Consider the following 72,089-nt stretch of genomic DNA (forward strand, 5'->3'; position numbering starts at 1 on the left):
TCAGGAATATCAATAATTGTTTTATGTTTTGTTTACTCTCTTACAAAACACAAACAAACATTTTTTTTTAAAATTTCCGATGCCACATGGAGCATGTTATAATGTGAGGAATGTTGTGCATTTGTGGCTGGAACAAAAAAAAAGTCCACACACAGTGGATACAGCTTAATTCAGCCAGTACATACATGGACATTTAAATATCTATATTCTTTTTTTTTTTTTTTTTTAATGTTTAGCATTTCAACAAATTCAGATCCAAAAGGTTTTGAAGTGAACAGTGTAATTAAAGTTAACATGATAAAATATTTATTTTACTGGTGGCATAGTGTTAGTTTACTGTACAACAGATACTGTAAGAAAGTATCATAGGACCAATGTAAACATGCTCTATATCCTCAGTCAAGGTCCCCACATGGTCAGTAACACAAAAATTGTGATCCAATGTGAGAGAGAAGAGAGTGCTTTATAACTAGTCACAAAAGATTAAATGTAGTTTAAACTTTGAAGACACTTTTGACAGCATCTTGTTTCTTCTAAGAGCAATTGAAAAATCTATAATTGATATGTTAATAAGATGATCCATATACTGGCACAATGTATTTCACCGTATGCAGACCCTACTACCACTACAGCCCAACATAACCAACACTATGAGAGACAGTGCTGAACAACTGAAGAGAACAGCACACTATTTTTTCTTGGTACAATCTGCAAAACAGCTTACAGCTCTACAGCAAAAAGTTAAGCTAGAAGAAGAAGGCAAAATGTATTTAAAAGCTTCAAACTTTAGGTGTGCATTTTTTCAGTACATTCTAAATTTTTATTTATTAAACCTGCTGATTTTTTTTGTTAAGAATTACTAATAAAAGTGTTTTTATGTAGATTTTTAATGAGGAACTATAACCACATTAAATACTGCATTGAATACTGAATCACTTCAAAACATGTAGAATTCATTATGGAATTTTCTGTTTCATTCTAAGGGCCATTAACAGCATACACAAAGAAACAAAGACTTTTTGAGATAAAAATACAGAAAGAAAAAGAAAAGTTAAAAAAAAAAAAAGAAAATTAATCTCAATTCAACAAAACAAAAAATGTTTTAAAAAATCTTAGTTGCATGAAGCTCTATAAAAATCAAACACTAGGACAAATTATGCAAAAACAGCATTTTATGTTCTAACATAATTTTCAATAATTTCTTTTTAATTGAATATAATTCAACATAAGAAAAAAAGAACAATCTATAAAATTTGATATTATATTTTGTATTGTTAAAAAATTATGGACACCTTTGTTTTGTAAAAAATTAAAATAAAATAAAAAAAAATATTTAAAAATCATTAATGTGTTAGACGTTTATCACAAAGGGTCATTAAAAGCTAAAATACCAGTAAAAAATGTCATTTTATAAAGTTATTGTCTGTAAAAAAAAACATTGTTTCCATATGGCACAGTGTAAATGTGTTACCAAACAATGTATAAGAGTAAGATAATCAGTGACAGCAATTTTTGTAAAAACAAAACTTTAATGCACAAACTTTAAAAAACATTTTTTTAGATTTCATTTATAATTAAGCCACGTAAAAGTAGAGATTCTTTGAATAAAAAAAAATATAGATATATATCAAAAAAATAATTGCAACATGTACATTTTAGATATGAAAAGTTAAGATTACTGGATAACCTTTCAAAAAGTCATTTATAAAATGGAAATAATTTCAGTAAAGAAAGTTAAAAATGAATTTTAAAAATATATACTTCAAAAATAAATTAGTGTACATATAATAAAACCACTATCTGTAAGTGGAATATATTTAGTCTGCAGGAGAGTTTCAATATTGGGTTGAATTATCAATGTAAACCAAAAAAAATATTTGCAAGAAAACCAGTTTCTTTATTTTTTGGTCATGGGCTTATTTTACATAATGTATCTGACCAAGGGTCCCTAAATAAAATCACAAAAAAAAAAAGCTTCTAAATAAGATCTAAAATATTGTTTAAAATCCACAAGAAACTAAGTCTTCTAACTCCCAGAAATGGTTGCATAAATCAAATGAGCTCATTACAACCTCATGGAGAAAATGATGTTTTTTTTTCAATTAATGTGTAAACTAATGGCCATCAATAGATTATGCAATGATAAGGGTTCAGAGGAAGACGCAAAGTGACAGAGATTTTGAAGAAATGCTTCTAAGTTCTAATGGAATGACAACAACTAACATGTTCTGCACTTAGATATAACAAACTCTTCTACGCAGCGCTACACTATATACACAAATCTAGCACCATCAGCTATCAGCTAGACACCAAGATATTATAACAAATTTTACAACAGGATTGCTTTTTTTTTTGACAGCCATTCAGTGGAGCAACAAGTCAAATTGTTTCAACTGAGTGAAATTGTATTGGTATTCATAAAATAAATTTTAAAAACTTTACTATTGCAAGAGCACTAAGACATTTCTATAGTGTTCCAGTGGTTTTAAATTTCACACATTAACAAGACTCATAATTGTTATTTAATTAATGAAATTAAAAAAAAAAAAAGGCATGTACATGCTCAATCTCTTAAGTTTCTATTCAGTAAAACAAAAATTTATACTTCAAAATGACTGTTGGGTATATTCACATTTATAGATATCAGAAATAAAAAGATGGAACTCTTTTTAAAACTTAAAAAAACTATCAGGATAAAACATTCAGACAATACAATTGTTTACATAATGTCAATGTTGGGAATAAAAGTAGATGTATGAGAACAATCATAGATTCTGACAAGGAAATTCATGAATTGACTCTTGACTAATAATTATTTACTCAGCTCAAAGTTTTTTCTAATTAGCTTTGAACATTTTATCCAATCACAGTTATGCACAGCCAAATAAGAATGTTCCCACCTAAAAATAAAATGGCATAATCTTATAATTTAACTCCTGTACCCCCAGGATCAAATCATACATTTCTAATTAACTAGTGACAATCCTGCAACTTTAATCTGAGCTTAATGTCAATTCAAATGTTTAATCCTTGCAGGGCTGAGTACAAAACATTTAATTTTATGTAGATAAATATGCCCCAGAATTACATTAATTCCATATCTCTGTAGGCACACTAAATTAGATGGAGAATCCTGTATTCTAATCACATCCAACAAAAAAAAAAATATCTCTCTGCTGTTGCTTCAAATGAAGAAAACAAAAAATCAAAAAGTATTTACTATACATAGACTTTAACTGGTGCCATCAGGCCTTTTTGTCTGTGTGATTTTTTGCCTCATTTTTCCAGGCTCGTAACCTTCAGGATCTTCACAAAGATGCACAACAATAGCCGGAGCTTCAACGGTTGATGCATGCACTTCATGAACATCACCTAGGCAAATGTAAAAAACAACATCTTGAAGAAACTAAAATTTAAAATGAAATGATTTTGATAGCACTTAGTCAGTGACTTAAACTGATAGCACTTAATCAGTGACTTAAACTGAAGTAAATGTTTTATGTTATACTTGTTTCAGATGTTCCTTCAGAATTGTAGATTATTACTTCCTAGCCCAAACCTCACACAGGATGGCTGTGGGCAGGTTTCAAACCTGGAACCATCAAGCTGACAGTTCAGAGCGCATAACACATGACCAGGCCAGCCATCCACATCTGAATAACTGATTAAATACTAAAAAGTAAAGTTTCCTATGAGACTGAATTTCAAGAAAGCTTATTTAGATTTGTAATATGTGGCCAGCACAAGGACTTTCCAGCTTTAAGCTTCCTCAAAGACAGACATTACTTCAAAAAGAAGATGATTGTCCTACACGTTTCCCTAGGTCAATCTAGTCATGCAAAGTCACAAGAAAATCCTGAAAAAAAAAATTACCCTGCATAGATGTGAATATCCATTTGCTACAAGTCGTGCTGACATATAGTCATAGAGAAATTAGTGGAAACACATGCATGTATAATAAAAACTCTTAGAACAGAGAGAAATGCTACATTTAAACATGGACATGAATCGTCAAAAAGATTTGATCTCAGAAGACACAACAGGATAGATTCTTCAACCAAAAAAGTATAATGACTGGCAACTGATTAAAAAAAAAGGTGATATTATCATGTCACAAAATCCAAAGGAAAGACTTCTCTGCCCACAGTAAAAGAGAAAAAGGTAAAAGAGTAGAAAAAAAAACATTGCAAAAGAAGAACGTAGTCAACAGTATGCCAGTGACACCGCAACAGTTAAGGGTAGGTGGTTAGAATAGAAAGGTACCTGTTCTTTTTATATACAAGTACCAAAAAAAAAGCAACTTTTGTTTTTTCAAAGATTACTTTTTTTTTGTTGTTTGTCTTGATTTTTTAGACATCTTAAATCAAAATAATTTCTTAGGATATTAATATTAATATCTGAATATCAAACTGTTTTTTAGCATTTTCTAATTATCATTTATAATAAAAAATGTTAACAAATAAAATAAAACATAACTAACCACAATTTGTATGAGAACATTTTACATTTGAGCAAGAAAAAACAAACAAAAATTTGAATCATAAAGCTTCCAAGGCCATTTTTTAAAAATGTCTAACATCATATTTGTTTCCAGATAATACAAACCAAATGAAAGTAATACATAATATTTCAAAAATTACCTGGATTGAGCCTGGCAATAGCATGAAGAAGGTCATAATTAATAATAGGCTCAGCCTCTGGGACAGGTTCCCATCCAACAGGAGGCGAGGCAGGAGGGGAAATTAGAAACATTCTCTGTGGTGCTGGTGGTTGCAGATGGTTGCTGTCTGAGTTCTGCAGACGGACATGCTGAAACAAAGAATCATGTTAATGAGGTTTTTTGCATAATAGATAATCCATCTGATCTAGAGGTGAAAGATTGCAATGATAAATTTCCAATGAACATGTCCTTTTTTTTCACCAAATAATTACAGTACAAGTACAATGGCTTATAATAGGAGATCCCTGTCCCAAAATCCAGCATCTACCAGAAATTGACAAAATGTTCAGCCATTGTGTATTTTCATGATCACTATGTCCTTCTCTACATGCTCTACACTTAGCAAAATATCTTTTTCACATGATTGTATTTAGTACAAGCTGAAAGAAAGCCTTGTTTTTTATTATATTGGTAATTTGTCATGTTTAAATAGGCAACTTGCATCATCAGTTCCCACATCTACACAAAGTTGTTTCAGTTTACTCTGTAAAGAATTAACAAAGCCTTGTTAAATTTGGAGAGATTGTATCTTCATATATATCCATTGTTCAAAATCTAAGGACATATTTGTATATCCACCAATACCCATCCACTATTACTAAGTAAACAAAGGCTTTCTAGAGTGCTTTTATAATAAATAAATCCATTCTTTCTCCTGTGAATATAAGTAGTTTTTAAGAATAACAACTTTGTATGGCTTCTCTCCTTATGCCCTGCCTATACAATAACACAACAAAGCAAACACTAAGGCATTCATACACCCTACAACAATACTTTAGCCCTTCAACTTTAGACATTAATGTAAATCTAGCCATTATTAAATACCCTTGATATGTATTCTAGAAAATAACAGACACAAACCATTGGTTCATTTCTAGTGGGGTAATGAAAGTAAAAAAAAAAAAAAAAAAAAAGCTTAGTTATTTCAAATACAAGGTCAGATATTTTTTTAAATGGTCATAGTGGGAGAATTAGAGATAAACCAGTCAGTGAATCAGTCAGAGGTGGGATTTTTTTTTTTATAAATAGCAATTGCAATATTCAATGTTACCTGAATAAAGTAACATCTTATACTCTGTCCACAAACTGAAACACCATCGTAACGCAACCTGGCTATGGATGCCAATTCTGAAGAAATAAACTGAAGGCGGGCTCTTCTGAAGTTTTTTAAGTAAATGAAAGTAACACCTTTGTCAATTTCCTTGAATATATTTTCAAAAGTTGTCTGAAATTAGAATTTAAAAACAAAAATTCATTAGGAAAATGTGCAGACATGAACAACCTTTGCATAGTGATAAGTGATTATTTCTTTAAAATCCATCCTTTCAGACTTCAAGAAAAAGGACTTTATTTATTATTTATTTATGTAAGGTAGGACAACCTAAAATTAATTAGGACAGTTAAAATGCTTTACTTTTTAATGTAAAGGATATGATTTAATGCTACTTTCTTTTTTCTTCAATAGTTGAACAAACTTCTTCACTCAGTTAACAAAACATAACTCAAATCAGAGGAGATTATAGAGAGCAAATGAAGTAGAAAAAAAAAGACTTTTCAAAAAAAAAAATATTAAATGTTAAGATTTGTTATCTTTGAAAATAATGTTACAAAAGATACATTACTTTGCTGGTTTGGACTGACAGCAGACAAACTACCAGTGTCACCAGCTGATCAAAGACTGCAGCTTAAAATAATTCATTTGTTTAGTATATCTCTAAAATAGAATATTAAGAAGGCAGTCAGCATCAAAATGAGAGCAGGAAGGATATTTTGGAAGGAATACCTACCTACCAGATGCACCAGTGTAAGAAAAGAGGGCACACATCATTAGTATTAGGTTGTGTTACAGACATTATCATGTTGTTTTTAGCCAAATTTTTGAGCCATTCATATCTTTGATGCTTTTAAAAATTAAATTTCTAGTATTGGATGAACAATTTTTTCTTCATTTATAAATCACATTTGCACACCGATATTGTCGCCTTAGTTATCCTAACTCTGTTTTTTATGTCTTCTACTCATACTACTTGTACGGGGCGACAGTGCCTTTTATTTGTGTTTTGAATTGTTTTGCTACGTCCGGTGACATCTATTGGTCATTCTTTGTCATGAGGCAGTTCACCCTCTGAGTTGGTTAAAAACGCACGGTGTGTTGGTCCGAAAAAGGTTATTATATCTATAGTCTGTACTAGTTTTCTTGGACTTAATAATCAGTAGGATTGTTGGACCCCTGTTTAGGGTGAGTTATTCGGTTGTGATATCTCTTATTGTATGTTGTAGGAGGTTGTCACTATTTCTAGTTTTAGAGTAGAAGTTAAGTTTTGTGTTTATTTCGTTTATAGGGTGCCAGTGTTGGAGTTGTATATACTGGCTCGAGTCTATGCTAGTGTGGGCCTCGCTTGCCGTCTCAGAAATATATATTAGTTTTCAGTGTCATTGTCAAATTGGCGATCATCTGAGGTCTAACTCTACTATTACCGAGGTTGGCAGCTTTGTGACGCCAGTCGGTCAAAATCTGGTGGACTATGAAACCAGGGTGACAAGTTGATAGCAGTAGCAAAGGTGCTTAAACTAATTATTGAATAATATCTTTATATATATATATATATATTATATATATCTAATATATATATTGTCTATTTATCATCCTCATTGTACATTATATATCAGTTTCATACAATTAAATTCATTTTTTTTGTTATTTAAACTATTTACATAGTTGGTTACTCTATGTACGACTGTGTGTGAGTGATGTCTTGTCAGGGTGAACCCGGGACCTTAATTGTGTACAGCTAGTTGACACAAATAATTCCTATACCTGACAGATATGTCTCGTGTTTTTTTTAATTCCCATTGAAAGTTACAACTTGCAAGTCACTCCATATGTCATTTCAATTTAAAAAATAAAAACTACTTTTCAAACATACAACTCAAGATACTAATTTATCTATTTTTAAAATTCATTAATAGATGGTTTGTTTTTTTTCATTTATTAATATTTTTACCTACCTGTGCAGCAGGATCTTCAAAAACACTGTTATCAATATTAGCAATGATCAGTGCTGAGGGTACATCCTCAATATCAAGCATTTCTGTTAAATTCTCCATTTCATCACACAGCAAGTCAACATCGTCCATAGACTCCACAGAATCGTTATGGTCTGACATGGTGATTAAATGTCTTTTTTTTTAGCACAATTTAGTCCAAAACGTCCATGAATTAATGTTTCAGAAATGGCATATTTTAAGGGATCAAATGTAAAATAATCTTTCTAAAAACTAAATATTAAGTTTGAATTAATAGCATATTTTCATTTAGTATATTTCCAATTTGCATATACTCATCGAAAAAAAAATTTGATTGAAAGTCAAAAAGCTAAATTTTTTAGTCTAAAAACTAAAATGCAATATCAAAAGGCCATTTTAGCAAGACTTAAATTAACTGTCTTGAAAATTTCTGAAAAATAAATAGAATAACAAACGTTAAACAAATTAACAAAAAAATTTTAAAAAATTTAAAAGAAAAGTCAACTAAAACAAGGCAATATTCAATGAAAACAAATATGAATATACAAAAAAATTGTTTGGTAGCTGTTATTCATTATAAATAAATGTGTCAGCATTAGGCATAGTAATTTGTATGTGAACAATAAGTCATACTTGTAATAAATAAAATATAGCTATTAGAATAAAACACTCATTAAACCACTGTTACATCAGATCTGAATGTGGTCGTCTCCTTTCCATTAGGACTAAAACAGAAAAATTTAAAAACTCCTTTATCCCACTTTTGGTCAGAATGTTACAAGGTCATCTAGTCATCACCGAGAAATACATAAAAGTCTAATTCATAAAGCGCTGGTTGTGAGTGTGTATGTGTTTCGTGTGTGAATGTTGTTCGTATTTGCATCTATATTGTTATTGTTACAGTAGTTATGCTAAGGTGGTCACTATCAAACAAAATAAATAATAACCAATAAGTAATTGACTAATTGGTGGACTTTATTTTTCATTTATTCATGCGTTGTATATGCCAATGAATAATTTGCAAAGTTTCTACTTGATCCAAGATTGGGGTGCGAAAAATAATGTGTACAAACTTTTTAACAGATAAACAGAGTGATTGGTATAAGCTTTGTAAAAACAAATGTTTGCACTTAAAAAAAAAAGGGGTTGGCTTTCAGCAGACTAAAAGTAGACTAGTACCAACTGTAATTTAAGCATGATTCAGACGACGGTGAAATGGGATTTTCAAAAGCGATTTTGGTTTTAGAGGTCTCAATAAGACAAGCTGCACAAAACAAAGAAAAAATTTTCGCCTTTCAGAGGCAACGAAAAAAGCTATAAAAGACACATACCAATTCTGTCTAACTTGATCAAATGAAATGGCGATTAATTCTGTCTGCAGTATTCAAACCTTTTTACCAGACACACAGAGTGACTTGATAAAAGTTTTGTAAAAACTCAAGAGTATGTGCAGACATTACTTCAATAAACTCAATCTAGCCCGTCTTGGGAATAATCAGCTTTTCAAAGCACTAGAGTGGACACAGCCACCTATATGTTCAAAGTAAATGAGAATGTGCTCATTGTGACCACAAAGATAGGGCCTATAAAAATTATATATTATATGATAATCAGAAAGATAAATATTTTGTAAGTGGTTTCATACCTTTGCCAACTCCTCTATGAAATCTAGAGTCATCAGACCATGACTCAACAATGTTTTGACTGTCTTTACCGTAAAACTATATCAGATGTGAAACCCAGCCTGAGAAATAAAAATAATTGTAAAGCTAAGTTAGAATATCACTCATCATTAGAATCTAAATATTAAAAATTGTATAACAGATATATATAGGACATCAACTTTCTTAAAAGTAAATAATAAAATGTAATTAAAATATGTAAAACATAATTAAATGAAACAAAAAGTTAGTGTTGCTATTATGTAACATTCCCAATGACAAGATTTTAGTCTTACTAAAGCATGGAGAATGGGAATTGAACTGAGATAAGTTCATAACGTGCTATAGGAAACCATGGAAAGTCTCCCACATCAGTACGTGATGTTTTTGCGCAGCCATTTTGGAATGACTGATTTAGCGCGAGACATTTTGGTGCAAGATATAATTTGATGATAATTAAATAAGCACATAGCTTTTAAAGCAATGTTTATTTCACTCAACTATAACATTGTATGTATAGTATGAATTCTAACACTGTCCAGAGAATTTTTTATTTTTTTTTATAAAGGTTTTTTGCTTATTTCATGAATATATAATAATTCAGATTCCTGAATGGTAATGACATGCTATCCCCTCCCCTTTCATTATATGTGAGATCTGCTAAGCGCACTGGATGACATTCTTCGATTTCTTTCCAAAAGACATTTAAAAAAAAAAGAATTGACATTAGTTTAATATCCGAACAAGCTAAGATACTTTTAAAAGATATATTTTGAGAATTTGGGTTAAGGTTAGGGGTGATTTGGGTGACAGAAATCCCCTTGACGCAGGTTAAGTCAAACAAATGAAGACAAGACCAGCACCAAGCACTGGTTGTTGGCGTCATGTGTCTGGCGATCATCTCCTTTGGACAGGTCATTAACTGTGACAAGACACCTATCCTGCCTCCTCTCTTCTGGGCACATTTCACTCCTTGTAAATACTCTTTTCTCCACTTCTTTCCTCTCTCACGGGTAAGACGATAATCTGTTTCTAGCACTCCTCTTGACATCCCCAGGTGCAAATTTATAATATTAATCTTTAATTCCGAGAGCGGCCGAAGGTCCAGCAAATTGTTTTTTTTTTTTAGAAAGGTTTTGCTTATTTCATGAATATATAATAATTCAGATTCCTGAATGGTAATGACATGCTATCCCCTCCGCTTTAATTATATGTGAGTTCTGCTATGCACACTGGAGGACATTCTTAGATTCTTATATTACGTATATATCTAAGATTTACTAAAAGAGGAGAGAAAAAGGGAGAGAGAGGAACAGTGACCAGACGCGCTCTGCTAGTAGAGCGTGCATGCACACGTGAGGTCACGTCAGTACGTCATCATACGTGCGAATAGACAGTTGCCAAATAATTGACCTGAAAAACTAGGGGTCTTCGATGGGAAGTTTTACCTTATATTTGTACCCCTAACCTCTATTTGTTATTATATTTACGGTCAAAGAGGCCATGTGTTTTCATTTAATTCAGACAAATTTGACTCACATTATTCGATTCTGGACACTATAATTTATTTTGGCATCAATAAACTCAGATTTTAATTCTAAATTAACATTAACTAAATTTTAAGATCCCCAGGCATAGCCCCTCTCATGAAATCATTAAGATGTTTTCAAATTATGCATAAATACGAACACACTTATTCTACAACTTCTACACAGACTTTTAGACTTATTTTATGTTTGCATGATTAGATGTGTGTTGAATGTTTGTGTTTTTTGTTTATTCATTTAATAAATTAAATTTCTAATACAGATGATCTTTTGTAGTATAGTACAGGCTAGGATGGCCATTCTTGCCTAAATAGCTGCACTCTCTATATTCTCTCTATATAAATCTAGACCTAGATCTATCTAATAGGTCTAGATCTAGGCATTTAACTTCATTCAATGTATCAAGCTCACTCCAAACATTTGGCCATTTATTCTCTATAAAAATACAACAACAAACAAATATAATATAATATCATTAACAATGATGTCCAAAACTGGCTGTTTGAAATAAATTTTGGTATGAAAATCATAATTTAATACAAACAAACACCCTAATATTACTATTAAATTTATTTTGTATGGTATCAAACAACTTGGCTTATGAATCAAATAAATTAGCTCCAAAAACAGAATAAATATTGCCGGGCTCATTAGCATAGACTTAGCCAACCATTAAAAATATTCTTAACCCTAGCCCTAGGACTAGGAGTAGGAAGAGGTAAAGTCATCCTGGTAACCCAGGTAACATCATCAGGAAAAAACAAAAAACTGACTTAAGACATTTGAAATTCTTTTTTCTTACATAAAAAGACAACTAAATGGAAGGAAATTGGGTCAGAATCATTGGAAAATGGATAAGCACATTATACAGCACGCTAGTTTCTTATTAAATATCAAAATAATGATTTAATGATCACAAAAACAGCGAGAGTTCGAATTCATGTAATGTCCGGATTAAATTAAACTACTCTGACTCAGATCATGATGATAATCATGATTAAATCATGTTTAGTAAGACATGTGATGTATTAAACAAATCTATTCTAGACTAGACCAGCGTGTACTCACTTATTATTAGATTAGATATAGAATCTAGATTTAATTTGGCTAAACGCATTGATTACAAAATCAAGTAGATTACTCTAATACTCTATTAATTTTACTCTAGTAATATCCACAAATATTCTAGATCTAGACTATATAAGAAAAGGGGAAACAATCGATGCAGACTTTACGATGATTTGCTCTCCAAGTCTACTTCCGTTTACATCAGAAAATATTTTTAACTTTCGGAAAATACCGATGATTTATTTAGAATCTAGAATGTAGCCCTATATTTTTTATTTTTGTCCCCCTTTCAATCTTTTAGTAAAACTTCAGAAAAAAAAAACATCTCTTTTTCCACCACTTTTTCCCCCACTTGGAGACACGTACAGCGATCTATAAAAAGTAAGACGATTTAAAAGTCATTAAAACTGTTTCTTTGGTCTATCGTTTACAAAACCAGTGACTCATGGTCTGGGTACATTCATTGTCTTCCGAGACAGTAGGAGCCATAATATAAAGCTTCTTTGCTTGTCTTCGAGTCCGATGATTAATGAGGAGTGCAGTATATCACTTGGTTACACAGTCCCAGCTGCAAGCTACATATTTTGTCACATCAAACCCGGTTCCACGACAATTCGTTCACTGACATTTCGTTCACCGACAAATCGTTCACGACTTTTCGTTCACCCGACTATTCGTTCACCCGACATTCGTTAACACAAGTGTCGGTGAACAAGTTGTCGGTGAACAAGTTGTCTGGTGAACGAAATCTCGGTTGAACGAAAAGTTGTGAACGAAAAGTCGGTGAACGAAATGTCAGTGAACGAATTGTCGTGTCCCCTCCAAGGCAGACATAACCTGATGATCGATTTAGTCTCTCTTTTCTCCTCCCACTTTACTTAATTCTATGGACTAGGCCTTTGTTTATTTTAGTGTGTGTAATCAGGGCCGCCTCGAAGGGTGTGGCATCCTGCGTGCGAAATTTTAAAATGCCGCCCCCCCCCCTCTTATTTAAAGAAAAATAGCATTTAATAAAACTTAGCTGGACACTTTACCAAAAGTGTCCTTTCATTTAAATCCTTTTATTTTTTTTTTTTTGTAGACCATTCCATTCTTTCCTTTCATATTCGCGTCGTTGTTGTATATCCCTCAAGTACAATTATGATCCATGCAATATGAACAATTTCGGATGTATAGGTGCCTTCAGAAATCTGAGAGTCTGCAGAGATCTTGTTGATTTGTGATCAACATTCAAAACGTATCTCATTCGGACTACTCGCTTATATTGGCGACGATGAATTTATAATTGATGAGCTGCGGCGAGTATATTAGGGATACAATGAACAGTGTAAGTGCGCATGATACAACAGTGTTATATGGTGTGGACATTATATGTTAACTTGTTCGTTATTGTAAGTTAAAGTATAATCCGAAAAAAAAATGGCTCGAAATACAAAAGCCAATAAGACGGTAAACTTTAAATATTTGTATTTTGGAGAAATGTGCATTGTATCCACAATCTTCGAAATTACATACCTGGATTCAGAGGTGCCTACAAATTTGTCCAACACACTACTAGCAAAGAAAAAAAAACTCGGAGCTGAATATTTTTCTTGAGTTTAATACAAAATACAACGAAGTGAAATTAAAAAAAAAAAAGTCAGGCAGTGTTTCTCACATTTCAGGGTGGCGACCCCTTAGATAACAAAATTCTCGTTCGAATCCCCTTAGAAGCTTGTGTTTTCTTTTAGAACGCACTATTCATCCTAGTTTTTTTTTAAAAAGTCGAGGGTCATATTAACTTTAATAATAAAGAGGCAGCCTGGGTCAATATTATAGTATTAAGCGAGGGACATTCTAGGAATATAGACCTATAGCGCAGGGACGTCTGTAATGGGCGTGATCTTTTTTTTTCACATATAAGTCGTCACTATAATGAAGTGCAATGGTCGGGAAGAAATTCGACCATTCAGAGGCAAACACAAATTCAGAAGAATCACACTAGCGAAGACGTTTTGAAATATATGTTTTCTTCAAAAAGTTTTGACCCATTTTTTGCATATGCCTCTTGACAAAGTCTTACTAGAAGATGAAACGACGTCTCTTACTTAAGATATTTTTATTTTTAAAACATTGGTAATAACGTTATTTGTACTAATATTCAGATATAAATAAATAAATACAATGAAAATAAAACATTTTTTTCGTTGGCCTGTAGCTCCAGACAGCTAGCACAACTGAACCAATGTAGGCGTATTTTTTTAAATTAATAAACTTGAATTAAATAACTTGAACAAACTTCTTTTGTGAACAAAAACTCAATAAAAATGTTAGTCTTCACATATTGAACTCTAGATGAGATAAAGATCAAATAGTAATGAAATAAACTGATTTAAAAAAAAACTTCTTTACTCTTTCACGTCTCAAGATCTATCTGCCGTTTCACATTTACACTAGGTACTCTAACTTCATCATCGTCACTGCATAACCACAAATCAATCGCTTAACCTCTTACCACCGACTAGGAAACAAAAACACTTCATAACACCCCTTTTTTTTTTTGTTAGGACGTTGCACCACCCCCCCCACACACACACACACACACACCAATAAGAGGAACACCCGCTCCTCCCCTCCTGATCAATAATCAAAAACAGAATAATAGTAATAATAATCCAATATGGATCTAATATTAATTTTAAACAAAAACAGATTTCGTTTTAACTGATTTGAACAAGTATTACTACGAAATTACATAATTAAAATGTATTGTAAGCTAGAACTCAAAAGAACTTAATGTAGATAATATTCTACGCTAAACTAACAGCCATTTAAAGTAAAAGTGAAAATGTTTTTACAACTGACTTTCCAATTCTTATCTTATCTTATATAATACAGACGTTACTTCAAAAAAGAAGATGATTACGTCCTACGCGTCATGCATTCATAGTCATGCATATTAACCAATGACTTAAATTCTGCCAAGTCACTGGTTTTCCTGGCTAGCTCAGGCAACCCATTCCATGCTCTAATAGCACTACGGAAGAATGAGTATTTGTACAAATTTGTCCTAGCATATGGGATGAGGAATGTGTCTTTATCTTTGTGTCTCTCTGAGTATTTCATTAAATTGTATTTTTGTATTTGAAGATTATGGTTCAGTGTTTTATGTATAATTGCTACTTTACTTTTGAGTCTTCTGTCTTGAAGGCTTTCTAAATTTTGTGATTTTACTAAAGGTGTTACTCTAGTCAAATGTGAATATTCGTTTGTTATGAATCTCACTGCTCTATTTTGTGTCTGTTCCAGTTTCTTAATGTTTTCTTGAGTTGAGGGATCCCAAACAAAGGATGCATATTTGTACAAATACTCCTTCTTCCCTAGTGCTATTAGAGCATGGAATGGGTTGCCTGAGCTAGCCAGGAAAACCAGTGACTTGGCAGAATTTAAGTCATTGGTTAATATGCATGACTAAATGCATGACGCGTAGGACGTAATCATCTTCTTTTTTGAAGTAACGTCTGTATTATATAAGATAAGATAAGATATTCTATTATTGGCCTAACCAAGGTTAAATAACATTTTAGTTCTATTTTCTTATTTGATTTATAGAAATTTCTTTTAATAAACCCTAATGCTTTGTTTGATTTTTTGATAGCTTTATCAATATGGGAATTCAATGACAGTTTTTCATTTATTATAACACTTAATAGGTATTTTGCGTTTTTAGTCTGTATTACTGGTTTACCACGAATAAGATAAGTGGAATTAATTTGTTTTAGTTTTTTATTACTCTTAAAAACTGACATTTTTCTGTGTGGAAAGACAGGCTCCAATTTGATTCCCATTTCTTACTGGTACTACATCTAGGCCTAATTACAAGGCGGCATATTCGTCTCAAAACAGATATTACTAACAGCCCGCGAAAAATCAAAGCCAGAAATGAGTAGGCGCCTTTGGAAAAACCCATTGGAATCCCTTGCGCGCTGCACTATTTTATTTCTTCCAAAATAATTCCTCTTGTACGAATATCGTTTTTTTTTCTATTGTTTTTTTTTTTTTTCTTCAAGTTTTTAAAGGAAAATAAATTAATTAGAATTAATATTTAAGTATATTTTTATTTAACTACATTAAACAAAAAAAAAAAAGAACCTAGGAATAATGATTTGACCGCCCCTTACATTTGGCCGCCTGCGTGCAATGTACACATATCACAATATGTTTCAACTGATCAGAGAATGGGTGTGAGAGAAATAAAGTGTTCAAATTTTTACCAGACAGAAAGACACAGTGAGTTGGTATAAGCTTTGTAAAAAAATATAACTCCATTTTGACATAGGGCCTATTACTTGAGTAAGAGCTCAGGAGTGTTGTTCAAGAACAGAGAATTTATTTTATACTAGTTGACCGGCGGCGTAGCATACGCCGCTATTTTGTAGGGCCGGCCATATGCCATGTAACCTATACCACCGCAGTGGGCCCCACACTTTCATAGGACCCGCGCTAATTCTAGGTGTAAATTATTAAATTAAGTTATTTTATAACTTATAACAGATTTCCCGTGGCCGCCTGATTTACCAGGAGCTCCTGGAAATCTACTGAAATTGCAAAATATACGAAAAAGTCATGGAAATCCCGGAAATTATAAAAAATCTTTTGATAACTCATACAAATCTCCTGAAATATATAGACACAAATGGTCATTTTGGGGTGTCATTCAATATGAAAAACGCCAAACCTACGCGCGATAAATAAAAACGGCATTATGCATTACCCGTAATTGTGTAATCTTGAAAGAAGCTTCTCGCGCCTCTAACTATTGAAGATTTACTTGAGGTCAACTATTCTCGTAGATTGAAACATTTGGTAATTCTTGCTATTGAGCGTGATCTATGTAGGAAATAAAACTTTTATGATATACTGGATGACTTCGCTACACGCAAGGCTCGTAAAGTAGTTCTGTACGTAGTAAAGGATGAATAAAATGCAAAGACGAATTTTTTTTCTAATACAAACTCTTAATTTTCACTTAGGGGCCTATTATCCGTATCCCTACACAAACTTGGCGCCGCGAAATCCGTTTCGCATAGGGCCCCCCCAATGGTTAAGTTCAGCCCTGCTATTTAGTGACGGGTGAATACAGAGTAGATTACTTGTTCTCTTTCCATGACTTCTTGGTCACAATATTTACACCCGGCCTTGCTATTTAGTGACGGGTGAATACAGAGAAGATTAATTGTTTTTTACCCCACCCTCTTTTTTTTTTCGTCGTTAAAAATACGTCGGGTAGAAATAAATAAAAGAGTGATCTTCCAATGACTTCTTGGTCACAACGGTTAAGTTCTGCATTTCTTTCATCTTCTCTTCCTTATTCTTTTCCTTCTGTTAGCTGTTCCACCACCTTCATACCAGCCATTTCTATTCCCTGGGAATGCTGCATTTTAAAGCCAAAACCATGAAATCTCATAGAGTATCTTTCTCACCATTTTCTTTGTTGATTGGTTTGATGCTGTACTATTGACAGTCTATTAACTATCTTGGAGTACCTAGTAATATAGTGCAGTTAAAAAAAAACACCTGTTCTTATATCACCCTAGATGACGTTGATATTCGCTTAATAGGTAGTAGCGGTGTCAACGTGAAATCAGTAGTAAATTTATAGTATATACAGAATATACAGTGTATTTGTTGCCTAGCTCTTAACCATTTACGTATGCTATACAAAAAAAAAAACAGCTTATCGAAAACAAAATGTCTTATCAAAGTGCCCACCACATGCACTACAGCAGCCCAAGTCCAGTCAATCTAGTGACCTTTTCTGCTTTTTAGCTCAAGCAGAAAGAAATTAGTCATCCTGGCTAGACAACGTACAAAAATGGACCGGAATCTATCAACCAGTGTACCCTGATTTAGGGCTGGTCGTTTGTTATTATTGATTATCAGAAATAATTAATTTTTTTAAAAATAGAAATTGAATTTTTACAGCTTGTCATCTTTAAGTTTTATTCTGCTTAAAATAGGCTATTAATTAAAAACAAAATGAAAATATTTACTTCTGATTTAACTATCTGGTAAAACTTTAATGTCTTAAGAACTGTTTTAGAATACTGAGTTCATCAAATGATAGTAATAAATAATAATAATAGTAGGAATAATGAACAGTACTCTCATTTGTGTAAGTAGTACAAGCAGTTTTAGACTTCCCATTAGTTGGTTACTTTCTGTAAGTAACTTCTTACACTTTCACCTTTACCTATCCCTAAATCTGTTGGACCATTGGGGCACCACACAAGATTTGTCAGCCATCTTTCTCCATTCCTGTCTTTTGCCTTGGATAGAACCTCTTTAAATGGCAGGCTTTAAATTAATTAAATATAGGTCATTTTATCTAGCTAGTGACTACATCAACAATGTTTACTCAGCATTTGCTCTGGAAAAAGTCTAGCAATATATTCACTTTCAACCCTAAACCCTCATGCTAAAAGTAACAAAGACAAATGAGAAGATTACATTTGCAGGTTTATTTTGTCTACCTTTACTTTAGAACATTTACATTTGGAATTAAAATCAACATTTACATTTGGAATTAAAATCAAATTTTAGGACAAAAAATTTCAGGACAATGCAAGAAAAACAACTGTTTTCTTAACTCTATATTGTAGACAATAATTGTGAATTAAAAAAAAACAACTTAAAAACTTCATAGTTTGGACAGCAGACAGATATTACAATTTTAAATGCAATTTAGTAAATATAAATTTTGAAAATATCAAATCTGGCTAAGGCATTCACTAAGATTTACATTCCTGTCCAAACTACTTGTACTTCATACTATGAACAAGACTCATCCCTTCATTCCACTCCCCCAGTGTGTCAATTTAAATGACTCAAATTTAGTAAGGCTCAGTGTGTCAATTTAAATGACTCAAATTTAGTAAGGCTCAGTGTGTCAATTTAAATGACTCAAATTTAGTAAGGCTCAGTGTGTCAAATTAAATGACTCAAATTTAGTAAGGCTCAGTGTGTCAATTTAAATGACTCAAATTTAGTAAGGCTCAGTGTGTCAATTTAAATGACTCAAATTTAGTAAGGCTCAGTGTGTCAAATTAAATGACTCAAATTTAGTAAGGCTCAGTGTGTCAATTTAAATGACTCAAATTTAATAAGGCTCATACTAAACATAAACTTTATACATAAATACAATAGTAAAACATAAGTAAGAAGTTTAGTTCTTACATCTTATAAAAGATGAATAAATACACACACACACAAAAACACATTACATACATGAAATTAGTGTCTATTATATACTTGGGTCTAATTTAAGCATGCTTCCACTAAAATTAATTTAGAAATTCATGATTAATAATGAAAAAAAAAAAAAGAATTACTTTACATACTTTATGTATGTGAACAAAATCCTCAATACCAAATAGAAAATTCTGATAGCATTGCAATAAATCTTTGTATTTTACACAACTGTTTATTACAACAAAATGTGTTTTATGTATAGTACATTTTTTAAAATGAATGTACTGAAACATCTTTCCCAGAAAGAAAAAAAAAAATCTCTGTCAAAGCAAGAGACTTGTCTTTGAAATCCTAAAGAAAATTAACTGGTAGATGGTTGTTCCTCTGGGTATAGGACACTTGTAAGATGTTTATCTTTAAAACAAGAAAAGATACCATCCAATAAATAGCTAAAAAACTTTTCAGTTGTTGACAATATTCTTTTCACATACAATTAAACTTACAATAGTGAAAAAAAAAAACATGCACAGGCACAAAGAAGGCAACATTGCATGTTGATTGTCATTCTTGCAGAATGTTATCCTAAAACTTAATCATCACTAAATAAAACCAAAAAAAATATAAACAGTAGGCACAACACAAAAGAGAAATATTTTAACAACAATATATTGTACATTTTACTGAGAAATAGTTATGTGGAATATGCAAAGTTCTAAATGAAAGCTTTTAAAAACAAAGAAAAATAGACTATTTCAATTGTTACTCAGTATTTTTGTATATTTAGTGTAAATTTTAAGTAAATTTATACAATTCTCAACACATTGAGAAAAATGTGTTGGAGATAATTTAATTTAAAAAATTTTTTTTAATGCATTTCACTTTTTTACAATAATAATTACTACATTACATTGTGTGATGTTTTAAAACAGACACAATATTTAGTTTGCAGAATAGTAAACTTACCACAAAAAAAAAAAAAGTACTAAGTGACCATGTTCATTTTTTTCTCCCCATAAAATATTAATATATAATTATATTTTGCAAACAATGATTTTTCTTAATTCATCTTTTAGAATCACTACTATGAATAAAACATCCTATAATTTTTAACGTGTAATAAACTTTAGTGTAAGTTTTTAAACATTAGATCTAGCCTTCGTTCTCTATCTCTAGACTCCTCCTGAAGCTGTTTGATATGTGCCCGTTTGGTCATCACTTTGGCTCGAAGAGTTTCTGTGTAAATGTCCATTTGTTGCTATAAATAAAAAAAATAATTCCATTTTGACAAATTACATTCCAATTTAGAGATCAGGAACGTTGTTCAACAACAAAAAAACTTAATTTTATGTTTCCAAAAAGACATTAATAGATTTTAAAAGAATGGCAACAATTTTGCTCTATTCATAGACACAAAAAAATACAAAACAAATTTACTTTAAACAGTTCAAGAAAGACGACAAAACCATTAAAAGGAAATTTCTTAGGAAGACTAGCAACACAATTATTAGAAGTGAGTAGACAGGTGTAGCTCAAACTTAAACTCTACAGCCATTCTTTTTGAGACTTAAGCTATGCAAATATGTTTTATATTACGTTATTGTAAACAAATAGCATTTATAAAGAATGAATAGTTTTGTTGAGAAATAGGTCTAAAATCTGTTTGTTTTAGTACCGTATATAAAATAAGAAAAATATAAATGCTGCATGTATATCTAGGTGTATTTTAAAGTATTTGTTATATTTGCCCAAAGGATCTCAACCAGAAAACAAACATAGTAATTGTTAAATCATATATTCGCTCTCCAATAGCTAATGGAGTGGAGTTAAGAATATTCATGTGACATCGGCTTTGGTAAATTGTGCAAATGGAAGAAAACTGTTTTATTAATTGAAGGAAACACAATTGGGAAGTCTTTGAGTCTTTGGCTCATTTTTTCAAAGGAAAAGTTATATAGATAATCTTAATTGGATAGGCTTAACAAATGTATTCTTTTGTAATTTCTTCATTCTGATTTGGGTTGTGATGTTATTGTAATTAGACTTAAGAAATTTCTATCCCTGTATTATTACAACCAAAATACACTGAATCAAATTAAATAACTTAATATCATGTTTAACTTGACAGTTAGTATTGTGTATTGAGTTTGAGGTTAGTTGCTTTATTTTCAGAAGAATAGTAAAATATTAAAATAAATGTTTAAAATTAATATTTTACGAAAAAGTTTAAATATATTTGTGTATACCTCAACACTGTTTTTGTAATCCTCTGCATCATTACAAATTTTGGTGTAATCTTTGTCCAGTGTAGCAGTAAGTTCCACTACTTCCTCTTTCTTGACATTCTCTCTACAAGTAAAAACATTGTAAGTCTTCATGACAGTCCACACCTTTTTTCTTTGACTGCTCTAAGGTTAATATTTGTCAATATAAAACTAAAACTCATGAAGTTCGAAATCCCTGTCTTCAACCAGATTTGAACTTGAAAAGGTACGTAAACCAAGCACTTTACCACTCAGCCACCACACCCCTTGAACCAGAATAAGCAGCAGAAAAATACATTGACACTTAGATTTGTATTTTAATCCAATAAAAAAAAAAGGAAGGATAAAAAGAAATCCTTATTACTTATATATTGCATGTGGATTGTTAAAAATGTACATTATGATTTCAATTTCAATGTATTACTTTAGGATTTCAAAAAGGTGCAAGAACTAAATTTTAATCAGTCTTCCTAAAATTGGCTTTTTTTTCAGCTTTTAAACTTTCTAGAAAAATAGCATTTCTTTTTTTTCTTTTTTACTTTTCTTTCTTTAAAAAAAAAAAAAGCTATATTGTTTATCATCTTCCTTTTTTTTTCCCCCTTAAGTTTTTTCTCTTGTCTTTTCTTCCCTTTCTTAACTGTTATGGGAAACAAAAAAGAAGAAAAAAATAATACAAGTTGGATGATGAACCTTTAAAAAACACCAAGGGTACATTTTATTGTAATTTATTGTTAGCTTTCAATTGGGAAAGGTCGAAGTAAAGAGATAAACAAGGTTACAAAGACAGTGGAAACACAAACTAAAAATCAGCCCCTGAAGTGGTCCACCCAGGCAGGTAAAAAGGCAGGTTTTAATATTATCAGAATGAAATTCTAATCAAAGACAAATGACAGAAAATAATGGAGAAAAAAAGGTTAACTGATCTCGTGTGGTACCCCAGCGGTCCAGCAGACCAAAGGAAAGGTGAAAGTCAATGTGAAGTGAACCTGGCCTAACTGATGTCTTATAATGAATATCTAATAGATCTAATTGTTTTGTAAAGGGTCAATCTCTTATTCCTCAAGAATAAAACATTTTCGTAAAAAAATTATTTTTTTCTTTGGTTAGGTTTTTTCTATTTAATTGCAGCACTGCAGTTCACACGATAATATGAAAAACTGCTTATTAATTGTTGTTGTAAATTATGTCTGACATATGTATGCTAAATAGATTTTTTCTCTTTAAAAAAATAATAAACATTTTTTTTTTGTGCAAATATAATACTTAGTATAACAAAACTTACATAACATAAGAATACAAATATAAACAAAAATATTTTGACAAAAAATCTACAACCGTTTGCATAAATTTGTGTTAAAAGTATGGTATAAAGTCATCTCCCCTAATAAAGAGCCTCAAGTGTTTGCTACTATTAATAGTGAATAGTTGTAAAACTGGAGTAATTTTATGAAAAAAAAAACTGCTTGCATAAGTGATTTAAACAATTAGATTTTTCGCTTTCAGAGAAGAAAAAAGTAGTTGTTACATCAGAACTTTGAATTGTCTAAAATATTTCAATGTCGGATTTTCACAATCTTTTCTAGTTTAAGAGATCTAAACGGGATGGACAGACAGGCCACACAAAACTAATAGCATCTATTCCCCTTTTGGGGGCAGCTAAAATAATATGACTTACATAGCTGTTAACCTTTTGAGCTCCTCTGTAAGTCTATCCTTTTCTTCTAACACTTGCCTCTGTCTATCTTCAAGATTTCTGATCTCTTGTTGTACACTTTCAATTTCATTGGTGACAGACATTTTATCAGATTGGGATAGCTAACAAATAGAAAAGTGATTGAAGGTCAAAACAAAGTAGAGACAAATATTGGTTTCAGAGGGGTAGATTAGATTTAGATCTGTAAAGATTTCCCATTATGCACTTGTGTAAACCTGTTCAGAGTTGGGAAAACTTCAACCCATATGCACCCTTCTAGAGTATATTATGTTTAGGCAGTAGATATGATAGAACCCTCACACTGTGTGATTTTAAGATATAGCTTATACATTTTTTATTTTTTTTTAAATTTAATCTAAAAAAAAAAAAAAAAAAAAAAAAAAATAGAGAAAAAATTAACAAATTGACTCAAGCAATGCCTAGAATTTCTGAAAGTATTAGTTATATAAAAATATATATAACTAATACTGAGTCAGGGCTGTCCATTTTTTTTAATATTTAATTCACCATTTTCTAATTTGTCTCTAACTTGTTGTAACTTAAATCAGTTTAGAAGATAAAATACCTTTTTGAGAGATTCAATTTCCTCATCAAGACTGTGAAGTTCTTTCTCAACTTTTTCCAAATTGGCCTTAAGTTCAGTCAAGCCTTCAGAACACTGGAATAAGAAAACATTTATGCCTTTGTATTTTATAGAATTGTTGCCAATAACTCTTATGATTACCAAGGTTTTTTATCAGAACGAACATGATTTTGAAACATTTTCATTAAGAACTGAATTGCTGTGCACTAAAAATACTGTATTCAATTTACAAGTTTCTTTGTTGTTGTTTTTTTAAAGATAAGTTAGCATTGTGTAACATGGACTGCAGACCACAATAAAATTTGTTATTTTTTATGTCAAATCGTATTTGGCTTCCAGTAGTTTAGTTTTTGGAAAGAATTAGTTAATAGCAATAATGGGTTTAGCAGTTGTTGACTGGTAAACCATTTGTCAAGAATGAACTGTTACTGAATCAGTTGTCAATTAAGCATCTTGGAAAGATACCAATAGTTAAAATAAAGCCTTAACTGCATTTCATGGTTATAAAGAAAGGTTGAATTAAACTAACAAATAGACATGTCTGTAGTTCCTTTAAGTTCACGTTTAGATAAACTCAAAGAAAAGTCCCATTCTTTTTTAATGCTCTACAATTGTGGGATGTGTGGCTGAGTGACATAAATCTCTTGGTTACCTACAAAAGTGCCTTAAATACCAATACCAGCTTGAGATGAAATGTGTTTGCTTAGCACTTAAAGGCAGCATGGAAACCTTCTCCCAGGGCACCCCTCCCCCACATGTCCACAAAAGAGATTGGATCATAGCTCACTGAGCATTTTTTTTAGCATGAAATTTTGTGCTATATAAAAAGTAATTCAAAAGATCATTTGATTATCTATTAACATCATGAGAAAACTCTGAGGGGATCTTTTATTAAAAGAATGAGCATTTTTTTTAGCATGAAATTTTGTGCTATATAAAAAGTAATTCAAAAGATCATTTGATTATCTATTAACATCATGAGAAAACTCTGAGGGGATCTTTTATTAAGTGCTCAGAACATAGTTTCCTGACATTCATTACAAGAAATATACCTGTTCATTATCACCTTTGAGCTGGAATAAGTACTTTTCTTTCTTTCGAATGGAGTCCTCTGTTGACTTCTTTAAAGTCAACAACATTGGCTGGGAAAAGAAAAATAGATAAATTTGGAAAAATGAAATACATTAGACATAAATATAAGAAACCCTGCTGGACCATGAGGGCTTCAACAGCTCAGAGGCATAGTGTGTTGGGGGGGGGGGGGGCACGATGCCACATGCAGAAAAATGCACACACAAAAAAAATATTGTAGATATCTTAGGCTATAAATCCTAAGCTTAATATTATTATTAAATGCTTTTTATTTATAAGCCTATATTTCTATGTGATGTTCATGGAAAATGGGAGGGGGGGGGGGTGCCAATAAATTTTCTTGTGCACGTTTTGCTCACTATGCCTCTGCATCAGCTATAATTAAATGAAGAAGAGAAACAATGAACACAAAATAAGCTTATAGTTAATCTTATCTGACCAATCTGTTGTTTCTGGCTATTGGAGCAGAAAAGAAATGATCCTACCCCAATGTAAAATCACAGAAAATCATGAACTGACTAGAGACTGCATGGATGTGAGTGTCACATGAAGGGTGGGAGGAAGTAAAAAAAAGAGGGAAATGTTGATCTCCATTTAATTCTCTACAAATGTGTGTTGGTTGGTAATCCCAAGTGATGAGATGATGCTTGAAATGCAACAGACTCTACAGCAGTAATTTTCAAGACTGAGAGCAATCATCTCATTCAGTGATTAAGACTCCTATTGAAGTTAAAATGAAAACTGTTCAATAAAAAATTGCTTTTGAAATAAAAGAACGAATAAATGATTTTTCAATAATTGTTTTTCTAATGCTTCTTTGGGATGTCCTCTTAGCAATGTTATTCATGTCATATAAACATTCTATGTGTTGCATGAGCCGATTTAGTAGGATGCGTGCAAGGATTTTCCCAGCAATAGAGAGAAGAGATATTCCTCTGTGGTTGTCGCAGATCTGGCGGTTTCCTTTTCGCTTGTATAAATGAACAATTTTGGCATCTTTAAAGTCTTGTGGTATTGACTCTTTTTCCCACATAATTAAGAAGAGCTTATGAAGTCTTTCAATCAGGGCTAATCCACCTTTTTTGTAGACCTCTGCGGGAATGGAGTCAGCTCCTGGGGCTTTTCCGCTTGCGAGCTGTTGAATGTCGAGATCGGTTTCCTTTAGCGTAGGGGGGTCATCCATTTTTTCATTTATTGGTACTTGCTGTAGCCTGTCTATGGCTGCTTCATTTATGATGGAAGGTGTATTGAGAACCTTTTCGAAGTGCTCTGCCCAGCGTTTTAGAATTTCTTCCTTATCTGTCAATAGGATTGTCCCATCAGCATTTAATAGAGGCGATGAGCCTGACTTTGTGGGTCCATAGATTTCGTTTATGGCATGGTAGAAGTTCTTCATATCGTGCTTGTCAGCAAATTCCTGTATTGTTTCAACTTTCTTGCTAAGCCAGGTATCTTGCATTTGGCGTAGCTGTTTTTGCACATTTTTGCGGATGTTAGTGAATGCATCTTTAGTGGACTGGGAGTTTGGGTTGTTCAGACACAATTTGTGGAGCTTGTGCTTTTCGTCTAATAGTTTTCTGATCTCAGTACTGTTTTCATCAAACCAGTCCTGATGCTTTCTCTCCATAGGACTGAGTATGTTTAATGCTGTACTATAGATAGCTTCTTTGAAGCATTCCCAGCTTTTATCTACATTTGATTCAGTTAGAAGGGTGGACTTGAGGCAGTTCTCTATTGCATCTGCAAGTGACTTTTCAGTTTTGTCATCTGCTAAGCTGGCTGTGTTTAGCCTTTTTAGGGGTTTTGATTTTTGCGGACGTCTCTTTAGTTGGATACGAATGTTTAGTTTTGTGATGATGAGGCGGTGGTCTGTTCCACATTCTGCACCACAGCAAGATTTGGTGACACGAATGTCCTGATGGTCAGATTGTCTGGTGATGACGTAATCTATGAGGTGCCAGTGTCTTCAGCGGGGATGCATCCAGGAAAGACGCTTTCTCATTGGAAGACTGAATATTGTGTTCGATATGAGCAGCTTGTGTTCAGCACAGGTCTGGAGTAGTAATAATCCATTGCTGTTGCATCTACTAAATCGGCTCATGCAACACATAGAATATGGTCTACTACCAGAAAGCCAGTGCGGCTTCAGAAAAGAGCGTGGAACCATTGACATGATCTTTGCAGCAAGGTAGCTCCAGGAAAAATGCCAAGAACAAAATGCTGACCTGTTCTCAATATATGTTGACTTAACAAAGGCATTCGACACTGTTAGCAGAGAAGGACTCTGGAAGATCATGTCAAAGTATGACTGTCCACAAAAATTCATAACCATGGTGAGACTATTTCATGATGGCATGAAGGCCTGTGTTCAAGAAAGTGGAGAACCATCAGAGCCCTTCGAAGTATCAAACGGGGTAAAACAAGGCTGTGTCCTAGCACCTACACTGTTCAGTATCATGTTCTCCGCTATGCTGACAGATGCATTCACAAATCGAGAAAACAACAGGGATAAATATATCATACAGATTTGATGGTGGTCTATTCAACCCGAGGCGGCTTAAAGCAAAATCAAAAACAAATGCAGCAGTAATCAGAGACTTGCTATTTGCTGACGACTGTGCCCTAAATGCCTGCTCTGAAAACGATCTGCAGAGCATCGTCAGTGACTTCTCAAGAGCATGCTCAGACTTTGGCCTTACCATCAATACGAACAAGACTGAAGTCTTATATCTACCTGTTCCTGGGAAAGCCTACTCGGATCCAAGCATTACTATAAATGGACAGGATATAAACGCAGTGGACAAATTGACATATCTTGGCAGCACACTCTCCAGAAATGGAAAAATCGATTATGAAATCGACCTGCGTATCGCCAAGGCCAGTGCATCCTATGGCAGACTGTCTACAAATGTCTGGAACAGACGTGGTATCACCACAAACACCAAGCTAGGGGTCTATAGAGCCGTCATCCTCCCTACATTGCTCTATGCCTCAGAAACATGGACAGTGTACAGTAAACATGCAAAGAAACTTAACCACTTCCACATGACATGTCTGAGAAAAATACTAAATGTCAAATGGCAAGACAAAATACCATATACAGAAGTCCTTTGAAGAGCGTGTCTGCAAAGCATCCACACAATCCTGATGCAGTCCCAGCTGCGATGGGCAGGTCACGTCTACAGAATGGAAGACCACCGCATCCCTAAACGACTCTTGTATGGCCAACTAAGCGAAGGAAAGCGCTCGCAAGGTGGGCAAAGAAAGCGCTTCAGGGACGCCCTCAAAGCTTCTCTGAAGGCGTTCAGCATAGACCCAGGCCCCTGGGAGACAGAGGCACATGACAGAGCATCATGGTGTCGCGCTGTGAAAACTGGCGCACAGGTTGCTGAGGAAAAAAGAACAACGCTGGCAGAAGAAAAACGCAAGAAAAGAAAAGCAAGACAAACGACACTAGCTCCAGCTGGAATAACCTGCCCAGTGTGCGGCCGAACATTCCGGGCTCACATAGGTCTCACCAGCCACATGAGGAGGCATAAAACCCCAGTGCAAAGCCCTCAGCCCCCTGGATGACAAATTGGTCATCATCGAACCACAATGGACGAACTATATATATATATATATATATATATATATATATATATATATATATATATATATATAAAAACATTCATTAAAGTGGTGGTTGGGAACCTCTAGAATATAGGTCAATGTACTGTTAGGTAGAAGAAATACTTCAATACATGCCCACTCAATCATTTTATTATTTTCCACTTAAGCTCATAATGGTGATACAAAAGTTGTGTCTATGATAAAAAAAAAAGGCTAACTACCTTCACTGTATTGTCAAAGGCGCCAACTGGATCAGAAGAGAAGCCAGAATAAAGTCTAAAATCTCTGCCCCTGGCAAGCTCTGTGGTTTCTGGAACCAGCTTTAACCCAATAGCTATTCTATTATAGGTGCTGGCCTCCTTCTCTACCTAAGAAGTACAAAATTTAAGATGAGCTCTTTAATTTAATTAAAAAATACAAGCTATTAAAATAGTGGGCCATTTTCTATACTCTTCTAATGATTTTTATTACAAACAATAATAATATATGAAGAAAAACAATAAAAGTATTTGTTAAACTATTTTTCATTTGTAATACACATAATTAGAAATTTTTTTTTAAAAAAGAACCTCTTCATTTATTTTGGCTTGCTTCATAGATTTTTCCCAAATGTCTGCATCAATATTAGCAATTGCTTTCTCTAGCTTGTCCACTTCAAGCTTAAGACTGTCCTGCTCTGCCTTCAGTCTCTCCACATCGGCTGGACTCAGACTTTGTTTCTCATACACCTCTTGTAATTTGGTCAGTTTCTCTCTTTCAGACTGGAGGTTGGCAGCTGGAACAAGAAATATTTACTTAAGTCTAGCTTTTTTTGGGGGGGAGAAAAGGGAGAGAATGTGACATTGTGTACTTTACTTTGCACAGTATATATAAAGTGTTAAACCTTTTGATTATCTTAGTTGTAGAATACTGAGTAAGAAATATCTTTGCATCTCAGAATATGATTTTGTATTTGGGAGTTATAATTTAGTATCTTATGTATTATTACTTTACTTTTTATTCTTCTGTCCTGGAGTGTAGTCTAAGATAGTGATTTTACTAACAATGATAGCCAAAAAAATTGGGGGTCGATTGACGATTTGCCAGGGGTCGCCAATGACCATCGAAAGAATGGATTGTTTTGTCTATTCTTCTATTGTTGTGTATGTGAGCAAGGGGGGGGGGGGGGTCGCGGCAGAGTGGGGTATTGTAAAAAGGGGTCGTCGAGCTTAAAAGGTTGAGAACCGCTGATCTAGAAAAACAGTGGTGGTTTTTTTTTTTCATAAATTTATTTTAAAAACATGATAACATTTTTCTTTTGAATTAAACGTTATTAAATTTATGTTTCATAGTTCAGTAGTGTTGTTTTTTTTTATCACTAAAAAATGATGCCTGATAACTTTCCAAAGCATCTCAACTCCACTGCTTAAACTTTGTCTTTTCAAGAATGTCATTGTAGGCTTTAAATGTTCAGAGAAATGAATGGGGTCTTATACATGTCTTTGGATACTATTTAAAGTAATAGATTTCCAACTTACACAGCATTCCCAATTCATCTTCCAAAGTTTTATTTTCTGCTGCAATATTTTTTCTATAGTCTCTGAGGTTAGAGACATGAGCTGATAAAAGTTTAAAGTCACATTTTAAATTCTCTATTGCCTCTTGAATTTTGCGCCTTTTTTTCTATTATGGAGGGAAAAAAATATACTATTAGTATAACATAATTTTTTTAAAAGTATATTTAAAAAAATGAAATAGTAAGCAGGCTTTCTCCCAAGACCTCATGATCCATAGGGAAGGTTAAGTTAACATATTTCTGTGGCCAGCATGTTGCAATCTATCATAGTAGTTTTGGGCACAGTTAACTAACTTCAGAGACATATACAAAAATAAGGACACTTGATAGCAACTAAAATTTGTGGAATAAGGGACAAAAATCAAGTCTACATACACAATTATTTGGAAACAAATCAACTGCTAAGTGTAAGAGAAATGTAGGCAGAAAGCCAGGATGGGGTCAGCCATATGTTACACCGAGGATATCAGACATGGGATCAACAAGACAGCTGACAAAAAACCTGTTTACTGATTGTTACCTCCAGAGCATACTTGAATAAGTCAAATTGTTACAGATAGTTGCAAGGTGATGTGTCATCAAATTTAGCATGTAAATACTATAAGGGATAAAATCATGTTTACAATGCTAGAATTCAGTAAAAAAAAACAACAATACAAAAATAAGAGTAATAGTAATTGTATCTAAAACTTTTTTTGTTTACCTTTGTTTGTTCCATCAGGGCTAATTCAGTTTCAAGTCTTGTATTTTCATCATTCAGTTCTTCAACATTAAAACCTTGCAACTTGTGCACTTAAAAAACATTAAAATAGAAAACTATAACCCTATAATTTTGAAATAAATTTCTTTCTGAAAGTATATCACAAAAAAACTTTCCTGCATATATTTATATATACACACACACAGTCATCAAGCTTCAATGGATCATGTCACAGAAATGAGATGAAAGCCTGGGCTTAAGCTATGTTTGGAATAATGTCACCCATATAGCTGTTACTATCTTTCTATGCAGCAGGTGTCAATACAGTTTGAGATCAGCAGTGTTGCAGGTTCTCTAGGGTGTAGCACTGTGTGCTGCAAGCAGCCTAAGGTCATAGATCCTCATTTCTGATTGTGTACAGAAGCAAAGCAGCAGAAGTTTGAATTTAATTTTAAATATTGAAAAGAATAGTCATGTTCCATGACCTTTGTAAAAGACAACATTCTTAAAAACAGCTTTCATCAATATTGATAACTTTTACACTTCTGTCCCTACTATTTGCATCTCCATTTCAACATACAGATTTAATAAAAGAATAATATTTATACTACTTTCAAACAGATATTTGCATGGTTGCGCTATATCTACATATAAATATATATCAGAAGTCATGAGGTATTGTCTACAGAATGCTAGCAAGGTTACTAATAAAGTTAAATTAAATACAACTAGAAACTTATTTTTTATAATCTACTACAAGTCAGGCCAAATGAGGCCTAATAAAAAGAACTTACACAGTATTTTTTCAACACATGTATTTTGTTCTTCAAATGTGTCAGCACCTGACATAAAGGCAAGGTATGTTCTTACACTGTCATCAAAGATGATCTGTAGCAAATGGAGTATTACAACAGATTAAATTTTGAGAAACTCCTCCAGTCTAAATGTACTCTTAAAAATTTCAAACATTAAAATTTTTTAATTAGAAAATAACAAATGCTAAAAAAAAAAAGTTTAAAGTTTTAAGATGTACTATAGATATAACCAATGCTCAAATTGTTCTTTGTTTTTACTTTCTCTAGAGAAACAGTCTCTGATTCTGATGTCTCAAAGATAAACGCATCAATGCCGCCATGATTTTCAATGTTGAGAGCAGTCATCTGAGAAAAAAACACAAACTTATTATTCCTACTGAGAAATATTTGCATACACAATTCTGAGGAATTAAACTTAAAATAATTAGAAACCTTTCCCCCCTCACCCTCCCGAATTGTTACTCCCACTTTTATCCATACTTTTACTAAGTCCCTTTTCTTTTATTAAAACATTATTGAATATCTTCAGTTAGAGCCGTGGCCAGGAAAAGTAGAAATAATTTTGCAACTAAGATGTCACAAGAAAGCCACTAATAGCTATCACAATGACTAATAAAAAGAAAATCATGCTCTTAATGTGGTAGTTTAGCCTCTAAACACTAGAATTGTAATTCCATTTAATTGCACTTGAGGGAAGTATGCCTTTTCCGTGCTATAGTTCTATCTACTTCTTTCCTTTTCTTTAATTAGAAACTGTGGTTAGTACACAGTTTTCAGTCTCTATATATTTCTATTGTTTACATTCATATATATTTAAGTATGTATTTCAAAGGTGATAATCTTGCAAGGCTAAATTTAAGCAGTGGACCAGCCTCAACTACGCTTATGATTCATTAGGACTTTACTATTCTGAGCCTTGCACCAATTCAAAAGTTCAACTCTACAGATGGAGATCATCAAAGAATATGTAACTTACAGGTAGTGTCTCAATGATCCAAATGAGTGCTGCTAACAGATGAGGCCATGTGTGAGGGCTACCAGCAGACATTAGCTGAGTCTTTGAAATGGTGAAAGGGTAGCCAATTAGTTTAAGCACCCTAGGTACCTCTTCTTCCATCTTTGGCACTTGTTTATAACCAAACCAATACTGTCCAACACAGAACTGACAAACACAAATCAATAATATGTCATTCAGATATACTAATGTAAGGAATTTCCTTAAAAATTATAAAGTTAAGATCATTGATATAATTTCATTACATTTATTCTTAGAGTGATGATTTTTTTAACAACATATATAAGAGCACTAGAAAGACATCTAGACCTCTTGTCTGGGAAAGTACAATCCAAGCCTTCCACTCTTATTGGTCTTTAACAAAATGGAAATGGAAGAGGCAAATGGGGTTATTTTTACCCTTGGTAAATTTCCAACACCCTGATACACACAATAGGAATATCACCACAAAGTGAAGATTTAGAGTCTTTTCTTTCACTAAGATGGGTTGTATTATTAAGGCAGATGTGCTTTTCAGCACAAAACAAAATCATTTTAAAAGCATAAACTTTAAACAATAAGTGCAAAATGCATACTTTCTAATGTTATCTTTTAACTTTCACCATCAAAGAAGCAATGGTATAGTAGGTACATGTATGATGAATAAATGTTTACATAATATGAATATAATGTCCTATTTATCAACAGTTTGATTGAATACTTTAATATTATACATAATCACTTTGACACTATATTACCTCAAAGATTTTGAAAAAATCTTTTGCACTGGGCAATTCCAGGAGCTTTTGTGAAATAGGATGTGGATACTGATGGCTTATCAAAAACTAGAAAAAAAAAATTCATAAAAAAACAAAACAATTAAAATGTATTTTTTATAATACTATTATTTATACAGCATAACAGCAATACAAATATATTTTATCTGACTTGCATTATAGCCAAAAAGAAAACTAGGAAATTTTTTATATTTTTAAAATAACATTTGAACTCTTTTTTTTTAACCTATGAAATAGATGGAAAAATCTTAAAGAACAATTGTGTCAGTTCAAATACAATTGGTGCATTCAATGAGTTTCCTGTGGTCTGGCTAAAGAAAGTGAACTACAAGTATATTCCCTCCATATATACATGAGTCCTTTCATGTGTCTTATGAGCCGAAAATACAATATATTTATTTTTTGTACAAAGCTTATATCAAACATATATCTGTCTGGCAAAAAGTTTGAACATGTTTTTTCTCCCACTTCCCATTCTTGGAACAAGTTGAAAATTTGCAAAATTATTCATTGCACCTGACAAGACATGAGAAATTAACATCAATTAGTTAATTAATTATTGGTGTTTAATTATTTTGTTTTTAATATCAAAATAAGGGGAATAAATGCTACTTGCTACTTAATGAGAGATGTGGATGTATATATATATGGATTTAATCTCCTTATTACATTAATTAATACATTAGTCTTAATCATTACACTATATAAGAACAAAGGTGACAGAAGTGACTGCAACAATTACAGTGGAATCACCCTCTTAAGTATTGTAGGCAAAGTCTTTGCTCGAGTGATACTTCCCAGGCTACAAAAACTCGCTGATCGGGTCTATCCAGAATCACAATGCGGCTTTCGCTCAGGGAGATCCACGATTGACATGATTTTCTCCATCCGCCAACTCCAGGAAAAGTGCAGAGAACAAAGGATACCTTTGTACATTGCGTTTATTGACCTGACAAAGGCCTTCGATCTAGTTAGCAGAGATGGCCTCTTTAAAATTTTACAGTTAATAGGCTGTCCACCCAAGCTACTAAATGTAATCATATCTTTCCACCAAAATATGATGGGTACAGTGCAATTCAACGGTGCCAGCTCTGAAAGTTTCAGTATAAACAGCGGAGTTAAACAAGGATGTGTCCTGGCCCAAACCCTCTTTGGAATACTATTTTCACTGCTAATCCACAACGCGTTTGACAAATCCACTGAAGGCATCTATCTCCATTCCAGATTTGATGGCAAACTCCTAAATATTGCCAGACTGAGGGCCAAAACTAAAATCAGAGCCACCCTCATAAGAGATATGCTATTCGCGGATGACACAGCGGTAGTGGCACACACGCAAGAGGAACTTCAGTCACTAATGTCCCGCTTTTCTCAGGCCTGTAAAGAATATGGCTTGACTATTAGCATGAAGAAAACAAATGTTATGGGACCACCTGCTACAGCACCACCCTCCATCCTCATAGACGATAACAAGCTGGACGCCGTAAATGAATTCTGCTATCTGGGATCCACAGATGACCTGTCTCTAGAAGAGGAGATGAAAAAACGCTTAGGGAAGGCTGCTTCGACATTCCCTAGACTTAGACCAAGAGTTTGGGAAAACCATAAGCTAACTACGGTGACCAAAATGGAAGTCTACAAGGCATGCGTTATGAGTACACTGCTGTATGGCAGTGAATCATGGACCACCTACGCAAAGCAAGAGAGAAAACTGAACTCATTCCATTTGAGATGTCTCCGTAGGATCTTGAATGTCACATGGAAAGAAAAGGTGTGCAATACTGAGATCCTTGCCCGATCAGGTATTCCCAGCATCTTTACAGCCCTCAGACAACGCCGTTTGCGCTGGCTTGGAAATGTTCGCCGGATGGAGGACAAGCGCATCCCGAAAGTCATCCTCTATGGTCAACTCGCGACTGGCACAAGAAAAACTGGTCGCCCCCACCTCCGTTACATAGATGTAATAAAACGTGACCTCAAATCAGTGAACATCAATACTGACAATTGGGAAGACATAGCTCTAGACCGCAACAGGTGGAGAGTGACAGTGACCAAGAAAGCTATGGACAGTGAAAGTACATGGGTCTCAACCCAGGAAGAAAAACGCACAATCCGAAAAACGGCCAGCTCCTCTATCACCGAAGCAAAAGCCACCTTAACCTGCGCTATCTGTTGACAGGAGTGTCTCTCCAAAATAGGGCTCCACAGCCACATGAGGAAGTGTGCTCTGAGATGAACCATAGTCGTTCTACGACTGAAGGAGGCCAATGAGTCTTTACAGCCTGTGGGTCGCGACCCCCTTGGAGGTTGATTGACGATTTGCCAGGGGTCGCCTAAGACCATCAAAAATAAGGATTGTTATTGTCTATTCTTCTATTGCTGTACGTCTGTGTATGGGGTGGGGAGGTTGCGGCAGAGTGGGATATTGTAAAAAGGGGTCGTCGAGCTTAAAAGGTTGAAAACCGCTGCTTTACAGTCTCCATTACATTACTGAATCTAAAATATTTCTGTTAGTGTGTAGTCAGGCAGCTCAGTTTTCTTACTGCACTTTTGGTAAGTAAAGTCAAATGCAGAGCACATCACTGATATTATTAGAGCTTTTAGAGAACTAAAAATATGTTGCTTTATTAACAGGACTTAAGGTGTATGACAAAAAAACTAAGTACATCTTATATTGACAAGAGTTGAACAGAGGAACAAAATATTAAAATTATTTACCATTTTTTTTTGTCAAAGTAGAAACTTCTAAATGTCAAGGATACATTTCCCTAATCACATAATCATACAAGTAAAGAAGAGGATACCTTCAGGTAACACAGCGTTCAATAGCACTCACCACATACTTAAAAGCAAAATATTCTCAAGGAAAGCACACAAAAAAAAACAAAAAAAAAACATTTACATAACTATCATACAGCCAAAAGTTATGTATGCTAGTGAGACCATCCTACTTTCGTGGCATACAGCTGCCTGACAAATGTTATTTTTAAATTAAAACTTGTTAATACTGTATTTTACAATGTTGCATAACTTATCATTAGTAAAAACATGTTCTTAATAAATTTGTCTTGAGTTCATGTTATAAACCATGACCATGTGTAAATGTTTTAATTTATTTAAATATTTTTTTTAATTCATAAGAAAGCATTTTTTACAAAAGGTCAAGTACCATTAATTGTAAATAATCAATGGCACTGAGTAAAAAAAATTTAGCCATTTCCAGTACCTCTAAAAGCTGTCTGATGCACTGAGCTTGATACTTTTTATCATAAATTGGTCTTGTGTCTTTTATAACATCTGTTCTCCCTCTGACACCAATACCACTTGATGGACGCCTAAATCAATTACATATATTAGTGCATGAATAAGTTAGGTTATAATTAATTTGCTTACAATTAATTTGCATAATCTTTTGAACACAACTACAACACAAAAATGGAACACCTTAAATCCATCATACAAAAGACTTTCCTTGACATCTTTTGAAGAAAAATTACAAAATGACACCTGTCATCAGAGCAAAGAGGGATGCACTCGATATATACAAACAAGACAAAGCCTACTCAATGAAACCTGTTAACTCTGAAAGAAGCTAGAGACACAGTGTAGAGGACAGCATAGATCTGAGCCAACGAATACTAGGTAAAGCTCAGTGAAAGTATTAAGTTTGCAGCCCAAACAGGCAACATCAGAATCAAATGTCGGAATCAAAAAGGCTCTTGGACCCTACCAAAACAAGTCAGCACCTCTTAAATCAACCACTGAGGAAATCATCACGGACAAGTGCTTACAAATGCACAGATGGGTTGAAAGCTACTCCAAACTCTACGCAACAACAATTTTAGTCTCTACCTCAGCCCTCAACACTAACAATGAATTACCCACAATGGATGAGCTAGATGAAGTACCCAACATAGTAGAACTCAACCAAACCGTAGACAAGATGGGTGTATGCAAAAGCCTAGTAAAAAGCTACATTACGCCAATCTCTACAAGAACTGCTCTGTGAATGTTCGCAAGATGGTGCTGTGACACAGGACCTGCGGGATGCTAAATTCGTCACCCTGTACAAGAACAAAGGGGCCAGAAGCGACAGCTTCGTAAGTATTGTAAGCAAAGTCTTTACCCAAGTGACACTGATTACTTCCAAGACTACAAAAACTCGCTAATCAGGTCTATCCACAATTTACATGATATTCTCCATTTGTCAGCTGCAGGAAAAGTACAGAAAACAAAGGATGCCATTGTACATTTGCGTTTAATGAACTGAATTATATAGATAAGGGACCTTCGATCTAGTCAGCAAGACAGCCTCTTTAAAACTTTGCAAGCTGTCCACCCAAGCTGCTAAATTATGCATAATTTGTATATTACTGCCCCAAAAAAAAGCATATCTAATTGATATAAAATTTATTTATAAATATTTATCTTTACCCCAGTTTTGGAATAGCTGAAAACTGGTTTACTGAAGATTGTCGCTGGTTCCCATAACTGGAAAGTCTTGAATTTCCATATCCAGAAATGGAGGGTCGTCCGATCAATGATGGCCTCTCTCTAGATGGATTTCTTGAATGAGTTGTATTATCAGCACGTACCCTTTGAGGAGGCCCCCCAATGGATGATTTCCTCATTTTCTTTTAGATTTTTCAACCTGGCTCAGTGAAGCTTTAAGTAAATATTGTGAAAAACGTACAATACAAATATTTTGTAATTAAAAGTCTCTATAAAATTTAAAAGATTGCATTTCATGCTTGAGTAAAGAGCAAGTAATGCTAAATAAAAGTCTAGTAATTCAATAAAAAAAAATATATATATATATATACTATAGATACATTAACTAAATATTTAACTACTAAACATATATATATATATATATATATATATATATATATATATATATATATATATATATATATATATATATATATATAATATATATATATATATATATAGGACTGTTAAGAATTGTAACTTCAATTATTACTTGAAAATAGTCCTCCATTGAGCTCATACTCACTTTCAATTAAATTAGCTTTAATTGAATCTAAATTTACTAAAATGTTTACAAAATGTTTTGTTACATTGTATGTTTCTGATGTTTCATCAAATTAGAAGATAATAACATCCTTGCCCAAACCTTACATAGGATGATGGGGGATCGTAACAGTCAGGGTTCAAACCACAGAAAGACAGTCCAGAATGCATACACAAATGCACATGACTGTCATGACCAGGTAGTCAACCAGAAGTAGAAGAATAGTCTGAACAGTGAATATTTATCTCAACTTGATCTAGATCTATTAATAATATATTCTGGATCAGGGGTTCTCAACCTGTGGGTCATGACCCCCTTGGGGGTCAATTGACGATTTGCCAGAAGTCATCTAAGACCATGGAAAATATGGATTGGTTTTGTCTATTCTAACATGTAAAACTTTATATTGTACAAACTTTTTTTTCCATTTTAAGTTACTTTTTTTATTGTCATTCTAGGAAAGATGTTTTAGACAAAAAACAGAATGATCTCAAACATTTGAATTGTCGCAGCTTAACTATTTTTAACAGTTTAAATTAATGTAGAATGTAAAATAATGCAGACCACATCGTTACAATATCTATATTATTTCAATGGTTACGTCCTGGCGAAATTAAAAAGCAATTTCGTTAAAGTTATTAATACGCCATCGTTTAGTAATAGGCCTACATGTTATTGAAGGTAATATTTTCATTATGGAAAACCCCCATGACAGTGGTTCTTGCACAAAAGAACACTAAGAAAAGAAAATATAAAGTTGATATGGTTTTACTTCAATAGTTTAAACAGAAATTGAAAAATCCCAGTGCGTTAGTTGTAACAAGGCTCTATAAGCTGAATCAATGAAGCCGAAATAAATGCAATTTCATTTGATACTCAACATCCGAGCTTTGTCGACAGGATATCCATTACTTTATGGTAAAGACAGATATTTAAAAAGACTGTGATTTTAAAGCTGAGTTTCTCTTTTGCAAACAACTGGAAACAATTACAGAAAATCTGATTTTTTGGTCAAGTAAAAAATGTTATTGAAAAACATTAATGGTGTCAACACAGATGGTGTTTCAATTTTACAAGTATGTTGGTCTTGATTTCAAAGTTTGGTAAAGAATGAGTTATAAAAAGTCACCAGAACTCACTGCATGATTCATTAACGAATATTAGTAAGAAAGACACTGCCACAAGAATTACAAATAATTAAAAGGGTAACTGTCTGGATGAAATGTAACATGGCTCAATTTGTCTGAAACAATCAGATCCTTATTAATGAAAGTTCAAATTGGCAAACTAAGATAGCATTTTAGAAAAATAGTTGCATGTTGCCAATCTTAACTACTCTTTATGAGGAAATTGAGAGTGAGCCCGACAAACAGAAAATCTGAATAAACATTTGTTAATTTCATGCGCATGAAATTTCATCCTACTTTCCAAATCTACCTGACAACCCGTTTGTTGCTTACACTTTCCATAAGTTCATTTACAGTCAAAGATGAAGATGTTCCAGAGACAGCTTATTGAGCTCATTAATAGAGATGTTGAGAAAAAATATTTCTCTTTAATATCAATTACATAATCTGAATCAAAAGCGTTTGCAGTCATATCGCAATAGGTCTGTATGGCGATTTTTCTCCATTTCAAATAAGTATTTTTGCAAAACATGCTTTTCCAGTTTTTTAGTTTTCAAATCTAAATTAAGTAGTAGACTTGATGCAGAAGATAACAGTAGTTGTGATCTTGCAAAGACTGTTCAGAGAATCCCTAATCTGATAAAACAGAAATAAACTCAGACAATCGCAACAATATTGTAGCAATGTAGTTTACTATTGTCCTGCTCACTTCCCGTGCTCCAACATGTATCTCACATTTTCATATAAATATGCAAAGTGAAATATCTATTTGTAATTTAATTATAAGAAGAGATATATTTGAAGAATATAATTTCCTTCTATCAGATTTCAATTTTATAACATAAGGAAAAGTTATTACATCTTTAATGCTTTTAAACCAAAATAGTTTTGCATTGGGGGGGGGGGTGGGGGGGGGTGCCGCAGAGAGTAGGGAAATGTAGAAAAGGGTCGACAAGCTAAAAAGGTTGAGAACTGCTGTTCTAGATTATTATAGACAAATACAGAGAGATTCTAAAATTAAATACTAAATTCAGATCAAAATCTAGACTAGGAGTAAGACTAGATAGGAGATTACCATAAAAATGACTTTAACGTTGAGCATTTAAAGTGAAATAATTGTAGATTCTAGAATCTAACTATAGATATAAATAATATATTAAATTAATATATATATCTATATATATATAATTCTCTTCATGGCTCAAGAGTTTGGACACCACGTAATGGAAAGATCATTCTTTTATTTTCGCAAGTCGGACAGACTACAGTTACCCTACACGTAATTTAAGAGGCGAAAAAAAAAAAAAGAGGGGTGGAGAACAAGTAGTATTCACCCGTCACTAAATAGCTAGGCCGGACTTAACCATTATGATCAAGAAGTCATGGAAAGAGAACAAGTAATCTACTCTGTATTCACCCTTCACTAAATAGCAGGGCGGGACTAACCATTGTGACCAAGAAGTCATGGAAAGAGAACAAGTAATCTACTCTGTATTCACCCTTCACTAAATAGCAGGGCCAGACTTAACCATTGTGACCAAGAAGTCATGGAAAGAGAACAAGTAATCTACACTGTATTTACCCGTCACTAAATAGCAGTGGCGGACTTAACCATTGTGGAGCCCTATGCGAAACGGATTTCGCGGGGCCAGGTTTGGGTAGGGATACAGATAATAAGTGAAAATTAAGAGTTTGTATCAGAAAATAAATGCGTCTTTGCATTTTATTTTAGGTTGCAGTGGCTTAAGACCAGCCCTGCAAAATAGCGGCGTAGCGCCGGTCGACTAGTATATAAAATTATAAGTTTCTCTAAGACAACTAAGATCTAGAGCTAAATCTACTATGAACTAGAAGTAAAATCTAGAATTTAATCTCTAGAGATTAATCTAGAATTAGATGCTATAGTCTATAGTACAAAATATATAGCCAGCTTCTAGTAGCTATACTTTTTAAAACTATACTAATAAAAATAAATAATACTTGATCTCTAGATTTAGTAGATATATTCTATCTAGAATCTTAATCTAGACTAGTGACTTGTCTTCTACTTCTCCAGATTCTAGATCTAGATTCTAGTGACTTTTCAATTTTACTTTTTGTATGAATTAAAAATAAAGACTCTAGTCACTCTAGATCTAGATACATCATACATGTAACATTGTTACTCATAAGACTCATTCCGAATGTACTCTCTACTAGACTAGATTTAGAGTACACTAGATCTAGAGTAGAAAGAGTTATGATCTTCTCTAGATTCTAGTCTGCTAGACTGTGGGTACTTTCATACTTTGACATCCTTACTCTACTAACCTATAAACTGCTACTGCTAGACTGGCAGCTAGACTAGCTGCTGTGTGCTATCTAGAATGTTTATAAGACTTATTACTACTCTAGACATACTCATGATATTATTGATATAGATCTAGTTTTGAAAAGCATGGCTACTAAGCTAGACTTCCAAACCCAAGGACATGGTGTTAGTACTGTTACTGTTAACTGTTTGTTGATTTATTGTTCATTGTTTTTAAATTTTGTTTTTGCTTCGTTTTTTAAAAACACTTGCTTGTCAGAATATCACGTGTGAAGTTGTCTTGTGTGTAGTTGAAGTAGTACTAGAGAATCTACTACTAGATCTAGATCTACTCTAGTCACTAGTCATTCTATAAGTCTATCTAGAGTCTAGATCTAGATCTCTAGATCTAGACTAGAGTCTAGAGTACTCTAGACTCTAGAGTATCTTGATTCTTGAATCATACAGTGATACAGTTACAGTGTAACACACATGACGTGACATGACACACATAACCGGGCGTAGCAGGAGTAGGACTCAGAGTTACGAGTAGGAGGATTCCTAAGCCTTTGCCTTTCTCTTTATTTACTAAAAACTAAAAGTAAGTAAAAGTAAAAGAAGCTTTTTGACATTTTGTTGAATAATGAATGTAAACAGTAAAGTCATACTCATACTGATCATACTCCATTGCCATAGGCCATAGCTAGGAGTAGGAGGCATGATTGATCATGATAGGGCTAGGGCATATCTGAATGATATCTGTCATAATACTCATATCATACTAATCATAGGGTAAGAATGATTTTGCATTTAGATCTAGTCTAGATCTAGTTTAGTAAAGTTTAGTTAGAGGATCTAGATTATACTTACAGTTAGATCTACAGTTTTAGGTAGAATCTAAAGCTAGATATCTAGATTATGTCACTCATTGTATTGTTTTGATTTTTAGCAATATTTGTAAACACAGCGCTTTGGGAAAAACAAAAATCGCGGCCGGAAGCTTTAAACTATGCACGAATATCACTAACCTAGATCTAAGCCTTAGGTTAAAATTTTGTATTATATTATATTATATTATATTATATTATATTATATTATATTATATTATATTATATTATATTATATTATATTATATTATATTATATTATATTATATTATATTATATTATATTATATTATATTATATTATATTATATTATATTATATTATATTATATTATATTATATCACTGACCTAGATCTAAGCCTTAGGTTAAAATATTATAAAAGACGCGTAATTAAAAAAAAATATATTTATGCCCTAATAGATATAGATTTATATTATTCTATATTATAAATATATTTATAATATAGAATATATATATAAATAGGCCTATAGTGTAGCCTATAGACAGAATAGGCCTATAGATGTAACTTAATCTAAGTTGTTTAAAATTCAGAGAACCTATACATGTAGGCTCCAGAGGAAGAGAAAGGATAATCGTTTCATCTCAGCAGATTTTATGCCCTTAAAATGACCAAATAAACCACACACATTTGTCCGCAAGTAGCTCCACTATGCTTATAGTTTGACAAATGCTGTCTTAAAACTTAAAAAGGACACTAAAAGAAGAAAACAGCAGACAATATAAACTCTATCTAGAGTCTCTAGACTTTATTTCTAGACCTAGGTGACACCTACGAATAGTACTATTTAAATATTGTCCATAATTTTATTGAGCACTTTTATAAAAATTTCTTTTCTTGTTAATACTCGGTCGTTGATTTGTAGCTTCTTACAGCTAGTAGATCTACCATGGAACTACAAGTTACTGATGTTGGGGAATTAAATTATTATAGCATATGTAGAGTAATGGAGGGATAACTCTATCTCGCTCAGATCAAGGATTGGCCTCTTTAGTCACACAAGAAGCTGCAAAGGGAAAAGATCGTCTCTCGAAACGTAAAATGCCATGCCACAGAATATTTAACAAATAGATATATGTAGAAACAAATGAAAGGATAACTAAAACAGTATAGGCCTATACTCACTAAAATACACATATAGCCTATACTTTCTGTCTCCTCACGTCTCTTATTGTACCCCCTTCTAAATGTTTACATCAAATTTATAATCGACTGAAGAAGACATAGCTACTTTGTCCTCTGCATTTTAAATAATGCCAAGAATCTGTAAGAAGTCAGATGACTTTTATAAATGATATATATATATATATATATATATATATATATATATATATATATGTGTGTGTATATATATATATATATCATGGGCGTAGCCAGGGGGAGGGGTTTGGGGGCTCAACCCCCCCCCCCCCCGAAATGAAATCCCCCCTCAGGGGGTGTCGGACTTAACTAGACTGATCTTTTGCTTTAATTTTGTTTATTTTAGGTGAAATTGTAATAATAAACCATCACTTGCCCTAGCACAGCCAAGGGGGTTTTTAGTTTAAAACCCCCTACCAAGGGGTTTTGAGTTTGAAACCCCATATCAGGGGTTTTGAGTTTAAACCCCCCTTCCATGGGATTTGAGTTTAAAAATCCCTACCAGGGGGTTTTGAGTTTAAAACCCCCTACCAGGGGTTTTGCATTTAAATCCCCCCTCTTCTATAAAACAAAAAAAAAATGCAAACGACAATCCCCAAATTCCAAGAGCACATCTAAGGAAGATTTTTTTTTTATTTTAAACCTCTCTCCAAAATTTACGATAAACCCGTCTTCAATATAAAAAAGCAAATTACACACTCAAAATTGTATGAGCGTAGCCAAAAGGGTTTTGAATTTAAACCCCTCTTCAGCTGGGTTTGAATCTAAAAATACCTCTTCAATATATTAAAAAAATGCAAATTACGCCTTCAAAATGCTATGAGCATAGCCAGAGTGGTTTTTAGTTTAAACCCTCCGCCAGCGGGGTTTGAAGCTAAAAAATAAATCTTAAAAAAAATTTTTTGTTTAAATTTCGCAATCAAAATGCTTTGAGCGTTGCCAAGCCTATTGGGTGTTTTGAGTTTAAATTTCCCTTCAGAGGGGCTTGATGCTAAAAAAATATCTCTTCAATATAAAAAAAAAAGCAAATTACACACTAAAATTCTTTGAGCGTAGCCAAGCCAATGGGGGGTTTTGAGTTTCAAATCCTCTCCTCCAGATGACTTTTTTAAAAGTTTAAAACCCCTCAAGGGTTTGAGTTTAAAATCCCCCTACAGAGCGTTTAAAGGTTGAAAGCCTCTCTCTTCAATGTTATTTCTAAAGCAAACTACAGTCACCAAATTCTATGACCGTAGCTAAATGTGGTTTTGAATAAAAAAAAAAAAAAAAAACTCCAGGTATATTTTAGTTTAAAACCCCCCAACAGATGATTTTGACGATAAAACTTCCCTTTTCTATATAACATATAAAGCAAAATAGTCACCTAATTCCAAAATCGTAGTCAAGAGAAGTTACACATGTCTACCAGTGGCTGCGCTCCATTAATAAAGTGCAATGAAACTGAAAAGCACTAAATGTGGCTTTACAAAGATGGCTAAGACGGATTATAGGAGTCATTTATAGAGATCGGGTCTAAATCAAGGAAATCCTATGCCGAAGTGGGACCCCTATTAGTAAGGTTGTGACAGAGCGTCGCATGAGGTTTGCGGGACATGTTCTTCGACAAAATGAATTACGCATAATAAAAGTTGCGATGACATCCTAGTACAACTTGGCGCCACACGTTCATGGAGGTTCTCAGAGCAGGTGGGAAGAGGCTTCGGACATTGCCAGTGACAGATTTTTGTGTGGAAACAGCTTGCCAGCAAATGCGCCGAACGGCGCGGGAGGGGGGGATTTCATTTCGGGGGGGGGGGGGGCTGGCTACGCCCATGATGCAGTGCAGTAGAAGTAGAATTTTTTTTAAAAGCATATGTTATTGTTTGTTTTAATAACATTTGTTTTAACAAAGCAAATCAAAGTCACTACCATCCAATCTTATGCCCCTACAGAGGATGCAGAAGATACCATCAAAGATAATTTCTATAATCAACTACAAACCACTCTTGATTAAACACCTACTCACAACCTAATTCTACTGATGGGAGACTTTAACGCCAAAATCAATCCCAACCGAACTGGCTTTGAATATTTAAAGGGACCATATGGCTCTGCAGAAAACATCAGTGATAATGGCGAGCGCTTGATTTCTCTCTGCGCATCCAACAGCCTTTCAATTGGATACACATATTTTAAGCACAAACAAATACACACAAAACATGGCGATCACCAAATGGAGAAACCTTCAACGAGATAGATTACATTTGCATCTCCAAACGATGGAGGTCATCTCTGATAGACGTGCGGACCCGCAGAGGAGCGGATATCGGCTCAGACCACTACCTTGTCAGTGGCAAATGTAAGCTCCGATTGAAACGCCAACCAAAACGAGCCACACGACCCCGCCCATTTAATGTAGAGAAACTTAAAGACGGCAATACTGCAGCACAGTTCCAATTGAAACTAACGAACCGCTTTGAGGCTCTTGTAGATATATTGACCCTTGAAGCAGAGTGGGCCAACTTCAAAGATACCACTATTGGGTGCGCGGAAGAAGTTATCGGAAGGAGGCGAGGTTCATACAAGGAACGGTGAATACAAGACAGAACATGGAAATTGATAGATGAGAGGAAAGAGGCCAAACGTAGACGAGATCAGAAAAATAAAACACAGGATCGCAGCCTAGCGGAAGAAGCCTATAGGGAAGCAGATCTGAAAGTAAAGAGAAGCTGTCGGCGAGATAAATGGGACTGGAGTGAGCAGAAGGGACAAGAGGCACAAGCAGCTGCAAGCAGAAATGACACAAAACCCCTCCATCGCATTGTCCGAGATCTCACTGGAGCAAAGAGTGGACATGGGGCACCAATAAAAGACAAGCAAGGCAAAACTTTGTTAACGAAAGAAGAACAGGATGCAAGATGGGTAGAGCACTTTAGAGACCCTAAACCAACTGTCGCCAGACCTAACTTACATATTCAAGGACCCCTCTCCAGACAATGATCTCAGGTCAAGACAGACGCAATAACTGCTGAGGAGGTTACCATGGCCATTGCAGTGCTAAAGAATAACAAAGCACCAGGACTAGACATGATATCAGCAGAATAGCTAAAATATGGGGGATAGTGCATTGTTAACAGAATGACTGATCTCTTAAATCTCTGTTGGCGAACTTCAAAAGTCCCAGAGGACTGGCAAAAGGGAGTGATTGTAAAGCTTCCAAAAAAAAAAAGGGCAACTTGGCAGACTGCAACAACTGGAGGGGCATTACTCTCCTCTCTGTCCCAGGCAAAGTTTTCAGCACTGTTTTGTTGAGACGGCTTCAACAGTCTGTAGATGAAAGGCTCAGAGAAGAACAAGCAGGTTTCCGAAGAGGCAGATCATGTACAGAGCAGATTTTCGTTTTACGAAATATCATAGAACAAAGTCTTGAGTACCAATAACGGCTAACGATCAGTTTCGTGGACTTCAAAAAAGCGTTTGATAGTGTCCACCGAGAATCACTATGGAAAATAGTTAGAGAATACGGTATCCCAGAAAAATTCGTCCAGATCCTACGACACCTTTACAGTCAGTCTAGTTGCTGCATTAAAACAGAAGAGGGAACAACAGAGTTTTTTTTACAATCGAGACAGGTGTGAGACAGGGGTGCATCCTATCACCTTTCCTTTTCCTCCTAGCCATCGACTACATAATGAGGAGAGCAATGAACCAGACTGCCTTTGGTATTCCATGGCATGAACAACTCCGATTGACGGACTTGGACTTTGCTGATGATGTTGCACTACTCGGGGCTACAAATAAATGCATTCAAGAAATGATGGAGAGCCTAGACAGAGAGGCACCCAAAATTGGCCTCCGCATAAACTTGGATAAGACTAAAATTATGCGAGTGGGATATAAGGCAAAGGGTGTCCCCGTCAGACTTGGCGAGTCAAAGCTTGAAGAGCTGGACAAGTTCACGTACCTTGGCAGCATCATAACAAATGATGGAGATGCTTACCATGATGTAGCGTGCCAAATAGGAAAGGCAGGGAGCATTTTCCAAAGGATGCAGCCTATTTGGACTAGTCAAGCCATTAGACAAAAACACTTCTCAACACAATCGTCATTCCAACTGCTACATATGCATCATATGCATGCATTGTTTGTTTTACATATTTCGGATGTTCCTTCAGAGTTTGAAGATAATCTACGTCCTAGCTCAAAACTACCACAGGACGACGGGGGATGGCAGCGGGAAGGATATGAATCCTGGACCATCGAGACGTCTGAACGACAATTTTAATCCAGCGTGCATATAGGCCTACGTACCGCAGCCATCTAAAAACGAAGTAATTATATGACAATGATTGTTAATTTAGAATATTTATATTTAAAATATTTTTTCCAGAACACATTTTTTAAAAAGAAAATCTTGTTTTCTTGAATATCTTTTGGCGCTCTTATTTGGCGCCCCGGTCATGATGCACCCCCTTGCCTGTAGGCATACCTCGCTGCGCATCTGTTCAACTCTTATGAAAAGAAAATGAAGAATGTTTGTGGTAGAAAACGAAACAAGATAAGACACTTCCGTTTCTAGATTCACATCTAGACCCTCTGGCCTCTAATCTAGCTAATGCCTTTGGCCTTGGCTAGGTAGATTAGTTAGACAATAGACTGTCCCTAAGTTAGAGATTATTAATAGAATAATAGGTCTAGATGATATAGACCTCGAGGTAATCTATTCTTAGTCTTAGACGTCTTATTAGTTATTCTAATCTTTAACTTTAAGACTTATTTCAATATTTGTGACTTAACTTCTAGATGACTAAGTCTAAGATGTAGATCTACTTTAACTTTAACTTGTTTAAGACAGTTAACGGGCCTAGACTAAAACTTAAGAATAAGTTAGTTAGAGTAGAGAATAGACCTTTTCTTCTTATTAGACTTATTTTCTTCTTATTAGACTTATTATACAATTTCAATTACAATACTTACCTAATACTAATATATATAGTCTGTGACTATACAGTATACATATTACATATGATATTATATATTATAGAATCTAGCTAGTATTATTAGTATAACTAGATCTATAAGTTAATAAGTATAGTGTTGTATACTAAGTAATGTATTATATATAGGATCCATAGGTATAGAGTTAATAGAGTATACATATATAGGGTACATACTTTTTATAGGCATAGGCCATGATACATTTATGTCTATATTTATAGATTAACTCTATCATCTATGATATTCAATGTCTATAAAACTATATAGATCTGTTATTATAAAATAATATAGTTACTTATAGTACCATTACTAACAATCTAGTTTTCTAGAATTCTAGATCTATTATCTTGTTATAAGTATATTATGTAAATAATGTTTAAATCTTTAATTTTAATAAAATTACACCTCCAATGAAATGGATCTAATAGTCTGTAAAGTCTGATTATGTTTTCATCTGTTCTTAAAATTTTGTCCCATAAAATGGCTGTAGACTCTGATTATGTTTTCATCAGCTCTGTACACTCCTCTCTCTCTCTCTCTCTCACCCCCCCCCCCCCTAATGAAATGATAGATTTAGATCATGTTTGTTTCAGTTTTTTTTTAATTTGTTGAATGTGCCTTTTTCTATTTTCTTGATCAGTGGATATATCTAAAATTGCGATGCTAGCGAAAAATGTATCAAATACAAAATAGATATAGTATTGTCCATGGTGTGCCTGCATAAGTGCCTCACTGAAATGCAGGGTAACAGGTGCCTAGACATAATCACTGGACATTTGAAACCAGCAATTGTAGCCCATTCGAGTGGCACCCAACCAAAAGCTCGAAGCCGAAATGAATGGTCTGCATAAAAAAGTTAGCAAAACCCATGATGACCAAAATAAGGAACTTTAGACTGATTGATCAAAACTAAAATTATATGTTTCATTTGAAATATGTAAAAAATCACATTTCTGCACTGGCCATGATCAATATATGATATAAACAACTACCATAAGGTTGGTGTTCCAGTAAAGGAAGACTCTGCATAAATGGGTTAAAACCTTATTTCCATTGGCACATCTTCTTCTTAATTTTGGTGAAAATTTTTTCTTTATTTTAAATAATACAAGAATCATTGAAGATGAATTTCATCACCCATTAGAAATATGTTTTGTTTTTGTTTACTTCAGGTTTAATTTCTTATGAGTGTCTAAACTAGCTTTTAACATGATTTAATGTTTTAAACTCTTTTTTTTTTTCAGACTCTAAATTAAAAAAAATGACTTCTTCGTCAGTGTGCAAACGTTTTCTTAACTTTAAAAGAATTATGAATCAGAAATATTTGACAGAATGCTCTTCTTCATTCAAGTTTTATAATGTAGTCAAGGTCAATTGTCGACTGTGCAATACTTCACCATGCCAAAATGTTTTTGAGGATAAAATTTCAAAGACTAATGAAAAATCATCAAACTTATTTAGAAATATTCAGGAGGGACCTTCATTATCAGATTTCATTTCAAAGCCAGCTAGTGGACTGAAGTCACATAATTATGACAGTACTGAAGATGTTTCTTACCTGGAACCCCATCTATTTCATGGAAATAATAGACAGGGTAAGCGAATTGAATGTGAATCTGACCTTTTTGACTTAACAGAAGTGGTAATTATAATATTCAATACTTTGTGACTTATATCAGTCACTATCAAGTTTTACTCAGAATTACCTTAAATTTCTCTTTTTCTAATACCAGTATTTCATAACTAACCAGTAACCATATGTTAGACACTTAGTCTATAGTATAGAGACACACCTTACCTGACGGACTATCAATGCGACATTTAGTGATTTCAAGGTTTAGTGGATTCTAGTTTGTTTAAATGTTATTATTAGTAAGTTTGTGTTAGGACATCAAGGGTATAACTTCATACATGTGTATGCCTTGTTTCTTAGTAATATATATGCATCTAATACACCTGTACAAGAAACACAGACATCTCCAGAGTAATCTATTGAAGTCAGACAGCCATCAACAATTACAAGATCAAGGCCTATCACACATAACAGGAAATTTTTCTCTATAAATAAAATTTAAAAATAGTTTTTGCCATTGTCCGCATTATGTAAGAAAACAATTCAACAGTCAGCCATCATTCTACTTCATAAAGGCTCTGTGGGAGTCCCATTTTTAGCTTACATTATACACCATTCATCAACATTAGTTAAGTCTTCTATTAACAACTATATTAGGCAGAAATGTTAGTAATTTTGTTTAAATGAATGATGAAATAGAGTTTGTTTCTTATTCACATTTCAGTTTTTATTGAAACATATGGCTGCCAGATGAATGTCAATGATACAGAGATCATTTGGTCAATATTACTCAAAAATGGTTTTCACAAAGCCTTAAGTATAGCAGAGGTTTGTTCAACTTCAATGTTGTGCCATAATTTGTTTGTTAATCTGCTGCAATAAATTACTTAAGTTTGTTTTTTAATAAATATGTTGATATCTTTTGGCTGATTTTGTATTCACTCTAGGCTGATGTGGTTTTACTTGTCACCTGTTCAATAAGAGAAGGTGCAGAAGAGAAAATTTGGTCAAAACTTCATACTCTGAAAGGCCTCAAAAGAAAAAGGGGTAAAAGGAATCCTCTGAAATTGGGAATTCTAGGTACAAATACATGTTGTGAATAATAAAAAAAAAATCAACTCATATCATAAGTTTCTGTTTTGGTTGACTCTGTGGAACCATGGGCAGATGATCTAAATTGTACTGGATTAAATGTGACCAGACTATATCAATGCCTTAACCTCTCCCAATCAGGTTGACTCTAAGGATCCATGGGCAGATGATGTAATTATACTTGTTTAAATGTGGCCAGACAATTTCAATGCCTTAACTTCTCCCAATCAAATTTCATTTGTACAAAAATCTGGCTAGATAAAAGCTTTTGCTAGGTATTGCAGCTGATTCCTTTACAATTCAAAATACCACATTCTGTCTTTTGTGATTTTCTATATATTTATTTATTACAAGCTTATATTAACTCATTATGTCTGTCTATCTGTCTGGTAATAAGTTTGAACATGTTTTTTCTCTCATTTCCCAATCTCGGATCAAGTGGATGCTTTGCACAATTATTCATTGTACCTGACAATAAATGAATCAATAAAAAAAAATAACCAATAAGTTAATTAATTATTTGTGATTAATTATTTTGTTTGATATTTGTAAATGTATGTATGGATTTAATCCCCATATTGACAAATTTGACAAATTTTTATCTCCTTGTTCCCATTCTTGGATCTATGGTAATTTTACATAATTGTTCATAGTCGATGATAATACAGGAATCGATCCAAAAATTAACTAATTAGTTAATCAATTGGTACTGATTAATTTTTTTTTATATAGCAGAAAGGATGGGAAACCCTGCCATTTTCAGATAAATGACAGTAATTAGCAGTTTTTTCCCTTAGATAAGCTTTGTATTTAATAAAGTAACCTTTTTTAATTGCTTGTTTTTTATTTGCATTTGGTGACAGTTTAGAAAGCATTCATGGCACATTTAGGAGCTGATTCTATGAAGTGACTTTCTTTAATCTTGATTTCTGCAACTAGTACATTCTCACAGTTACATTATATCTGTATCTCAAAATGTCTAGGACAGGCCATCTTCTGAAATACTATAATACTATGTATAAGAGACACTAGCCATCTGTCAAGGCTCATTTGTCATTGATTTTTTTTTTTCTTCTTCATCGTTCTCATTGTTATGTTGGAGTGTTCATATGACTAGACCAATACATGAGATGAACTGCGCAGTGGTTTCCAAATCAGGGAGCTCTCCATATAGTTTTCTTTCTATTGGGGTGATTTGGGGCCAATGTCTTATACGGGCCTCTTGGTAGAGAGAGCAGTTTTGGAGGACGTGGTCGGCATTTTCTGGTGATACTCCACATGGGCAGATTTCACTGGTTCCAATTTTGAGCTTCCGGAACATGTGTTGTCGCATTCTGTTGTGTCCGGTCCTGAGTCGAAAGATTAGACGTTGGTCTTGTCGGGATAGCTTATAGTAAGCATCATCTTTCTTGTGATTTGGATGGGAGCTCGTCCATTTCTCATTTATTTTATCTACAATTAATTTCTTCATTTCTTCTGGATAGAGTGCAGAGTTTACTTGTGAGTTTGTTCTCCCACTCTTGGCGAGTGTGTCAGCCTTCTCATTTCCTGCTAGTTGTATGTGAGCTGGTATCCATTGAATAACAGTTTTTTTGCTGTTGTGGTTGAGCTTTGTGAGTGCTGTTCTGAGGTTTTTAATATAAGGGGAATCAGAGTTTTGCAGGCTTTGGAGGGTTGTTTTTGCATCTGTTAGAAAGACAATCTGACTGTGAGGGGAACTTGGATGATTTGCTAGCATGGTAGCAGCTAGTGCTAGTGCTTCCCTTTCTGCTCTGTGACTGTCAGAGAGCTCTCCAGTTGCAAAGGATTTTTCTAGTTTTCCTCCATCTGGCCATTCGATAAGTATTCCAGCTCCTCCATTTGTGGTGGCTTTATGGGATGAGCCATCCGTGTAAACTCTGATCCACTGATTGCTAGGGTAATTGGTATGTAGAAAACAGTTCACTATTTCCTTGAGATCTGTTGGTCTGTAATCAGATTTTCTTTTTATGTTTTCAATATGGTCCCTTATAGTAGGAAGAGGGCTTTCGTCCCAGGGTGGAGATTCATTATAGTGTATCGAGGATTCCAGAGTAATTTTTTCAAGTTGGTGTTTCTTTTTTAGGTTTAGAGATTCCTGTATGAAATTGGTCCTTTTGAGACGTTTTTTTGTGCCAGTTTTGTGGATTTTTGTTCTGAGTGGATGCCTCTCCAAGGTTTCCAATTTAGTGAATTGGGAAAGGATTTTTATTTCTCTTCTTTCATCCAGAGAGATCAGGGCAGCGGTTTCCTCCATAGCTCTTATGGGTGTTGTTTTGATTGCTCCTGTTATTATCCTTAGACCAATATTTTGAACCTTGTCTATTTTTCTTAGGTTGGTTTGGGCTGCTGAGCCCCATGCTGTGGCACCATATTCTAGTACAGGTCTTACATAACTGGTATAGGTCTTTTTCAGGATGTTGTGATTAGCTCCCCAATCTGTGCCAGCTAATTTTTTCAAGAGGGATAGTCTCTGGATGCCTTTACTCTGTGTTTTATCTATTTGGTTTTTCCAGGTTAGTCTCGGGTCATAGGTGACTCCAAGATAAGTAGGGCTGTCATTTTTTTCTAAAGCTTCCTTATCTAATGTTAATTTTATTGTTTGTTGTTTTGTTGACAGTGAGAATATGGTATATGTTGTCTTTTTTGTGTTAATGGACATGCCCCAGTCTTTGGACCAATTATTGAGTTTATCAAGAGCATCTTGTAACGAAATTTCGATGTTCCTACATATTCTTCTGTGCTAATTAAGGCAAGGTCATCTGCATACATGCTGCTCTTAACTTTTTTGGGTAGGTTTTGATTTAGATCGTTTATGAATATTAGGAAAAGTGTTGGGGATAGGACTCCTCCTTGGGGGACACCATTTTTTATACCCACTGTGTGGCTTCTTTGTCCTTGCATGCAAACTAAGGCTTTTCTATTATTTAGGTATTCCTTTATCCAGTTGTACATTCTGTGGGATATGTGATGCTGGATTAGCTTTGATTCAATTGGTACATTTAAGTAAACAACTTAAATTTGCTTAGCAAATCTATTTTATGTGATTTAAGTATTATGATAAAACATGTGATTTTGTTTTATTCTTTAAAAATCTTTGCATTTTACTTTTGGATATTTCTTATGTCAATAAGTTCTTTATTTATTATAAATATATTGTGCTAAATAAAGACAGAGAATCTGCTAAAATCTATCATTGCAACCGAGAATATACGCTATCAAGAAAAACGCAACAATTAAATTTCACTGCCAGATAGAAAGTGGGAAATATTTATCATTTTGTTTCAAAAGTATTGGTACTTAAACTTGAGTACATAATTAAAATTGATCTATTAAAAAAGATTGGAAATAATGTTTAGCTCTTTGGATTGTTAATTAAATATAAGTAGAATACAGCAACAGTACAAAATGACATAAAAGTCTATTCTGTATTGTGAAACCTTCCCCACATCTAGCTCAGACATGCTGCATGCATCAGCTGCATGGAGAGGGGGGAACTGATGTGATGATGACATCATTCCGACCACAACTAATGCCCAGGCATTCATCTCATTTCCATTAGATGTTCCATAATCGATTCACGACTGAAATAGGCTGTAATTTTATCTATATTTGTTAAATTATTTTTATAATTAATTAAATTTCAAAAAGTGAGAGGTCTCAAGCGAAGCATTACCAGAACTTAAAATGAAAACATGAATTTTGTATTAGTGTCATGATATAAGTGAATATACTACTTGTTGATACATGGCTGTTAATACCTTACAAAGTTACCACTAGGTTTTTATTTCAGTCACAGTACATTTTCTACGGAAATAATTTTTTCTCTCAATTGCACTGCATATTTTATAATTTCTTTAGCAATACTATTTTCTATGTTGTCAAACTAGGATGCATGGCAGAGAGATTAAAAACTAAAATACTGGAAAAGGAGAAAATGGTCGATATTATATGTGGACCAGATGCTTATCGAGATCTACCTCGTTTGCTGTCAAATACTTCTGCTACAGATGAAGCCAGTGGTATTTTTATTTTCTTTGCATTTTTTTAGTATCTGGAAGTATATAATTTTAATTACACATTAAAAATTTTTTTTTTGTCTTTTTTTTTTTTTTTTTAATTCAGTAAATGTTCAGCTGTCAATGGAAGAAACATATGCCGATGTTATTCCTGTTCGGTTAAACCCAGGAAGTGTATCAGCCTTTGTGTGAGTTCATTTGAATCTTATAATTTTTTCAAGTTACATTGCTCATTCTAGAAATAACTGTTGCCTGAATTGTTTAGATATTATTGACATAACCGTATAAGTGAATGTGTATGAATTTAAACATAATCCAGAAAAACAATTTTTATCGTCACAAATAAAAGAAATTTTAAAATATTCCTAAACTTTGAGGGGACATTCTTAAAATAATTTTGTTTTTGGAGGATAATATCAAAGTCTTTGAAAACACACAACATGAATGCTTATTACGGCCACCATTTTTTAGTTTTTGAGTAATATCAATTTTAATTCTAAACAATTCTTTTGGATTGCATTTTCTTATGTTTGAATGTGTGTGGTCAAGTCAAATATACTATAAATCATCACAGTAACTAATCCTCTTTTTCCAGAGAGTCTTCATCTAATATTTAGAATTACAGTATGGCATATATGTATATAATTCAGATAAATCAATTTAATATATATTATATCTGTATTCTATTTAGTTCTATCATGAGAGGTTGTGACAATATGTGCACCTACTGTATAGTTCCCTTCACTCGAGGTCGTGAGAGAAGTCGTCCCATTACTTCTATCTTGGAAGAGATCCACACTCTTGCAGATCAGGTATATCTCATTGCAACAAACTAAATAATGCTTCATGTTTTGATTAAACCATTACATGGGAGTTAACTTTTCACTGATTGTTACATGGCTGAGTGTTTTGAAAGCCATACTGGGTATTAAGTTTGAATCCTGTTGGATGCTGGGATTTTTAGCCTTAATATTTGGAAAGCTGATTTTATTTAGCTCTGAAGTTTAGACTACATTTAATAATAATAATAATAATCTTTATTGTCTGTAAAGAAATTTGTCTTACAATTTGTGCATTACAACAAACAAAACATTGTAACTAGAAAAAAACAAAATGTACATTCACACTAGAGATGGGAAACGAACTGAACTCGAACCTCACTTATGACCGAACCGAACTTTGAAACTGCTCGGTACGAACCGAACGAACCCTCCTTTTCTTAACCGAACTAATTTTGCAAATTTGTACATCCTTTTTTATATATTTTTGGATTAATAATAAAAAAAATTACTTATTTTATTTAAATTCTAATGATTCCATTATACTTTGAAAACGTGGGAGGGGGGGTATTTTGAAAACATTAAAAAGAAAAAAAAACGGCGAGCTTGGATTCCCATGGGTTTTTCCGTAAGTGCCGACTCTCCCCTGGCCTTGGATTTTCGCGGGCTGTTTGCAATATTGGTTTTGAGTCGAATAGGTCGGCTCTAATTAGATCTAGATATAGACTCTAGTTCCTAGTAAGTAGAAAGTCAACATTAAAATATTGTCACTTTTATTTGAGATGGCTGTTAGTTGAGAGTAGAATATTTGTGGCGGATTAGAGAGTGTAGATATAAATCTACAATAAGTTCATTTGTGTTCTAGTTTAAAATAAATTTTAATTATCTTCTATTTAGTTATTTATTTTTTACAAAATTGTGAAGTATTCCATATTGGAATATTATCAGTGGCGTAGCAAGGGTGGGGAGGAGGGGGAGAAATGGGAAATCCCCCTGGGTCCCCACTTGAGGGGGGCCCAAAATGAGTGGATTTTACAATAAATATTCAATATTACCCAAAATGCAGGGGCCCCCAAAGAGGTCAAGGCCCTCTCGGGCCCCCAAATGATGAAAAATTTCCTACCTAAGCCCCTGAATATTTTTACTATTATTCTGTTTTGTATTATTGATCATCAGTATTTTTAATGCAGCGTTTCTCAAATTTTGGGTCTTCCCCCGTGGGTGGGGATGGCGAATACCTTGAATTGGGGGATGGGGAGACACAACTTCCTGTCAAAAAGAGTGTGTGTTTCCTGGTGGCGGTAAGAAGATGTTAAGAGATTGATTGGTGTTTATGCATTGAAGATGATGAAATTAGCGTAATGCAAATGTGAAACGGCAGACAATCTTGAGACATGAAAGAGTAAAGACGTTGTTTTGTGGTGACCTAGATTTTGTTTAAATATTAGTATATTTCATAATATTACATCTCTATCTCAAGTTCAATATGTGAATATCGTAATAACAGTTAGGCTATATTGAGTTGTTCACATAAGAAATGTATTTTAAACTTTATTAATTAACAAGGTTACAAAGACAGTTTGTGTGGAAACACAAACTTAAAATCGGCCCCCGAATTGGTCCACCCAGGCAGGCTTCAATATTTTCAGAAAGAACATCCAAATAAAATTATATCAAAGACAAATGAGAGATAAGAATGGAGGAAGAAGGTTAACAGATCTTGTGTAGTGCCCCAACGGTCCAGCAGATCAAAGGATAGGTGAAAGTGAATGTAAAGTTAGATGTGAACCTGGCCTAACTAGTTCCCCTTTCAGACCCTGTGGTCTATAGGGCAGATGATGTAGGGTTCATCTGTTTTTGTGGCCTACGGTTAACGAGGGTGTCATGTAGCCAGCACAATGACCAACCGCATTTACTTTTCCCCAACTAATGTCAGGTACCCATTAAAGCTGGGTAGACTCAGAGGCGCCCAAGGATTCCGAAGTTGAAAATCCCAGTCTTCACCAGTATTCGAACCCGGGACCCTCGGTTCGGAAGCTAAGCGCTTTACTGAGCCTCTCCTGGTCTTTACATAATGTAATTATTTTGAAAACGCTTAATCTTTAATTCAAATTCTCAAAAGAAATACATAAAAAAAAATGTTCAAGAAAATGAAGTTTATAAGATTACTATTCGTTCTAAATTAGGTTTAACTTAAAATGCATACTAATTAGCTTTTTCTCTTTAAAAAACTGCTTGCATAACTGATTTAAAAAATTAGATTTTTCGCTTTCAGGAAAAAAAAAAGTAGCTGTTGCATCAGAACTTTGAATGGTCTAAAATATTGTGATGTTGGATTTTCAATATCTTTCCTAGTTTACGAGATCTAAACGGGACGGACGGACAGGCATTTCGCACAAAACTAATAGCGTCTTTTCCCCTTTCGGGGGCCGCTAAAAATATAATAATAAAGCTTGTCTTCGAGTCCGAAGATTAGTGAGGAATGCAGTTTTTCCTATGGCTGCGCAGTCCCAGCTGTGACCTACATATTTGGCCACATTTAGGGCAAGCATAACCACTGTCCGCAGGTGGTCGATTTAGTTTTTCTTTTCGTGTCTGCGTCTGTCCTCGGCATTGATTTTTTTAGGTCTCAAATGTGTATCCAGCGGCCTTCGGGAGTAAACTCCAACTGACTCGTTCTGAGACCGTATGCAACCAGGTGCTATCTTCTATGTCAGCTAAGGAAAGTTGAAGCCTGAGCTGGTCTTTGAAGCGTTTCCGTGGGGCGCCTCTATTATGTCGACCACCTTTTAGCTCACCAAATAAGACTGCCTTTGGCATACGTTCGTCTCCCATACGAGATACGTGACCTGCCCAGCGTAACTGTCAGACCATAAGAAGTCCTTCTATACTATCCTTACCGGTAAAAATATAAAACGCCTTTATTGGTTCAATTGTACTAGCTGTTTGTAAGCGACAAACCAACGGCCAACTAACAAGGAGAGGGGGCGTCGAAAAAAATGTTTTATTTTCAGTGTAACTTATCTGAATATTAGTATAATTACATGTTTAAAAATTAAAATATATTAAGTAGGAGATGTCATTTTATCTTCTAATAAGACCTTGTCAACTGTAGACTGCTTTTTGCGAGGCACGTATGCACAATATGGGACAAAACATTTTGAAGAAAATATTTTAAAATATCTCTGCTAGTGTGATTCTTCTGCATTTTTTGTCTCAGAATAGTTGAATTTCTTCCGTATATTGCAATTTATTATATAGTGACGACTTATGTGTGAAAAAAAAATCCTCGATAGAGATGTTTTTACACGAAGAATATTTATTTAAAAAAGATCATGCACATTATAGAAGTATGTGCGCAATATGTAGGCCTACCTAGAATGTCCCTTACATAATTCTATTGGCCAGGTCTGCCTCTTTATTATTAGATTAAATATGGCCCTCGACTTTTTTTTTTATTATGATGAATAGTGCATTCTGAAAGAAAGCACAGCGATATTAGCCTTTTTAAGAAATTCTCTCTTCTTACCAAGAGAAAAAAGTTAGAATACGCTTAGCGCCGAGTCACGCCCGGAATTAAACCACTTGCCGACTTGAGCGAAAACCTGCAGCATCTTCAATTCTATCTCCATTAAGAAATTTTTACAACACTTAAAATGTATGTAGGCAACATTATTTTGGAAAAAGTATTGCCCATAGGCCTATTATATATTGCAAAGTATTTGTTTTATGTAAAAATTCAAAAGAAATTGTTTTAACTAATAAATTGTTCACTTAAACCTTAAAACTTAATTTTACTATTACATAATTTTATAACATTGAACCGAGCCAAACCCGTACTTTAGACCTAACCGAACCCGAACTATACTCGCCATCGAACTGAACCGAACTCAAACTTAAATCTGACCGAACCTGAACTTTAAAAGTTGGGTTCTTTTCCCATCTCTAATTCACACCAGACTGACTCATAATTTACATTTAAAAAGTTTATATCAGATTGTTTCTATTTAATGATTTGATTGCTAAGGGAACAAAAGAGTGTTTGTGTCTGTTTGTCTTTACTATCAGTGTCTTGTGATGGTAAAATCACAAAATCCTGACCAAAAGGGTGATTTTTATTTCTAGAATCTTTTTAGCTTTTTTATGGATGTTTGTCTCAAACAGCTGCCCAAATGGGATTTGTTTTTTGCCAATGACTTTACCAGCAGTATTTAGGATTCTATGGAGTTTATTTTTATTTGCTGAGTGGATTACCACCAATCACTGAGCTAGCTCCTAAACCAATATCTGCTTCAGCATTTAAACTCACAAGCCCTGCTGACCTCTAGGTCTTAAAAAAAACGTTTAAAAATACTATTACTTTACATTGTTTCATGATAAAATCTCACAGGGTGTGAAAGATGTGACACTACTGGGCCAAAATGTGAACAGCTACAGGGACATAACATCTGGACATTCAGAAGATGTAACCCAGTTAAGTACAGGTGAGCTCATTATCTGGCTTTTTTTCCCTTTCACTGTTAGTCAGTAATTTATCATTATTGTTACGATCCTCTCTCCTAATCAGGCCTTCTGTAAACACTGCTAAACACAACACAACACATCAACACATCAAGAACTTAACAACAAGGCTCCAAATAATCTGGTACTTTACTAAGGGTAAAATAAAACAGCCAATATGACACAATTGGCAACACAATCAACTGCTACAACGTTAGACCGTATATCACTGTACTAAACTCATAACTCTACTGTCTCTTTCTGGACTTGTACGTTTCACTGGAGGACTGCACCAGGACCGACTTCATGGCTGACTAACAGTCCCGGTCTTCACGCTCTCCAGTCTTGAACTTCCGCTTTCCTACACACTGTGTCTCTGGTCTGCGCAGGCTTATGATTAGATGACCATAACATGTGCAAAGTTCATGCCAGTACTGTCCCTTGCCTTTCAATATAGCACGCTAAAATGTATTACTGGCCTGTGTCACATATGTCAGCTGATCAAACACAGTTAACCCTTTTGCGTCGCGAATAGGGTTATAACATTATCAAAAAAACTTTATAATGTATCTCAATCAGGTTTTTCTACTGTGTATAAACCCAAAATGGGTGGCCAAAGATTTGCTGCATTGTTAAAAGCTGTTGCACAAATAAACCCAGAAATGAGGATACGATTTACATCTCCACACCCAAAAGACTTTCCAGATGAGGTAGAAATTTTAAAAATTTGCTTCATTCTAATACTTAATGTTTTGTTGACATTAAATATTTTTTTGGCTAATTTAATAATAATTCTTGAAAGTCTAGAAACATAATATCTGGTGTCATAATCCGCTGAGTTTTTGTTTCTGATGGATTCCTTTAGGTATTAGAAACCATTTTGAACTACCCCAACATTTGTAAACAAATTCACCTTCCTGCACAAAGTGGTAACTCACAAGTTCTCTCTGCAATGGGAAGAGGCTACACCAGAGAAGCATACCTGAAACTGGTGGAAAATGTTAGAAAAATATTGCCAGGTGAGCTTGTTTGCTATGATTCAAATGATAAAGACCATTTTTTTTCCCTCAGAAAAAGATGGCCCAAAAAATAAAGGTTTCGTTTGATTTTTTTTTTCTGAACAGAATTTTAAAAAGTATGTTAAGTCACTTTTTCCACCTACACTATGGTAAATATTATTGTGAATGTTAATGCTTTCAAAAATTTTCATTGGACAAACATAGGTTACATTTTATGTGTGTGTTTAAAGCTAGATGGTTGTGTTTTTTTTAATTTTAATTATCTTAAATTTTCTTACCAGATGTGGGCTTGTCAAGTGATTTTATTGCTGGATTTTGTGGTGAGACAGAAGAAGCCCACCAAGACACTTTGTCTCTGATGGATATAGTCAAATATAATTATGCCTTCTGTTTCCCTTATAGTATGAGAGAGGTATGTTCTGGGTTTATTCTTAGTCATTTGTATTGTTTGATTTTCTTTTTGCTTAAGACAAGTGGCGGCCCTATAGTCAGCAGTCTGCTTCACATCTTGTGCAGAACATGTTAGCTTATTGTATAGGCAGCAGCAAAGTTTGTGTTGATTAATGTGGTCAATTTGAAAAGTAGCCATTATATAGAGAAATTATAGATTTAGATAGAAATTATAGATTATGATAATTATATTGATAATTATAGATAGAAGATTAACCATTAGGCCACCTGACTTTCTTAACTCTTTCTCTCCCTAATTATTCTCCAGGTACCAAAGAAATTATTCATTTTGCCCATTTGTAGCTTACTACCCTGTTATGATCAAACTTCAGTAACTTTTTGTTATCAAAAATTTTATATATAGTATAGAATTATAGGGAAATACATGTTCTTTTTTGAAAAGCTCACTATGTCTATCTGGTAAAAAGTTTGAACATGTTTTTTCTCCCATTTCCCATTCCCATATCAAGTTGAAACTTTGCATAATTATTCATTGTACCTGACAAGACATGAATCAATAAAAAAATTAGTTAATTAATTATTGGTGATTAATTATTTTGTATCATATTGAAATAAAGGGAATAAATGCTACTTAAAGAAGATGTGGATGTAAATATGGATTTATTCCCCTTATTACATTTTGACACGCTTTTTCTCCCACTTCCCTTTCTCTGATCAAGTTGAAATATTGCCTAATTATTCATAGTCAATGACAATACACCAGTGATCTTCTACCTTTTTTGGCCTACCGCCCCCTTTTCGATTTTTTTCTTTAAAAAAATCCGCCAGCGCCCCCCTCTAAGAAAAACAGTTATAAAGAAGAGTGAGAAGACAAATTTGAACAAAATATCATCTATCTATTAATTTTTATGCTGTCAATAACACTTATCCCGCTTGGGAGACGACCGCATGACAAAGGCGATTGTTGTGAACTCCTGACGAGCTTTGAGGAGGACTGAGTTACAGAGGTGCCCCCCTCCCCGTGAGCACTATAAAGATTTATTCCGGTGCCATTTCGCTCTCACTGGCATAGAGGAAAGTACCTGGCAGCATTCTCTGGCAGCAGATAGCCTCTGAGAGAAACAGTTCGAGAGCTCTTACAAAAACTGCGGGACAAATATTTGATACTCAAAGCAAAGCCAGCATACAACGGCTTTGTCTGCAAAAAATTCGGGAAAATATGTAGGTCGCAGTTGGGTTTGCGTAGTTATGTGAAACACTGGACTCAGCCGTAATCTTCGGAATTAAAGGCAAACACAGTCAATATTATCATTATGCAAAAATTATGTCAAATAATTTACAGGGATTACACTCGAAAATTAATTGTAAAGACTTTCTTTCAAATCCTAAGAATAGTCTTCGTTTACATTTTTTAATATTAGGGTGTACTGTTTTTAGGTTTAATTGTAAATTTAGTTTTATTTTTTAATATAAATATTATTATTGCTGAATTCACTGCAAAATGATATTAAGCTAATGGTAACCTTGTGCCTCCTGCAGTCTGACAATATTAAAAATTTCAAGCTTTAAATTAGCCAAGGCAAGGTGAAGGTCTCCTCTATTTGCTACATCCAGTCTATTTCTTTGCTTATTCATTAACTTTGTTACGCACTAAATCTAGGTTAACCATGTATGTTTACTGAAAAGCTAAAACATAATTCCAATTTTGACCACAGTTTTGGGATTTTACTGAAACATTGCAATGCAGCCACATCTCTGTTGTGCCTCCAGGGGCGTAGCTAGGAATTTCCATCGTTTGGGGTCCAAAGTGCTTGACATCTTTGGGGGCCGCTGCATTTTGCGTAATATTTAATTTAATTAATTAAAAAAGCACTAATTTGCCCCCCCCCCCTTTTAAATAGGGGCCCGGGTGATTTTCAAATTTCCACCTCTCCCCCCCCACCCCCCCCCCCACCCCCCCACCCTAGCTACGCCACTGTGTGCCTCCTATGTTTACATTCTTTTTACTGAAAACATAGTTTTGTAAATCTATTTTTTTCATGCAACTCAATTTGAACGCCAGTAACAGATGTTTAATAATTGTCATTTATACATATATTTTTTTAATTTTAGAAGTGAATCTTAATTTCTTCATAGAGCATTGTTATGTGAATTGCATATATATCGGTGTCCTTGGGCAGTAATTCATTTGTCAACAAACAAGTTATGTGAGATTGTAAAACTCTTTTAAAATAGATTTAAAATTTCGATAAAAGAGAAAATGATATTATCAATAAAAGTCAATCTCTTTCCTAGCAGTCGGAGGTTCGTTTCATTCATTTGTGTTAGATGCCTACCATGTAAAACCAATGTTTTTTTAGCCTGCTTTAAGTCATCGCCAATTGTTGAATCTTCCCGTTTCTCAAAAAAAATAAAATTATTTAAGAGCTTAAAAAACGAGCCATAAAATTAACAAACCCTTTTCGAAATCCAGCGAACTTCAGTTTACAACAAGAGTCTAACACCTTTTTCATCATTTGTTTCATAAAACTATTGAAAGATGCGCTTATTTTCGGCTTGGGTTTGTATTTTATTTAAAGTTTTATAATTAGATTCAAATAGAAATGAAATTGCGGGCTAAACTTTTCTTGTGTATCATAACTCACAATGTGAATAGTGAATAGATTTGTTCTTTATTCTATATTACCTATGAAGTCATTGTAGCTTCCTACCACTGATGGTTTCCTATATGTCCCCATAAGCTACATAACGAGAGAATTTTGAAATAATATTTCATCTCTAACAGAAAAAAAGTCTTTTTGTGTTACACATGTTTTAAAATAAATTTAGTTTTAATCAATTTTTCAACAATATCATAAGAGTTTTTAAAAGCTATGCATTTTTCTAAGAAGCCATTAAAACATATCCTGCTTTGCCGTTTTTTGTTTTTATAATTGTTTTAATTGTAGATTTTTATAATTGTTCATGAATATTCTTAAATTATTTTTGGATATCGCTATATGTTCGTGAAGCCGACTTGGTTTCATAACCTCATCTGAAAATGCCATCAAAGTAGAACTTACTATTTTTCTAGTGGCAATTCCCTAAATCTCAAGGAAATATTACATGACATACCAGTGAGTTTTCGTAACATTTTATCAATGTTTTTTGTTTTTTAAAAAAAGTTAAATTATTCTATTAAATGTTACCTTTAATGTTTTTTGCAATTAACATTTACAGATCAATATATTAACATATGTAGATAAAATAAACTATGATCTAAAAGCCGTATCACCTAGTTTGTTTATCAAATCTTAAATTATACGCGCGAGTTCCAAGGACAATAAATACTCTTTGGTAACGGTAAAAGAGTAAGAATTTTAAAAGAAAATGGGATTCCCGAACTCAATTTCTAACACTGTTTCTGTTCTTGTATTAGAAGCAAGTTAACTTTAATTTGTCTATATTTAGTTTTTAAAATTTGTTTTGTTTCAGAGCACCTTTAGATTCTTCTTTCCGCCTTTATGCCCAGCGCCCCCCTACCGCCCCTTTGGCTCTCATCGCCCCCCAAAATCTCGAAAACGCCCCCTAGGGGGCGATATCCCCCACCGTTGAAGACCACTGCAATACACTAATCAATTCAACAATTAACCAAATTATTACTAATTAATTAATTTTGTATTTTACAGCAGAAAGGGATCTTACTTACTTACAGCCTGTCATCCCTATTAGAGAATTGGCCACCAAAATAGATCTCCATAGTCCCCTGTCCTGGGCCATCCTTTCCATCTTGTTCCAGGTGTAACCAAACTTGAATATGTCTATCTCTAGTTACGCCCTTTCTTTCTCTTGGCTTACATGGTCCTCAAATTTTATGTTTCTATATGCATTGGTTTCCTGGTCACTAGAAGGATCCTCAGCTTAGCGACTTCCTTTTGGTTTTACCACTTTGCTTCATGATTCTTTGGGTAGACTAGCCTTCTTCTGTTCTCAGGACAAAGTTTTCAGCTATCTTTTGTTGGCTATCTGTAGCTATTTACTTTCCAGGCTGGGGTTGCTAGACCTATGCCCAGTCCTCCTCCTTTATCCTGACTTGGGACAGGCAGAGAGGTCTTTATGGAGCTAAACCCTGACATTTTAAGATAAATGGTAGAAATTAGTGGTTCTTTCCCTTAGATAAGCTTTGCTTTTTTTTTTAAGTAATATTTTTCCTTTTGCTTGTGATATAACACAAATTAATGTTTATAAAACCAAAAATTAATTAAATTTTGGATTATGGAAATTAAAAGTGAAAACTTACTGACTCTGGTCTAGTCTCAATGTATTTAAACTAGATCTATGTAGTATTTAATGTTTCAAATTGAAATAAAAGTATTTTTTAGTATATTTATTTAAATTTTCACAAAAAGTTATATATATATATATATGGAAATCTTGAGCTTATTATCCATGTCAATACTATCATAAAAAAGAAAACTTACAGACTGTCAAGTCAACTAGCTTTAGCTCTAAACTAGATTAAAATTAGTTAAGATTATTTTTTATATATATTACATTTATTTATGTTTATATAAACATCACAATTTAAAACATTTAAAACACAGAAAATGATAGTCTTGAGCTCATTATCCTATGTTCATTTTGTATTCAGTACATTCTACATAAATGGCACCTGCCTGTCTTTGGCAAACTTTGTGAACAGGTTTTTTTTACACATTAAACTGACACTAGATACTTTGAACATGTATTAATCACACTCTATTGTATTACAGAAAACAAGGGCATATCACCGTTTGGAAGACAATGTTCCATCAGATGTTAAATCTAGAAGACATATTGAGCTGTATGACAGACATTTGCTACATGCTAGGGAACTTCATGAATCTCAGGTTGGACAAAAACAACTGGTACTTATTGAAGGGGTGAGTTCCATTCCTCTGTCAGATCTGTTCTTTTTTTTTATAATTATTAATAGGTTTTTATAAGAAGCATTTTTTTTAATAAATATTTTTTTTACTTTTACATATTTTTGAGTCCATCCTTGTTTTATTGAAGCAGGAGTGCATTTAAACTCCCATTACTGATATATATTTAATATTGTATTTAATTTGATAATTACTGTATTAATTTGTAATGAACAAATTAAATTTCTTTTTTAATTAGCTTGGAATTTGTCAGTTTACATTATTTTATAAAATGTTTATCAGTGCATGGACATAGATTGTGAAAGTCACCAAATACAATATTGCTAACACTATATCTCGGTGTTTCCCAAACTGTGTTCCATGGAACACTAGGGTTTGACGAGGCCTGACTAGGTTTCCATGAACTATTGGGGTAATTCACTAGTAAGCCTTTAGAAGAATTAATTTCACAGTAAATGCAGACCAAAAAATCGATTTTATTAGCTCATCTCGGCAATGGAAATAATTCTATAACAACACACTATGAACTTTGAACTGTTCTCGATTTTACTCTAATTTGAAACAAAGATAGGTCTACATAGATCAACCGTTAAATGATTTCTAGTCTAGTTTGTCTAAGAGTTGCCTACCACAATATTTTAGAATAGAATATCATTCTTTTACTTCCATTTCCTAAAATCTATTTGTGCAAAGCAGCATTTTTGTATTCTGTTGAAACAAGAGACCAAATATCAGGTTTGATGCTACACTAGATATTGGAACTCAGCTTATCAATATCTTGCCTGATACCAAGCAGCTGTGTTTTTCTAAGACTCAATGTCATGATCACCATCAAAGTGATTAAACCCTAAATTGTCTTTTATCAGTCTTATATGTGAAAATAAATAGTAATGCTAAATTTAGAATAAGTTTTATTTACTTTCTTCTTATCTTTTATTTAAACAAATAGTGTTCCGCTCAATTCTCAGAATGTGGGAAGTGTTCCGTTAAAGAAAAAGTTCGGGAAGCACTGCTATAACTGATCGAAACTGTTTTTAGACAGTCATAATTTATTTCCTTTTTTAGCCTTTTAGGCATACATTTAGTTGATAAATCATTTTTTATGGTTTGAGTACAGGAACAAGGTCATGAGTTGACCTGGCCATGCCTCCCCATGCTGGTGGTTGAGTCACTGTCTTGTTGGTTTATATTTCAGATGGTTGTGTCCGAATTTCAATTCTGGGTGCCCCTGCTGTGGGGAGAAAGAGGAAACTCTGTCATTCTTTTTGACTGCCCAGACTTGCTGATCTCTGTCTCAACAAGGTCTGGGAAGCCAAATATTTTTGACCTTTATGGTGACAAATATGCATGCACATCAGTAAAGGTTTCTGTCCCAAGAAATGATTTGAGCCTCTCTAGCTCTCAATCAGTGGAATTTGATGATGATTATTATTATTATTGTTCTTTTTTAAAATGGCACTTTACTTTCAAATAACACAATTATTTTATCTAGGAAAGTAAAAGATCTTCAGAAGATTTAGTTGGCAGGAATGAAGTGAACACAAAAGTTGTCTTTCCTAAAACACCAGAATCTTTATTTCAGCCTGGAGACTATGTTGTTGTAGAAGTAAGTAGAAAACTCAACTAGTGTATCAATGGTCACTGGTGTATCAATGGTCACTGGGATATCATCTTCCACAATTCTACATGTATCAATGGTCACTGGGATATATCATCTTCCACAGTTCTACATTTATCAATCACATCACAATTTGTAATGAATCATTAGCATGCAGAGGGAAGGAGGCAGGCAAGGCAATAGTCTAGGCATCCATTCTCAAGGGGGGCATCAAATATGTATTGCTTGTTCTAATAAAATCAAAGGCCATTGGATAGGGAGCTCTGGTGTAGGTAAATACAATGCTATTTATTAATTGCCCTGTAAACATTTGTTTTCACATGGGACTCGTGAGTATGGAAATCTTATTGTAATATCCTTTCCATGTGTTTGTGGATGTCTCTCTTCATGTGTTTGGTGCAATGGCTTTGGTGTTCTTTTAGCATACCCATGAAGGGTAACTCCCACACGACTGCATATTAGCTCAGTATAACAGTTACCATTGTATACTACTGAATGGAGGGTGTCACAAATGTGTTCAGGAATCATAGATCTGACTAAATTTGATTATACCTTTCTTGATTTTGGTGCACTTTATATTGTTTTGTAAGTTTTTTGTGTTTTTTTTTTTAAAGTAAAGGTTATTTTGTCCTACCCCAAAATCTTAAACTTCTCTGCGTATGTTGGCAGGCAGATTTTGAAATCAGGCAATGACGGAAGGGCATACCACGTGACCAGGCAGCCATTTAAAGTACAAAAAAACAAACATTCTGAGTGTCAATTGTTTTATTGAAATGAATGGGACAATATATTTTTCTACCCAATGTACAGTTTAAATATAAGGAAACACTCATCCCTCTGCCTGCCACTGGTGTGATTGGTAAGACTGTTGAGATGTCCATTTCTTAAAACTATAATGTCTACCTTATGATGTGATTATATCATCAAATGTATGCTTTTTTATTGATATTTTTTTTATACATAGTGTTTACAGTTTTAATGTTTATGCCTTCTGTGATGAAGCCTCTATTTATTTAAATGTGTTGTGTTTGATCTTGTGTAGGTTTATTTGCATCTGTTAATGAGTACATTTAATTACATTGATTTGTTTGTATTGCCAGATATCTTCTGGGACTTCATTTAGTTTAAAAGGTCAAGTTCTGTATAAAACAACTCTAACAGACTTCAGCAAACAGCAAAACACTTCTTTGAATAGAGAGACTGCAGAAAGAGAGAAAAATAGTTGTTAAAAATAAATTAATTATCAGCTATAAAAGTGTATATTATTTATATAAGTTTTCATGCTATTTTTGTTCTGAGACTAAAAAGAAATATAGAAGAAATAGAAAAAGAATTTTGTTGTGGTATTTACTTTCTTTTTCTTTCTCTCTTCAAGAAATGTTTTCTCATCTCTACTTGTGATATTGTGCACAGCTAGGATGATATGTTCATCATTTGTACAGAAATTTATAGAAAAATGATGCATAATGTAGCAAAAACAAAAACACAAACACACACAGAAATCAAAATTTAAAACCTTTTTAATCATAAGATTTTTTAAAGTAAAAAAAAAATGAACTGTTCAGTTTTATATTTATATACAAAAATATAAATAACACTATAAAAAATTAATACAACCCGAAAATGCAATTTCCAAGCTTGAATAAAGCTCTAGTTTGTTTCAATCAGAAGAGAAGCCCTTTAATGAAAATCCATAACAATTATATATGACACATGTAAACATCGTAGCAAAATACGAACACCTTATAATAAAGTTAAAAACCTCACAAGTAAAGTGTAATGGAATTGTAAGAAAGTACTGTACTTTAACATCACAGCAAATGTGTGATATCTCTTATGAGGTAGCATTACTGTTAAAAGAGACTTTAAAGCAGCTGTTGGCCTGTTGCTAAGACAGTTTCCTCTTGGACTAAATAGTATTTACCAACTGGTACAGTCCAGCACAACAAGTGCATTGTTTCATTTATGACTTCATATTTGAAAGGGTTTCCTTTGCTATTTCACAACAAGCAAGGGGCCTGGTAACCTAGCACAAAAACATGGACTGTAAAAGAAGCCTTCTGAAGCAGCCTCACAACAAACAGGTGACCTCATGTATGACAGAGGCTTGTCTTTGGAGGCTCATCTTCCATAGCATGACATTGCGCTTTAGAATGTCCTCATAAGTTTCATCCGGGTCTTCAGCCATGTCCACACACAGGGGCATCTGGGAAGTGCTGTACTGAAACATTGGACGGGCCCTGTTGGATTTGGGAGACAAGTATGGATAGAGGCTGGTCAGCGATGGATTGGATTCATCCATCTCGCTCTGTGAGTCAAACTCGCTCTCATCAAAAGAACTTAGTGAACCTGTTCAACATAATTCAGAACAAAGTTACAAATCAGAAACACTTTGAACATGCATTAAAAATAACACAATTTATAAAACTAAAAAACTGGATTAAAAAAAAAAACGTATTCACGTTTAATAGTAAAGATGGCTAGTACTGGTGAAGGATTTTATTTTTATGTTTGATAAGGAGTAGAGCGACGCCTGTGCATCTATTCTGAATTTGACTCCCTGCCCAGGTGTTTGTTCACTGTGTGTGTGTGTTGAATTTAATAACAATTTTACACCACATTGGAATCATTGATTCTGAGTAGCTCACTAATTGAATCTTTGGTCATCAAAGTTTTTATTTTGTGGTCAGCCACACTATTATTTTGCTCCTTTAACTTTTCCTAATGTCCAGTTAATATGAACAACTTCGTCTGAGAAAAACAAATTATTAGTTGAACTCTTTTAAATTTTTAAATACATAACCTCATTTTAGGTGAACGTCTGACATTCATGGCATTGCATCATATTATGCTAGTAATAATGATAATGATATATAGGTATACATTCTTACCAAAACTAGTCTGGTGTCTGGATTTACAACTATTGTTTGTTTGATTTGCATGTTTCGGATGTTCCTTCAGAATTGAAGATAATCTACAACCTAGTCCAAACCTCCTCTTTCAATGTTTCAGTGACATTAAAATGTAGCGAATGTTTTCTATTTGCTGATGCTATGTACCGGTACATAACAATTTGTTATGTAAATGTAGTGCACAACGCAAACAGACAAGATTTATTGTATTTTAAACCGTCCTGTCAAATAGTTTTTTAAATATTAACCAGGCCCGCCGCCAGAAATATTTGTGCCCATGACAATTGACTAGGTGTGCCCCCCCTCCCACACACACACACTGCCTTCTTCCCACTTGCCAAAAAAAAAAAAAAGCTTTAAATTGGTATACAAGGTGAATAATAAAACATAAAAAC

General features: G+C 33.8%; 4 protein-coding genes across 15 annotated transcripts in view; 1 reads left to right on the forward strand and 3 right to left on the reverse strand.

Moving 5' to 3' along the window:
* Positions 1–206: 206 nt before the first annotated feature.
* LOC106071650 (calcipressin-1-like) lies at positions 207–12,159 on the reverse strand. 3 transcript variants are annotated; one of them, XM_056033142.1, is made up of 7 exons: positions 12,024–12,159; positions 9,393–9,491; positions 9,079–9,277; positions 7,730–7,881; positions 5,772–5,945; positions 4,641–4,809; positions 207–3,372 (listed from the first exon to the last, which is right to left on the reverse strand). In XM_056033142.1, the coding sequence occupies exons 4-7, from the start codon at positions 7,856–7,858 to the stop codon at positions 3,233–3,235; spliced, it is 612 nt and encodes a 203-aa protein (XP_055889117.1). In that variant the 5' UTR covers positions 7,859–7,881; positions 9,079–9,277; positions 9,393–9,491; positions 12,024–12,159; the 3' UTR covers positions 207–3,232. The 3 variants fall into 3 exon arrangements, with proteins under 3 accessions (XP_055889117.1, XP_013087260.1, XP_013087259.1); XM_013231806.2 differs by lacking the exon at positions 9,079–9,277; XM_013231805.2 differs by lacking the exon at positions 9,079–9,277 and having other exon boundaries at positions 7,730–8,177.
* A 6,719-nt stretch (positions 12,160–18,878) lies between these two features.
* LOC106071648 (kinetochore protein NDC80 homolog) lies at positions 18,879–43,525 on the reverse strand. 2 transcript variants are annotated; one of them, XM_056033529.1, is made up of 16 exons: positions 43,508–43,525; positions 37,811–38,041; positions 36,603–36,711; positions 33,338–33,424; positions 32,562–32,747; positions 31,844–31,930; positions 31,565–31,658; positions 30,774–30,862; positions 30,033–30,177; positions 29,085–29,290; positions 28,737–28,883; positions 24,864–24,953; positions 23,794–23,886; positions 23,190–23,329; positions 21,497–21,599; positions 18,879–20,508 (listed from the first exon to the last, which is right to left on the reverse strand). In XM_056033529.1, the coding sequence occupies exons 2-16, from the start codon at positions 38,005–38,007 to the stop codon at positions 20,377–20,379; spliced, it is 1,905 nt and encodes a 634-aa protein (XP_055889504.1). In that variant the 5' UTR covers positions 38,008–38,041; positions 43,508–43,525; the 3' UTR covers positions 18,879–20,376. The 2 variants fall into 2 exon arrangements, with proteins under 2 accessions (XP_055889504.1, XP_013087258.1); XM_013231804.2 differs by lacking the exon at positions 43,508–43,525 and adding an exon at positions 42,699–42,836.
* Positions 43,526–48,406: 4,881 nt separating this feature from the next.
* On the forward strand, positions 48,407–70,115 carry LOC106071647 (CDK5RAP1-like protein). The gene is made up of 14 exons (XM_056032113.1): positions 48,407–48,566; positions 50,094–50,444; positions 51,147–51,250; positions 51,370–51,502; positions 55,423–55,554; positions 55,658–55,739; positions 56,243–56,363; positions 60,721–60,814; positions 61,410–61,540; positions 61,696–61,849; positions 62,131–62,261; positions 67,012–67,161; positions 68,657–68,770; positions 69,883–70,115. The coding sequence occupies exons 2-14, from the start codon at positions 50,111–50,113 to the stop codon at positions 70,009–70,011; spliced, it is 1,809 nt and encodes a 602-aa protein (XP_055888088.1). The 5' UTR covers positions 48,407–48,566; positions 50,094–50,110; the 3' UTR covers positions 70,012–70,115.
* Positions 70,116–70,284: 169 nt separating this feature from the next.
* LOC106071642 (uncharacterized) overlaps positions 70,285–72,089 on the reverse strand; it is a 33,201-nt gene continuing 31,396 nt past the window's right edge. For all 9 annotated transcript variants that reach the window (XM_056032110.1, XM_056032112.1, XM_056032104.1 and 6 more), the window contains one exon: positions 70,285–71,131. In XM_056032110.1, the coding sequence (XP_055888085.1) occupies positions 70,854–71,131 (278 nt within the window). In that variant the 3' untranslated portion in view covers positions 70,285–70,853. The remainder of the gene's footprint in view (positions 71,132–72,089) is intronic.

The sequence above is a fragment of the Biomphalaria glabrata genome, chromosome 6 (assembly GCF_947242115.1).
Source record: "Biomphalaria glabrata chromosome 6, xgBioGlab47.1, whole genome shotgun sequence".
Lineage (NCBI taxonomy): Eukaryota > Metazoa > Mollusca > Gastropoda > Planorbidae > Biomphalaria > Biomphalaria glabrata.

What these genes read in the sequence shown, in the direction of transcription:
- LOC106071650 (XM_013231805.2), bottom strand. Translation starts at nt 7,888, where the DNA reads ATGTCAGACCATAACGATTCTGTGGAGTCTATGGACGATGTTGACTTG. An exon ending in TAAGATGTTACTTTATTCAG is followed by an intron (nt 4,810 to 5,771) that starts GTAACATTGAAT and finishes TCTTTGTTTCAG; the next exon opens with CATGTCCGTCTGCAGAACTC. An exon ending in TATTGCCAGGCTCAATCCAG is followed by an intron (nt 3,373 to 4,640) that starts GTAATTTTTGAA and finishes ACATTTGCCTAG; the next exon opens with GTGATGTTCATGAAGTGCAT.
- LOC106071647 (XM_056032113.1), top strand. Translation starts at nt 50,111, where the DNA reads ATGACTTCTTCGTCAGTGTGCAAACGTTTTCTTAACTTTAAAAGAATT. An exon ending in GGAAGTGTATCAGCCTTTGT is followed by an intron (nt 55,740 to 56,242) that starts GTGAGTTCATTT and finishes TATTCTATTTAG; the next exon opens with TTCTATCATGAGAGGTTGTG. An exon ending in TCCACACTCTTGCAGATCAG is followed by an intron (nt 56,364 to 60,720) that starts GTATATCTCATT and finishes AAAATCTCACAG; the next exon opens with GGTGTGAAAGATGTGACACT.
- LOC106071648 (XM_056033529.1), bottom strand. Translation starts at nt 38,007, where the DNA reads ATGAGGAAATCATCCATTGGGGGGCCTCCTCAAAGGGTACGTGCTGAT. An exon ending in ATTTTTTCAAAATCTTTGAG is followed by an intron (nt 32,748 to 33,337) that starts GTAATATAGTGT and finishes TGTGTTTGTCAG; the next exon opens with TTCTGTGTTGGACAGTATTG. An exon ending in AGATGAATTGGGAATGCTGT is followed by an intron (nt 29,291 to 30,032) that starts GTAAGTTGGAAA and finishes TTCTTGTTCCAG; the next exon opens with CTGCCAACCTCCAGTCTGAA.